At 33.3% G+C, this 64,279-nt stretch overlaps 3 protein-coding genes and 3 long non-coding RNA genes across 6 annotated transcripts; 4 read left to right on the top strand and 2 right to left on the bottom strand.

Annotated features, from left to right (window-relative positions):
* The first annotated feature begins 3,664 nt into the window (after window positions 1–3,664).
* Window positions 3,665–5,760, top strand: LOC115884663. The gene is made up of 2 exons (XR_004050591.1): window positions 3,665–3,949; window positions 4,038–5,760. It is a non-coding gene; the product is annotated as an uncharacterized LOC115884663 (long non-coding RNA).
* A 10,873-nt stretch (window positions 5,761–16,633) lies between these two features.
* LOC115884661 lies at window positions 16,634–17,462 on the top strand. Its single transcript, XR_004050587.1, has 4 exons — window positions 16,634–16,768; window positions 16,841–16,922; window positions 17,119–17,241; window positions 17,312–17,462. It is a non-coding gene; the product is annotated as an uncharacterized LOC115884661 (long non-coding RNA).
* A 7,681-nt stretch (window positions 17,463–25,143) lies between these two features.
* LOC115884655 (putative oxidoreductase GLYR1 homolog) lies at window positions 25,144–47,665 on the bottom strand. The gene is made up of 7 exons (XM_030903313.1): window positions 47,328–47,665; window positions 46,946–47,277; window positions 35,489–35,614; window positions 35,234–35,437; window positions 35,074–35,181; window positions 34,818–35,010; window positions 25,144–25,580 (listed from the first exon to the last, which is right to left on the bottom strand). The coding sequence occupies exons 1-7, from the start codon at window positions 47,602–47,604 to the stop codon at window positions 25,369–25,371; spliced, it is 1,452 nt and encodes a 483-aa protein (XP_030759173.1). The 5' UTR covers window positions 47,605–47,665; the 3' UTR covers window positions 25,144–25,368.
* A 1,158-nt stretch (window positions 47,666–48,823) lies between these two features.
* LOC115884677 lies at window positions 48,824–49,384 on the top strand. Its single transcript, XM_030903329.1, has one exon. The coding sequence runs from the start codon at window positions 48,824–48,826 to the stop codon at window positions 49,382–49,384; it is 561 nt and encodes a 186-aa protein (XP_030759189.1).
* Window positions 49,385–51,983: 2,599 nt separating this feature from the next.
* Window positions 51,984–52,532, top strand: LOC115884676. The gene has a single exon (XM_030903328.1). It carries the CDS (start codon window positions 51,984–51,986, stop codon window positions 52,530–52,532), a length of 549 nt encoding a protein of 182 aa, XP_030759188.1.
* Window positions 52,533–54,785: 2,253 nt separating this feature from the next.
* On the bottom strand, window positions 54,786–55,632 carry LOC115884658. The gene is made up of 4 exons (XR_004050585.1): window positions 55,372–55,632; window positions 55,067–55,322; window positions 54,912–55,012; window positions 54,786–54,815 (listed from the first exon to the last, which is right to left on the bottom strand). It is a non-coding gene; the product is annotated as an uncharacterized LOC115884658 (long non-coding RNA).
* Between the last annotated feature and the right edge of the window lie 8,647 nt (window positions 55,633–64,279).

Raw genomic sequence — 64,279 nt, 5'->3', positions numbered from 1 at the left:
AGGAGAATGACAATGAGCATGTTAAGATGAAAAAAAACTTATTTATCAACACTTACCTACACGTTAGTCCAAGGAGTTTTATCAAAAACCTATATTTGCCTAAATAATTTATGTATTCAATTTACAAAGCAAACTGCAGCGTGTAAACAAAAGAAATAAAATGGCGACAAGTCAACGTCATCGACCCGACAAGGAGAAAAGTGGTGTTCGAATAACAATTTATGGGTTGCAAAAAATTGTTTTTGTCTCCTTTCAACGCACACTTTAGAAAGAAAAAGAGATGAACAGTTATACTGAAAGAATGTCATGGTTTTATCTGTCACTCTTGTCAATAATTTATCGGTAAGGAAGATTCCTAGAAAATCGCTTGTAGTCAAGTTTTCAACCATTTCCAGTTCTCCCATAAGAAGTGTCATCCACCTGCTCTTATGGGGAGGCCGCCGTATATTTTAATTTAAACGTATTTGGTGTCACCGCCCGCCAGTCCCTCTCTGTGGCTCGCACCGTTGCCGATGCTAATTCGCCGTGTCCATCGCTACGTTGCCATTTTCCTTCGCCTTGGAAAATTACTGGTTACAATATTTTAGTTAAAAAATATTGTTTACGTATTCTCCGATGGTGGCAGCACCGGCGGAGAATGCACCAAGCCTATAACCTAAAATATTATCACGACCACTACAACTATTATAAAATAAATTGCACCTGATATTCATATCATACTTGTGTCTAGCCCCAGCAAGTAACTATTAAGCCCGACCAATCACGTTAGAGTTGTTGACAAGCACAAATGAATTAACACTCTTAAATAACTACGCTAACCAACCTGATTGGTCAAGCTTAATAGTTGCTTGCTGGGGCTAGACACTTCTATAATTGGGTATTTCTTTAATTCTTGTTTGTAACTCTTGGCATTTTTTTTAATTTTAATTGTCTATTCTCTACAGTGAAATATTTAATTGATTTTTTCATTTTTACTTTTCGAGGAGTATGCGCGGTTAACGATTCATTTGTTTTATTGTGTAAATAAAATTCAGTTTCAGTCAATTACAGTATTTTTTTTAATGCGACCCTGTCTATCAATAGTTTTTCTGAGAAATTTTTTGATACGTTTTAATCCGGCCCTGACTTGGAAACGCTAATGGCGCCGTCAAGGTCAAATTTTATAGAAATTTTAAGCAGAGTTGTGCCGATTATTTTATGTGCCGTGCCTTTAACACGGCTATACCACGGCATATAAATCACACGGCAGGCCGACTCGCTTTGACGGGAACCCTTGGCGGGAACGCTACGCGCATATCCTTGTGCACGCCTCGCCGCCATTATGGGTGCCAGCCAGGGTTCGGAAGTAGTTAATTAAGACGTAATATACCTGATAAACTACGTGTAGTATTTCTTCAAAAACTACGTCTTTTCCCGTTCGTTAACTACATGAAAACTACGTTAATAAACTACCTATTGATATTATGAATAATTTTGCTTTGTATGAGGAGTCTAAATAATATGATGTGAATGGTTATATTTAAAGCCATATTTCTCTTCTGTTTTCTTAAATAAATTATGTGTTTTCTAAAGCTTTAACTTATTATAACCTCACCTCATACCTTTGACACTTGAAAGTTACATACATATGTTACATAAACTACACCCTCTACATAAACTACACGTAATGTAGTTTATGTAGTTTTTAAATGTAACATGTAGTTTTCCGAACACTGATGCCAGCAACAGAAATTAACCAGTGTCGTAGTCAGTCGTAATTTTTGTCATCGACAACATACAGTTACGGCAGAAGTACGGCAGCTTTGAGTCAGTAGTCAGTAGCGTGCGGCTTAATTTATTTCATTCTTTTCTTGAGTGATATATTTTGTTTTTTAGTTTTATTTTTTCTATTGTGTGATATATTTGATTTTTATAGTTTTATTTTCGTTTCTTGTGTGTTCTATTTTGTTTTTGTAGTTTTATTTTTGTTTTTCTAAACATTTTTAATATAATAGTGGTTTGGCAGTGTATTATATATTATATCACTTGTTAATAAAATATTGTTCATACCAATATTTTTAAGTTTAATAATTGCGTTAAATACAATTTCCTTCAAATGTTTACCTGTGCATGTAGTGTGATAAAAAAATAAGCTAGGGATTGCTTCTAATTGGTAAAGATACCACTTACCATAACAACATTAGACACCCGAGCTGGTTTAAACTCTCTGTTCCCGTTCTCCTGGTCCTCAAAACCCACAATATTATCACGATCGCTATTATAAAATAAGTTGAACTTGACATTCATATCATCAATACATAGAACACAATATCGATTAAGTTCATCTGGTTCATCGAAACTTTCAAGTTTGCTTTTTAGAGTCTCAAATACATACCCTAAGATTTTCTAAGCCAGGTTTAATATCGATGTCATATATTCATTTTCTTAGTGTCTCTGGGTCTCTGGACGTGGAAGGCAAAATAGATTTGTCAAGAGCGTCTTGTATATTTTTGGCCGGGAAAAGTATATCGCCAGACATTTATACTTAAATTCATCAGTTTCTTCCTTTAGCTGATTTGTTAATTAGCGAAATTTGAATATTAACAAAATTTGCTACGTCCATTGATGGGCATAATTTGTACGTAGCCTCTTTATATTGTTCAACAGATATTTTATTGAGTATTTCTTTAATTTTTGTTTGTAACTCCTGGCATGTTTTTTAATTTTAATTGTCTATTCTCTACAGTTAAATGTTTAATTGATTTTATCATTTTTACTTTTCAAGGAGTATGCGCGGTTTACGATTCATTTGTTTAGATAAAAGTATTGTGTAAATAAAATTCAGTTTCAGTCAATTACAGTATTTTTTTAGTACGACCCTGTCTATCAATAGTTTATTTTCTGTGAAATTTTTTGATACGTTTTAATCCGGCCCTAGGGCGCAACTTTGTTCAAGTTAGCAACCGATCGTTTAGAAGCGATGTCGAAGCCAGGGGTGCAACTTTGTTCATGTTTCAAAGCGATAGTAAAGTAATTTGTAGCTTGAGGCACTATGTTCAGTAGCAACATCGATTCGTAGCGATATTCTGATTTCTCGCTTTGTGGCGAGGCGACAGACTAGACCGTGTCGCACACGTGTGCAAGAGTGTGATAGTGATACCATATTTCGCAGCATTTGAGCGACAATAGTTTTGCAATAAACATAGTACCGATCTGGCTTAGACATCGCTTCTAAACGATCGGTTGCTAACTTGAACAAAGTTGCACCCCTGATCGGTACTATCACAGATAACACATAATCCAGATGGCTCCTTACGTGTTAAAAATTGTCACCCTAATTTCACTCCAATTTGGAAAAATATTGGAGTGACATTTGAATAATCTGAAATTTTTAGATTTATTTTCTCACTTTTTTGGGAGGTTTTGCTTCTCTTGCACAGATGTCGCTTGCACTTCAGTTGCGTGGTTGCCAAACGTTATATCGAAATATATTTCATTTCATTATGAATATATAAAATTAAAGGTATACCAAATTAAAAATTATGTAATTTATAAACATGAAATAGATATGTTAAATTAATATATAAATATTTAACTTAATACGTTCATTATTATTTTATTAATTTATCGTCACACGTCATTTACCAGTTGCCTAATTACGAAAAGTTTCATATAACATTAACTATGGAGTCTAAAAGGAGGAGGCGAATCGAACGCAAAAATTATGGGCCCAGTTTTTGAGATCTAAATGAAGTTCGAAAATCGCCGTTAGGGGCGCTTGTGATGATTGGGATACTAGAAATACACAGCTTCTTATGGCAAGAATAACTATTTTGTTATAAATTATAGAGCCAAGTTAATATTTGGGCATATTTTTACCAGAGTTAGCTTTTAGAAACGTGGTTTTTCTAATTGAGCAATGTGCGTGGCTAAAATTGTGAATACAAAACCTTAAATTTGAGTTTGAAAAGTTAGTTAGGTTATATTAGATGCCGGTTTAATATATCCTTTTCCTAAGTTGATATTATAAAAATGTTTTATTATGTGGTTCTTTTTAGTGCATACACGACCGAAGAAACATATAAGCTGCTAAAATAAATCTTCCCTAGAACTGTTGTACAAAAAAGATAGAAGTTCCAGCAACAAATTTATCACCAGTTCAACCTTTGATTTGATGTAAACAGTAATTGTTTCTTGATGAGAAATGCGAATGAAATAGTTTATGGTGTGATTGTGTTAGTGTTTTATTAATAGTTTTGTTGATGCAGTTTAAAGGTTCATAGTTTTTCATTAAAACATTTGAAATTGACATGTTTACATGCAGTTTAGTGTGATACCATTTTAATAAACATTAAAATCTTTCGAACTAGTAGTGGTTTTATGGCGATTGACAGATTGAATAACGAAAATTAAGAGTATTTTATCAGGAATAACTTAATCATAAATGGAAACTGAAGACGAACGTTACCATTGCACCCTTTGATCGGTGTTATCTATTCCATAACTTTTTATAGCTGAAACTAGAGAGTAGGTATATTGAGCTGAAACGTTTCCTGTGTTCAATAGCGTTTTTTCTAGCGTTGAATTGTAAGTTTTAATGTCATTAGCAAAGTTTTGCAAATTGTCACTGTTTCGTAGACAATTAAATTCAAGATATATTATATTCAATGTCACCTAATAATTGTAAAGGTTTTTCTATTGATATTCACTTTATTAATATAAGGTAGGTTTGTAAATAAAATATTAATGAATAAATAATGTACTCAGTTTATTTCAAAAGCACAAAAATACAGAGTTGTGAATATGTATATACGCTGACTTATTTCATCATATAAATATTTATTTAGCAATATTAATACATTACAACTTTTGTTTCTATTAACTAATTCCACTAAATTTAATAAATAAAATATACAATATATAAATTTAATATACAATTTAGCACTTAGATATTAAATATCTATATGTACTATGCCAAAAAATAAAACAGGAACATCATATTATATCAAGAACACAAAAAATTACAATTTAAAAAAAATGCATTCTAAAAAAATACCTAGCTACAATATACCTACATATTAATTTAAAGAGCTTATTCATATTCATAAAAACTATTCTAAATGGTTTATATACACAATCAAAAGTATCAACCACAATACAATAATTTTCAAATTATTTCTTATTATTCCTCAATGAAAAAGCGTCTTGCGACGGCTAGTCAAAAATCTAAATAATTTTTATAATAAATTTACAATCTGACATATGCAAATATGTCAGTAGTAATACGTAATTTTACTTTATGAAATTACTACATCTAGAACCGATTTTAAAAAATTGTACAAATTTTCACCCCTAATATAACCCTTTTAAGAGATAAATTTTCAAAAATCGACGTTCTTAGTAGATTCCTAGGACAGATTTTAAAAAGCTTTTACAGAAAATTTCGCCCCCTCAAGCGATAAATTTCTGCTCGTTCACCCCTCATTTCGCCCCCTTTTGGTGCGAATTTCCAGAAAACGTTACATAATATTCAATTAAGTCACCAAAGAAACCTCTGTGCAAAATTTCATACTTTTAAAAGAGCGATTATAACAAGTTTTTCCAAGTTTTACCCTCTTAGGGTAAACATTTCCAAAAATTGCTTATGTATCTCATTATGAATATTCACTTTCATCCCTTAAGGGATATCTGTGCAAAATTTCATACACCTAGGACAGATTAAATTTTTTTCTTATACAAAATTTACTCCTCAATGCATCCCCTTAGGGGACAAATTTCATCTCCTAAAACATATTTTAACAAATTTTTATGCAACCTTTCAGAATTTCAAAAATCCCTTCTTGGCATCCCTAACATCGGATAACGAACGCATGAAAATCAAGCTTTACACTGTAAGACAATGCAACACTCAAGGGAGTAATATCGAGGAGTAATAATAACGTTCAATACAACACTGCAAGGTTTAGATACACCGTAGGAGAAATTTCAAGGTGCGATCACATCGGGCGGCTGTGCCGCTCCGCGCCGCGGCGTACAAAACATTTTTTTAACATGTACTTTTGAAGTGTATTTTTTTTAGCGCGCACAAAAGTATATGCTAAAAAAATGATTTGCGCGGCGCGGAGCGGCGCAATCGGTGTCAACGCACCTTCAGGTGAATAAACAAATGGCACCAAAAAGTTTTTTAAAATTTCCCTGAAAATGTCAAAAAGAATTTTAAATTTTCAACAATTCTTTTTTGTCAAAAAACCTCGTAGGCGTGTTTCTAGGGTCGAACTATACTACCAGTTAAAATACTTGCACTTATTTCTGGGACACCCTGTATATATATAGATATAGCTAACAAATTGGTTTTTGTTCTATCAACGTCGTGGTGTTTACAAAAAATAACTATTTTATTTTGTAGATTTTCTTACAGCGCTTTCAGATGGAGCGGACCGTCCACGACTTCGAGCAAGTACCATGAGTTTATATGAACAACATCCGGACGGAGCATAACGCGACCCATGTGAAATTGTTCATATAAACTCATGGTACTTGCTCGAAGTCGCGGACGGTCCGTTCCATCTGAAAGCGCTGTTACAGTGCAAATGGCGAATTACCCAGAAGTTTTTTCAAGAAAGTAATATTTGTTACACGTTATGTAATAAATGAGAGTCGTCATTTATTACATAACATGTTTATAGTTGGTTTTGATAATATTCTCCCATCTATAGTGTATCTGGGATAGAGAGGTACAGTTTGCTATACTATAACTATAATGCTATGAGAAAATTCTCGTATTGTTAGTTTTTACTAGTTGTAGTCCTCTGTATTATTAGTCTTTACTACTTGTGTATCCTCTCATAGTATATGTCTATTTAATTTTTTGATTATGTAACGAGCACTTTGTTTACTCATTTGTCGAACTGCTTGAATCCATTTTTGCTTTTGATCAAATCGGTGTGAGAAACTATGAAGCTATAAAATGTTGTTTGGGGAGATTTGAACATCCGGGAAAGTTAAATTATTGAATGTTATTGCACCCAACAACGCCCAAATTACGCGTTAACATTTTTTCGGCAATTTTATTAACATTTGAAATTGTCACAAGACAGTGCCTAGTTCGAATTCTTTTTCACTTATTTTTTACTACCCGAAACAGTGTTACATCACACAAACCTCGTACCTGAGTGTTTTAGTCTCAATAACTGCACTAGCAAAAAACTAAAACACTTAAATATTATGAGAAAACCACGATTTCAATATTATTTTAATGCGATCAACATGAAGGCGGCGCGAAATATGTAGGTACTTATAATTTCTGATTTTTGCCTTTCGGCGCTGCGGTCGGAATTTGTTGAAATCAACTGAAATGCACCAAGCCTATACAAAACCCTAGATCATATATACTTACGTGGATAAGTAAATCACTATAGAAACTGTCACAAACATATCAATGACTTCCATTTATCTTCTTTTTTTGTTGCACACGCGGTGCTTCTACTCTATCTATCTTTGTCGAGGACTTATCGTCCGCGCCCCAAGTTTGAACATTAATTTTAAAAATTTAATTTGTAAAATGCTTATATTTCAACAATAAATTGAATTATATAAACTGTCACGAAAATTAAATTATATAAAAAATACATTTAGCCACTCTGTACGAATATCAATATTCTTAGGAAATCTAACCAGAAAGTATGCAAGTGGCTTAATATAAATAAAAAAACAACTAAATACTTTACTTGCCTATGAAAAGATAATTTGGACACCTTTATATTAGAACTTTTACACACTAAACACAGTATATATGATCTAGGTACAAAACAAACTAGCGGAGAATGTTGTGCCAAGCCTATACCTCTACCACTACAATTTAGATTGTTTTCTTAACCACCTTGTTTTTTCTTTTTTATTTTGGTCAGTTCTATTCGCCTGTTTGCAAATGAAGTGCATTCTACTGATAATGTAGAATCTGATTATTGAGGTGGTAAACTGTTCTTTGTGTTCATCACACCCAACAAAAGATATACATTTATCTTCCAATTTTGATAATATATCAAACAATGTCTCTTGATGTACCTGATTGGTTGATAACACTTCAAGGACTGTTGATTCTATTGTTAATATTAGAGACCGGAGAGCAACTGATGGAAATATTAAAAATCCTCTACTTAATATTTCTATCAGTTGATCTCCGTTCTGAGGTTCTACACTTTGTATATGTTGCAGGCACTTCTCACATTTCGAAAATCTACTTGCTTTTCGGGCAACATAACCAGAAACATACGACAAAACAAAATTTGAGGTTCTCATAGCATTATAGTTATGTTCCTCTACATTATCATTATCACTATTATTAAACCAAATTCCACTTTCCATCAAACTGTCAAGACTATTTCGAAGCCTTATTGCGTTTTCTTCTGACTTAACGATCTCCTCAACATTCAATAGGCTTCTCAATAAGTCCGAACCCTCGATATTACTACCTTTAGGTGGTTTGACCAGTGAATAGGTGCTTATTAAGCGAAACATTTGGATGAAAAGCCTTGAGTCTGGGTGATCGTTAGAACCACAAGCGCTTCTCATCATTCCAAAAAAACGCTGAAAAGAATAAACATACTCTTAGTAACAATCAGGTATTACAAACTGTATTTAACTTACTTCAAGAGCATCTTGGTTCAATTTTGCAGTCATTAAATATTCATATCCATAATTGTCACACAGAAAATTCATGACACCAAGTGTGGCTTTTAATGTGACAATTAGACCATGATAAGTATTTTCAGATAAAAAAAAATAATTATTGGCCTTAGCCTCATTCCCCCAGTCATGTAAATACGCCAAAAATTCTTTAATAAACTATAAAGAAAGTAAATTTAAAAATAATACTAAACACAAAATTTATCAACTGTAACAACCTGTTCCTCCCTAGATCCTGGTCTCAAAGTTTTATCACATGGTGTTCTTGAGCTCATAATTTTGATGAGTGTTGACATATGGTTAATCAATTTTATGCTTGGCTCACAGGTTGCCAAGTTGGAATTTTTGTCTTTATATATTTCCATAGCAGCTGCAGTCTTCTCACTAAAAAACTGTCACATACATTAATCAATTTAACTTAATGTAATTTATTAAGAACATACTCGATAAGCTCTACCAACATTCATCTTCTGATAAAGTTTTGGATGGATGTCATCTTTAGACAGTTTTGGACAAATCTTCAACGCAAAACTGTTGGGCTGCTCCATTTCTACAACTGTATCCCAGTGTATTAATTTTACAACTCCATCAGGTGTCTGTAACATTAACATAAATCAATTTTTTGTATTAAATAAGTAATATGTTCCTAAAATTGCTCACCCATGTCTCGGATCTTTTAATAATAAAATTTCTAAAGTTTTTTATTAAGTGCGGAAAGTCCGAAGAAAACCACAGGCGTCGGGTGGAATCACAGATATGTTGACAAGAGACATGTTCCTCTGAGATGTTGAACCTTTTCCACATGGCTCTGTTCCATGATGCACCATCAGTTGTTACAATATCAATGGAAAGACCTGTTTTCTCCAGAAGGAGAATACATTCAACTATGAGGTGATGTAAAACTGTCGAAGAAGCACATCCCTTGCTTAAAAAGCATGCTAAAGCCTGTACCCATGCACCTCGAAAGGGCTGGAACATCATAACTAATGCGTGGTCTCCCTTTTCATTTCGTTGGTGTAAAGGGGTATATTTCCCCAAGTCCGTGAAACCGCAAATTTCTAATGACTTGCTATTAAAGGCGAGCGTTTCACTCAACTTCATCTCATCTATAAGAAGAGTGCCTTAAAAAAATAGATTACTTAAATTAATTTTTGTTTTACATTATACATGCAACCACAACAGTTAATTTAAAAATAAAGGTGATGTTATATACATCCGTAATGCGTCTCCGTCGTTCTGTTATTCCAATCTTATTCAAGTATGAGATGTCATTTTTGAAATATACCAATAAAATTGCATAAAAAGAACGGACGACGCATTACGGATGCTTGTAAATCCACATTAAACTATACTTTTTACCTCTTCGTTCCTCTGGTTTCATAAATGCAGTTTTTTTCTTCAGCAGTTCAAAGGTTGACTTTTGAAAACCATAGCAACCATTCATCTTATTAATATATTTGTTTAGGGTTTCTGTGAAATTAAAAAGGTTATATTATGGTTATATTAGTTCCATAAGTTCAATGTCAAAGGTATCTTCTTTATATGTATATTATAAATAAGAATGAAATAGTGAGGGAAATATATAAAAAAGAAGGAAAAGATTAAACAGCCTAGCCCTCAACAACTCGTTTTGTATATGGTTGCGAGTTGTTGAGGGCTAGGCCGTTTAATCTTTTCCTTCTTATGTATATTATACATATCTATGTATATAAAAATTACCTATACAAGGGAGTGGGAGTAATTTGTGTTTCCGTAAATGCTCATAAACTGCTCTTCCTTTAATTCTAATTAACAAACATTCATATATCCATGCAAGGGTGTAACGTCTATTTTTAGCATTGGATACTCGAGCCGCAGCAAAACACATTCTTACTGCTTCTTGCTGGGTACTTGGTAAAGTGGCTATAATTTCTTCGAGAGCTTCACTCGAAATAGCAGCACATTTTTTCTTGGAGTCCTCAACATCCTTTATAAGTTTAGTAATCTGTAGAAGATAAAATTGAAAAAAAATATATGCAAGCAAATATGTGACATTACCTTTAATTTTAATCTCATGTTCTTGCGAGAAACACAACGCACCACTCCTTTTAATTTTTTATGGCGCCTTACTAACAATGACTTAACCATTTTCTTTTTTTTATTTTTATTATCCAATTGACAAGAGGTGCAATTCTTTGAAATTGCCCCCTTCTGTCCAGGCCTTCTGAGGGGAATCACACCAGTGCATGAATCAGAAGCGCTACAATACAAATAAGAATTAAAAACTTAATATTAATTATAATTTTATAACTTTTCCCAAAATGTTAAAACCACAAACAACACCATAATTAACAGAAAATAATTTGTAATGAACGATTGATTAGACACAACTGATGTAGATTGACCATGCAAAATGAAACATGCAGAATCATGAAATATTATAATCCATGACCACAAACACCATAAAATTAATCACATAACACATAGATAATGCAACAAATCGAAAAATACTCAAGATTGTAAATAAGCAAAGCCATTTCCCTTTGATGATATTTTTGTTGTTGACAGATTAGACTGATAGTCAAAAACAAAAAATCAATAATATTATGATAGTTGAAACCATTTTTTTTTCAATTTGTTGCAATTAGATTTATTAGTAGAGGTAAAAATCAAGTGTAACTTTTCATACACAGCTGCTGTGTGCATCTGCCATTTGTTTAATTCCATTCCAGTCAATGGTCTTCCATTTAAATCGCTTCAATCTGCAAACCTAAAAATTTATTTGTTTTTGAATGCGTAATTTGAGACAGTGGATAAATAATTAAGACGTAAATAGTTTGAGCCACATGGTTGCTTTATTTTCAGCAAGTCTTTACCTACAGCATACTTCAACTCCTTCGTATGCTAACCATAAGAAAATAAAAAATGTATATATTACTAGTCTAAATATTGAGAATTAGGTATACTGAGAATTATTATATCTAATAAGTAAATAAAAACAACTAATAATATTACCATAGCTTAATTTCAGAACAGACTCCCATTCTATTGACAGATATTAATATGTTTTCAAGTTCTTCAAAACTAGATATTTCTGAACTTTTCTCTTCAAAAGTAATTTCTGTTTTCCCAAATAAAACCTTAAATAAGTAAATTAAAAACACAACTTTATACCAACAAAAATAAATACTTAATATCTACCTTATAAGACATATCCTTGCAAATTATAATTTTTTTTTTTGGCAAGTAAGTATCATCCCACTCAGCAAAGACTATTTCATTTGAACCTGAAATAAATGTACCTGCCCATCGCTTGTTTGGTGTGCCAACTGCAGCCAAACTATTTTTCAAATTTGTGAACATAGTAACTCTACTGTCTGTAACATCAACTGGCACATTAGTAATATCACGAAGAATTTCATTCTCATTCTCAAAGTTAGGTTCTGAAGTTTGATTTTCAACATGATTAATAGGCAGACCTTTTACTTTTTTTGAATTAGAAACTTTTTCAGTTGCTTCACTCCTTACACATGGTGGTTTCCTCTTTCTTTTATTACTAGAGAAATATGAAGGCAGGTTAGGAAAAATTCTTGGAATTGAACCCTCCTTTAATAATGGTCTACCCCGCTCAATTCTACTGATAGTTCCGTCAGTTAATTTGATCTCATAATGAGTCAAAATATCTTCATCTAGAAAATGTAGTTCACAAACAGCATCTTTGCTGCTAAGTGTCTTGTCTGATCTGGGTATCGCCTTTTGCCACTGCTGTAGCAAGCTAGGATCCTAATAAAAGATATATAATTGTTAAATAAAATAAAAAAAAAACATTTTTCACTATTAAAGCTGTTATTTTGAGAATACGATCTTGAAGTATAAATATTTAATATTCACTTTCAATAGCACTGTTCAAACTGTGGTTAATATAGGTACATGTCAACAGGTAATTTTAGCACCTAGTAAGTATTAAATTATTTTAATTTTATAACAAGGCCTCCTAGGTTATGTTATACACATGTTGATTTTAGGCTATATTTCCTATTAATTTGGTTTATAATTTAATCTGTACACTGACAGTATATAATTTTAATGTTTTTCTTAACATCTATCCATAATTTTTATAAATAAATAGTCATACTACTTACATTAGGAGCTTTGAAAAGGCTTGGGTTTCTTTCACCCCGTTCTTTATTTGCCTTGTTTTTATTGGGATTCCCACTTGTACAGCCAGGTACAAAGCAATTTCTACCACGACTCATTGTTGTACTGCTAAAAATTCAGTAAATTAACTATAAATTTTATTAAAAACACAATTAAATCGTATACTAACAATGAAAATGTAGTATCCCAGTCGATCGCAGTGCCTCTGCTGTCAAACCGAGGAAGCTGCTTAAAAGTGGGGACAGAAATTTCAAATTTGCCCATTGCCGATAAATCTCCTTTTTTAAGCCCTCCATAACATTAACCCAGAGATATGGAAGTGGGAGAATGAGCTTCGACGAGTGCGCATCCAAATTTTTGTCGACGGCAAGATGGCAGACATCTTCCAGGTCTCGCTGTCACTTCCCCTCAGGGGGGTGACACTGAAATAGGAAAATTGGAAACAGTCATTAGTGTCATTCCTGTCATTCTCCTCACGACAAGTATGGCCGCCTAGACAAGGACAGCATTGTTTTGTCTAACTATTGTCTAACTTCACAGTTTAGAATTGACAGATTTCAGTTTCAGAGACAATCTCAGATTTTGTTCTAGAACAAATTCGAAAATATTCGACGCCAGCTTTAATTCACATCTGTTTAGTTTCTGTTTTGAAGTTCAATTTAATATTTCGGCTGAAATTTATTATTATAAAGGTAATAAAGTATATAAAATATAAATTGTCATAGTTAACCTGGAGAAAATGACGTTTCTGGGCAGTAGTAGTATGTCCGATGTATATCAAAAAATAGGTAGTAAATAAACACTGTTTTTACATTTTTTTAGATGCAAGAAAATGGTGTTATAATCTCTTTGATCGGCGATTTTTTGAAAAATGGAAACAATTTACAGCAAGGTAAGATCATTTTTAACTATAGCCAACATTAGTTATCTCCAGTATGTGCGATTTATTGTCAATAAAGCAATAAATCGGAATCGATAATCTGATTATGTTATCCGACTAAAGTCTCTTTTGCATCTTTTGATTTATAAGCCAGGTTCTTTGGGAATAATGGACGCTTTTTTTAAACAGTTTATTTATATTTTATACCTATTGATATTTTTACATTGTTAATTTTTGTATAAAAAAATTGTTTTTCTGTTTTCAGGTTTTGTATAAGGCCCGTGTTTTCATGTTCCTGTGTCCGTTTTCTGTCCTTGAAGTTTGCGAATGCGTGTGTTTACAAATTACTGTAAGTCATGCTTATACCTTAACTAATTTACGTTAAAAGTGCATATAATTAACTAATTGGTATTGAAACAATACAATCCTATTTCTATATTTTTATATTTATTTAGTCACGTTGTTCCATATTTCAAATAAAATATGTGAATAAATTAGTTTTTGGTTTTATTTATGAAAAGAAAAAATACAAAATACGTGTGAACAGAAAGAGGGCCCGCCATTGGAATAACCGGAAACGGAAATGAAAATTAAAGCTTCATCATGTCAACCTGTCAATTGAAAGTTAGTTCTCCAGACGACAACGAAGGCTGGTGGCGTATCGTGTTTCCACGATTTAACACAGAGTTGACACTTCTTTCTAGTTAATTATTTTATGCTTCCCCTCTTTAATTGACATCTGTTTGTTTTGTTTTTTTTTTCGTTTGTGTTGTTATCTAGTTAAAATTTATTATTATCTCAATTATTCTAAACACTAATTCAAAAAGGCTTGCTGTATATTAGTCATAGTTATTCTAAGAAAAGCTAATACGCCGGGAAAAATGATTAGTTTTCATGTGTAAGTTTATACAACATAATCGTGTTTACAGATGATCCAAAACTGTTTATTTTAGTTTTCCTAAAAGCGATTTTGTAAAAATCGTGATTGTAATTGGGAATGGTCAAAATAAGTGTATGATGTGACCATTTAAAGAGGATGTTTTTATTACGTGTGGAGGAAGAAGATACTTGGAATCAATGTTCGTGCTTCTGTAAAACAGTGCACTCTTATAGTGTCCATGAAAGCACAAGTTCAAGTAAAAACAGAAATATGTCAAATAAGATTGGTCCTTACTTGACAAGAAGATTATTTGGAGGAAAAGAAAACATAAGATAGGGTATTTTAATTGAACAGCGGAAATTTAACATTTTTATTGTAAAGTTTGTTGTAGGTAGTTGTAGTTTTGTGCTAAATATTTCTAACATTAGCAGCAGTGTTCAGAGTGTCAAGAGGAGGAGAATTCAGTTAATTAGATTTATGCACAGTTACAGGTATGAAGGCTTTTCAAACATAGTATCAAGTTCTATAGTCAACATTTTTAGTATTCCTACAACTGTAAAAATAAGGAACATTGGACTGAAAAAATGGCAAGATTTATATAGGAAGAAAGGGTATTATGCCAATAAGAAAATTAAATCTGTAGGCAGAAGTTTTTATTTAAAAACTGTTATGGGGCATATATTAATTTGTATTTGTGCCACAAATCACTGAGAAAAATCATATAATATTCATAATTGTTAACGAGATGATATTTAAAGAGTGTTAAAAATGAGACTATTAGTCATGAAGCTTACAATGTTACTTTGTTTCAATATTACACTTTGTATTCTTGTAAAATCTATGATGAAGTTCAAAAGCATTTTGCAATGGCCTTAAATTGTGAGCCAGGATTTTTAGCAAAGGTATTTGATGCAATGAAACTTAATCGGTCCCTTCCAGTATGTATTTTAGTAAGGGAATTGTCAATCCCATGTTTTTAAATAGATAAAATACAGGCCAAAGTTGACAATATTACAGTTGAGAAGAAACTATTTTATCTTAAAAAAATTTTCTTAAAATTCTGAGATCATATAATATAATTTTCTTAATAATAAATTAGGTATACATATGTATGTTGTACATACAGAATTTTGTTATGGACAAATAAGGATCGACAAGCTTCTTTTGTGCAAAAAATAAATCATTTTTTCTAGTATTACAACAAACCATAATGTGTTTTACAAACTTACCGGTAACAGTTTTTTTTTATAATAAAATATTTAGGAATAATTTGGGTTGTTTATCAATATATTAATGACTTGAATTTTGACAAATTGAATTTGTATCAAAATAATTTTACGAAATATAAAAATTGATGTTCTATTACAAGATTGAGTTTTCATTGTCGACAAAAACCAGGATAAATACTAATAATACCCCTTAATAAAATCAATGATGTTTATGTATTATGAAAATATTTGTTAGAGGACATGTTATGTAACAGTTTTTGTAACACAATTTGAAGGGACGAATAAAAAAATAAAACAAAACATATTTTTTCTAGGTTTATATTAAAAATACAAGGTAGGTAATCATCAAAATAATTATGAACCAAATGTTTTTATGAATATACAACTTGAACAAAAAGTTGTTTAGAACAATTTTACCAAATTTGCAAAAAATTTTAAATTGAAACGCGTAATTCAGTACAAGTAAACATGAAATATTGTAAATACTTATTTAATATCATTTCGAGTGTTTAACGACGAAAAGGTCATCTGTCCGTAGCGTCTTTTGTCAGAATATTCGTATATTTAGTGTATTATATACCAATATTGTACGCAGTTTTGAAACTGATAATTAAATAAATCATATTAATGTTAACTAACCATAATAAATGATATAATTTCACTAAATGTAAATTGCCCCCCGTATGGTTGAAAAGAGCAAATTGATATTTGATTACTTATAGATTACCACCTATATACAAAATGACAGGAAGACCTGGAATATGGCGCCCAACTTGATTAGACCTTCTGCGCATGTTGACGCTCATTCTCTATCCCTTCTATTTCTCTGCATTAACCTCAAAAATGATCTTTGAAAACAAACAACAACCACAGACAACAACAAACCAACAAACAGAGCAACAAATGAACAAATAACTACATAATGACTGATAATGATAAGTGATAATAATAACTTTAATGATATGAAGGCTGATGAAGGTAATTATAAACATTATTTTGAGTTTGTTTAATAAAATATAGGATACAATATAACTAAGCAAAATCAAACAGTTTTAGACAACCAATACAAGATTTAGAACTTGACATTGTGATAAACAAATTGTACATTCAGGAACTCGTTTAAATATTATAGGTAAGTAATATTTTCACAAAAACTAAACATTTTAGCATAAAAATCACAGGTAATATATAGAATATTACCTATGATAAAATGTTAAATACTGATGTATATTTATTCTAATCAATATTTAAATTTAAACTCAAAATTTTCATAAAAAGAAAATGATAATTTTTCGTAAATATAAAGTAAATAATATTACATATTTCAGGTTGATTGACGAATACTCTACAGTTGATTAGAGCCCATGATGATGCGAAGATAATTAATATCACTTAACTTCAAGAAACCAACGTAAAGAAGTTTACATTCTTAACTCATCTAACCATTATAGGTAATAATTTACAAAATTAGCCATTTTTGATTATAATATTAAGGTACTTAGGTACATTTCTATCTTCTAGATCAGTAATGTCGTCATAATTTAAATGAACTCACAGATAGCAATGGGGCACTGCACCGAAGCAGTATTACAAAATATGTGAAATAAAACTGTAATACAAATTGCTCTATAAAATTTAATAGAAATAAATTTATTTATGAAAATTAAGTTATGAAGTTTTATTTTTCCTAGAAAAAAAATAACATTTATATTTTGATCAATTTAGAACATTACAGTTAAAAAAAAATATGTGTTAGAATAACATATTTTTAATAAAATTGCAGCTTTAATTTTATACTTTTTTTGCTTTTTATATCAATAAGAACTAACGTAAGGAACAATTCATATTTAAACTATGAAAACACATGCATATTTTTTTGATGTTTTAAAACCAGTGAATGATGTTGAAATATACTACACCTATTATTCTTATTAACTAACTTTAATTACAAACTTACACATTATTGTCATTGGAAATAAATTAATTTGGATATTTTATTTGTTTAGAAACTTTTTTACCTATATTGTAGTTTTTTAAAACCTACTTGATTTAAAACAAAAAATGTCACCTGTTGTGACAAAATAAGGTTTTTTTACTAGAAAACAATCTAGTGAGCTTTTCTAATAATACTTTATTTGATATACCATATGATCGAAAAACGGCGTTAGCGATGGCTATGAAATGAAGATCGCTGTCATTTTAAATGTAAATTTATATGGGGAAATGTCATCGATTGCCATTTCCCAGCCAACCGGACGCCGTTTTTTTTTCGATCATACGGTATAATATGTATTCCCATCTGTTAATCTTTTTTTATTTTAAGGAAGATTTAGAAGGGTAGCTTAAAACATGTTTGTCAATCAATTATCTCTATATGTCGTTTGTAAAAATATTTTACAGTAGTAGAAAATAAAACTGTTTTTAAGGCGAACAGCTTCTTTGCTAAAATATTATTTTTTTGGTCCCAATACATAATGATTTACATTTTTTTTAACCTCAAATAATGAATTTAATGGAAAAATTGCAAGTCATAAAAACGTTCTAAATATACAAATCTATCCATTTTTTCCATATCGTTGCTCCAGTTTTTTGTCAAATTAACGAATATTAGAAATAGTTTATTTCAACCTCTTCAGCTTATTTTAAAAATGTTGACAAATAACAAAGAATACACCCCTTAAAGTTTCGCATTTGTCTTGATATACTCTGTATAAGACAACAGTAAATAACTTGTAATATAACTTCGAAATATAAATTTGAAATTAAAATAATGATTTGTTATAGTGATTTACGTTTTATTAATTTTGATTTTTTTTTCTTAAATTTAATTTAAAAGTGATTTACGTTATTTATTAATTGAAACGTTTAAAATTTGAATATACGTTCAAATTTTTTTTTTACAATAAATTTGTTTATGATAAATAATTTTATAATAAAAATAAGACCGAATTTCCTGGAAAGTTTGCCAAATTTGTACATATGAAAACCTAGCTTTACCACTTATCACAGAAAATCTCTATTCCTTCCCTTATCACAGAATAATACAGGAACGAACCATATGCGACAAGGATAGAATATTTAGATATGTCGTTACTGTTTTTTGTTTTTAATGGATATTTTAAAAGCCGGGTAATATATGGTAATCTGTGATGGTAATATACTATATACCTTTGACTGTCTTTGATTACAACTGTGTGATTAGTGATAATTATTATTAAAATATCTGGTAATAAGTGTCAATTTTACAATTGTGAGATTTCTCGGAAATCAGGTTACATGTGTTTAAGTTTCATGCGTCAAGAGATCCTAATTTATGTACAAAGTGGATAGAAAATTGTGAGTTCATTCATATAGAATTTTTTTGCACATTTTGTATGTAAAAATACGGCGTTAAGTTACCTTAGAAATGGTGATCGATGGCTTTTTACCATATACCGTATGATCGAAAAAAACGGCGTCAGCGATGGCTATGAAATGAAGATCGCTGTCATTTGATATGTAAAATTATATGGGGAATGTCATCGATCGTCATTTCCAAACCAATCGGACGCCGTTTTTTTTTTGGATCGTAGGGTATAATTTAACACATTAAGAGTTGTCCATCGTTATATTTCTATATCTATGCAAAGTTTACGATGGATAAATCAAGTAATATTAAGTGGATACAAATTATAAATGAATCAGTGAATATAAACTGTTATAAATTATAAGTAGGTAATGCAGTTAGTGAATATACCGTACGATAGAAAAAAAAAGGCATGGGAGTGGGCTTGGAAATGAAGATCGCTGTCGTTTAATAGGTATGTAAAATTATATGATAAATCTTATCGATTGTCACTTCCAAATCAACATGACATGCATCTGTACATCATTAATCTCACGACTAGAGTTTCCTGAAATCCCGAACTCCCAAGATCCCGGCGGCGTGTATGTTTATCTCCGAAATCCCGATATTAAATTCCGGGATCCCGAAAATCCCATAAAATTTAAATGTCCAATCTAAAATGATTCGACTTTATACACCTTTCAAAGATCAACAAAACAAAGTAAAATTCATATTTAGTAAGTAAAAATGCAGTTTCAGACAATAGTTTGGTTTGGTTTGGTCGAGTTTTGTTAACACTAATGAAAAGTCTGGGCTTTTTATTTGATATATGTTAATCAAATAAAAAGCCCAGACTAGATTAAATCAGGAGCTAACTAATAGAATCATATCAATTCTCTCTGATGTAGGATAAGTTTCTATTTTCGGAAAATTTCTTAGATTTTTTTTTGTTTCAACTGACGAACTGACACAAAATGATAACTAGTTGCTAAAGTTGAACTAATTTGACAGCTATGTTTTGATTAACGTCAGACATATCACAGCCATCCTAGATTTTATCAAATAATAAAGATCTATTCACACTAAATCATAGAAATGAAAATATCTAGGAAAATCTTTGTTTGAGGGGTAGGCCGGCAACCTTAATAGTATTTGGAAGTGACATGAATTTCCCATTGAATATCGGAATAATATTCTGGGTCAATTAAACTAAATGAGTTATACAGGGTGGTATTAAAGGAGTTATACAGGTTATACCAATGTTCAGCATTAATTTTGCCCCACCCTGTATAACTTTATGGGTCAGGTTTTAATTTGATTTAAAGTGCAATAGAGTAAATTCCAATTTAGGTAGTTTTTCTTGAAATTTAAAAATTGTTCTTCAAAATCTTAAGTAAGTCTAAAACCTTACATTTCAGTCATATACTTCCCTAATAAAACACACCTTTATTTTTCTCTTAGAATCTAAAAATTAATTAATAAAGGAGGTATTCCGTTACAAAAAAACACAAATTTGATGTGTAACTTTTTTTGGGGACACCCTGTAGAACTCTATATTTTTAGTCGTACGAGTGTGGAATTTTGTACAGGTGGATTTTGGACAGTCATCTCCTAAGAGAGTGAAATAAGGGATGAAAATTTGTACAAACATTTGTTAAAATCGGGTTTAGAAGTATGAAATTCTGTTTGTTCCTTATGTAACGTAATTTAGCAATAACAAGCAATTTTTTTTTCAGAACGTCCACACCTCATTTCACCCCGTTAGAGGGCGAATTTCCAAAATTGTTCCTGAGTGCTAAATTACGTTACATAAGGAACGTCCTGTGCAAAATTTCATACTTCCAAAACCGATTTTAATGAATTTTTGTACAAATTTTCATCCCTTAATTCTTATGGGGCGAATGCCTAAAAATTCGCTTCTGAGTACTCACTTTCATCACTTGAGGAACCTCTGTGCAAATTTTCATACTTCTAGGACAGATTTTTTTCTCAGAAAGTTCACCTCTCATTTCACCCCTTAGAGGGAAAATTTCGAAAAAAATTGTTTAGTGCTAAATTACCCTTATATAAGGAAACGTCTGCGAACAATTTTATACTTCTAAAAACCGATTTTAACAAAATTTTAGTGCTAAACATATATTCATCCCTTATTTCTTAAGGGATGAATGCCCAAAATTCGCTTCTGAGTATAACTTTCATCACTGATGAACCTCTGTGCAAATTTTCATACTTCTAGGACAGATTTTTTTCAGAACGTTCACCCTTCATTTCACCCCTTTAGAGGGAAAATTTCCCTAAAATTGCCTCTTAGTGCTAAATTAAGTTACATAAGGAACGTCTACGCAGAATTTCATACTTCTAAAACCGATTTTAACAAATTTTTATACCAATTTTCATCCCTTATTTCTTAGGGGATGAATGTCCAAAATTCGCTTCTGAGTACTCACTTTCGTCACTTAATTAACAATTTCCAAATTTCAAACTCCTCGGACTAATTTTAAAAAGTATGCAAAATTTCACCCCAGTTTCACCCCTTAGTAGAAGAATTTCCTAAAATCGCTTTTGCATAATCGAACTGTTAAGTTACGCTACTTAAGGCACCTCTGTGCAAAATTTCGTAGTCCTAGTACATGCTTTTTTGTATACAAAAGTACCCCCATATCACCCCCTTTAACGAGCGAATTTCCAAAATTGCCCCTTAGTGTTCAATTACGTCAGTCAAGGAGCACTCGTGAAAAATTTCATACTCTTAAACCAGATTTTAACAAATTTTTATGCAGCTTTTCATCCCTAATTTCACCCCCTTAGCGGTCGAATTTTCAAAACATCCCTTCTTAGTGCTCATTTACATCACTTAAGGAACCTATGTGCCAAATTTTATTTATTACTATATAGATAACATTTACCCTTATTTTCAGCTAATGAATATTAAGAGACAAATAATAAAAATAAAATCTAAATTATAAATTTCATGGCTATAAATAGCATATATATGCATCTAGAAATTCTGGACTTTCAAACATCCACTGCGACTAGTATTTTCATATCCAATTGTCTAGTATTAAAGTCCGAATATACATTTTCCTGGGTTTGACCGGGAATTTGCTTATAAATGTGAACAACCGGCTACGTCGCTTCACATCGCGTGGCCGTGGTGTGGCTCCAAATTCGTTCGTTTTAAAAATATTATTAGATTTGGCTATAGGCGCCCTCTGTGTCATTAATAGGGAATTGTCTCATCGAAAACATGCTGTTCCGTAAGCAATGGCCATCTGGATTATGTGTTATCTGTGGTACTATGTTCATTGCAAAATTATTGTCGCTCAAATGCTGCGAAATATGGTATCACTATCACACTCTTGCACACGTGTGCGACACGGTCTAGACTGTCGCCTCGCCACAAAGCGAGAAATCAGAATATCGCTACGAATCGATGTTGCTACTGAACATAGTGCCACAAGCTACAAATTACTTTGCTATCGCTTTGAAACATGAACAAAGTTGCACCCCTGACTCCGGCACTCGGCACCCATAATCTTCCCATAAATGGTGTTTTCAATGTCAAACTTTATAGAAATTTTAAACAATGGGCGCATTCAGTAAATACACCGGTTACTCCACCGGTGTAGAAAATTAAAGTGAATAGACAGTTAAAGCACGGCCGAAGACGTAGACGTAAACGTATCGTTTGACATGTACGCTTGCGCAGTGAGAAATTCACTTGCCTTTACGGATACGTGATACGTATCTTTACGTGCCTTTATGTGCGTACAAAACGCAAACGTATCGAGCCGAAGGAGTTTCGATTTCACCCGAATGATGCCGAACGTACAAATTCACAAACAACTCGTTTCCACAACTGGCTAGTAATTAAGTTATTTCATAAATTTTGGGGCCTGTGTAACAGAACTGGGTCTATTTTATTACAATAAATTAGTATGAAAATATTAAGCATCATAATAAACTCATTTTGGAATCTATTTCATTAAATGCTAGTTCTTAGCCAAAATCCATATGAGGATTCTAAAAGATGGAATCTAATAAATAATACGCATGCGCATTTCTTATATTTTTTATTTTTTTATACACGTAAAAGATTCTTTACGTCTACGTGCCAGCAGCGACCGACTCGACCGTATACCGTTGTTCTCTAATCATAAAACTGTGTCTGTTTTCCAATATTTTTTATTACTAAGCAGAGCATGTAATAAAATAATTTCCATTGATAATTTTCTTCATTTTTCGATATTACTTTTATAAATTTAATGTGGAATCAATGGAATAATAGATATCCATTTTCAGTTTTAAAATTAAATAAATTATTTCACAAAATAATTTAGAATTACAAATGTACCATTTGCGTTACTTACGTCAAAATACTTGCTTTAACTCTTGTTTACACGACAACGCAACGGCAGACGTAACGTAGGTTTCTGCGTTACGTGTCGAAAGATACGTATACGTATTGTGCCTTGCTTTAACTTGTCTAATGTCAATGGTAACTCACCGCTTGTGGTCACCGATCACTTGAGGGCCTACCGTATTTTGTTTCCGGTTTATTTACGTACCGGTTATTTAATCGTTCAATGAAAAGTTATCGGTAGGTCTTTACCGGTTAATACCGGTGTGTTTACTGAATGCGCCCAATGGAATCTGGGCAGAGTTAGCCTGCTGTGTGATTTATATGCCGTGCCTTTACCATATGATCGAATAAAAACGGCGTCAGTGTGGATACACTATCCTAGAAGCGGCATAACGATCTTGAATAGATTTCCAGTAATTCTATTGGCTGAAATTTTTGACATATGAAATTGCAATTCTATTGGCTGAAAAGTTCATCTGTCAAAAATTTCAGCCAATAGAATTACTGGAATCTATTCAAGGTCGTTACGCCGATACGCCGCCGTTTCTACAAGAATACAGTCCTTGCATAGTTAATTATTCTATGCCTTGCATTCTCCCAACCCCTATATTTCCGTTTTATGTATTATGTGCAATTTTACTAAATATACAGGGTGTCCCAGAAATAAGTGCAGATATTTTAAATGGTAATATTTCGGCCCCAGAATCACGCCTATTAGGTTTTTTGCGAAAAAAAAATTGTTGAAAATTGGATTTCTGGGAAATTTTAAAAAACTTTTCAGTGTCACTTGTTGATTCACCTGAGGGTGCATCCACACTATCCTAAAAACGGCGTATCGGCGTAACGGCGTAACGACCTTGAATCGATTTCCAGCAATTCTATTGGCTGAAAAATTCATCTGTCAGAAATTTTATCTGTCAAATTCATCTGTCAAAAATTTCAGCCAATAGAATTACTGGAAATCTTTTCAAGGTCGTTACGCCGTTTCTAGGACAGTATGGATGCACCCTGAGATTTCTCTACGGGTAAAATTATTCTTAGGACGTTTACATATTTAAAAATCATAGTTGCACCGCAAAATATAACTTTACATATTTAGAACTAAATTTAATAAAATAATTCACCATATTATTCATACTGAGATCACATAAAAGGAAATACCAACATGTTTATCAGAATTCATTATTCGGAACATCAACAAGTCAGACATGGACATCAACAAATAAACCGTATACCAACGATACACAACAACTAATTCCAGGAATTTCAGATTCCTCGTGAAAATCCCTTAATAGCCGGTTATCGTCAGCGGTTCTTAAAATGTTGCAATTTTTTTATTTTTAAATGTTAAATAACTCGGTTATTTTTAATTTATTTTAAAAATGGTGAATATAAAAGACGTTTCATTTGGTCAGATCTACCACCCCTTAAAATAACTACACTTATTTCTAAGACATCCTGTATAGTAGGTATATTATATACCTATGTACAATTTTATTAAATATATTATAAGTATATTATGATAAATTTGATTCTGTATATAATATCAAAATAGGACGCTGTCATAATACAATAATCTTTTATTTTTAGAAAATTATTAATGAGTGTCAGAGAAAAGTTTTAATTAACTTTAATATAATATATTTATACAGAGAAAATAAATAGTCTTGCTATATAGTAGTATATTTCTTATTTTGGAAAACAATACTTTTAAAAGAATTACATTAATTACTTTAAACTAGTTATATAAAAACTAAGAAAAAAACCAAGGCACCCAAAAATTTGGACAATATCTGGTTTTTAAATAAATTGATGATTATATGTATTTTTTAAATTGATTTCAAGTACTTGATAAAATTAATTAATTTTTTTTGAACTTCATTTTGACATTCAATATCTTGTACGATTGTATATACAAGAAGCATCCTGGTTATCATAACCTAATCTACGGGCATGTTTTAAAATCTCATTGGCATTTGAGGCCAAGGGCATGGGTTGTCTGTAGATATTTGACATTTCTAATCCTAATGCCAAGTCCTTTTGTAATTGTTGCAGAGGTTCATTTGGCGTATATTTTCCATTCATTATCATATCTACTTTGCCTACAAAAAAAAACATAATATATACCTTACCAGACATCCTAAGACATCGTCGAAACGGCGTCGATTCAACCACCAGATAGACGCATAGTTCTGTACATTTTAATTGAAGCGTACACACCGGGAGGTGCGATTTTCAAGTGGCGCTGGTTCGCCGGCTTGACAAATGATTTAACTTTAAGGGTACATAACTTTGAATAAGAAGACTAAGGAAGGAGCATATCAAAAATCTTAGGTACACCGCGATGGGCCTCAAATATGGCCGACTTAAATTCCGGTTTATCAGTGTCGTTCTAATTTTATTTAAAAAATGTAAAACTATGATGTAGGGTAGACGTGGGGTAGACTCAATAATTTGTTGTTTTATTTTACGTTGTCAATAAATGTTGGTAGTTATTAAAATTGTTATAAAAATATATAATTCTAATAAAAATAGATAAGTTATAATAAGTATTTATTACCACAAACATCCGATACGCTACTGAAGCAGGTAAGTCAAATTAACATATCTAAATTCTTTGACATCTAATCTTTGACAAGTAATAAATAAAAGCTAAAATGCAAGAAAAATATATAATTTAGTTAATTTAAGTGAATTTCATTAGTAGTTATTAAGTATATTATATAGTCACTTACTAGCAAAAAGTTGTTCCATTATTTCACTCAATTTTTGCCGAGATCTACCGCACGCTACACAACCAACTATTTTAGAGTCTTTTTCGATAAATCGCGATAGTGTCACTGTTAATTTAAGTGCTGACACAATTTCCATCTAGATTTACTACCTTTATACAACTATCAGTAGTAGAATAAATAATAAATAACATAAAATAATCTCCGTAAAGACTGACAAATCCACAAAATTTCAAATCAAATTCAAATGTGTCAAATGAATCGTCAAACAGAACTGTCAAGGATTCCCACCCTAGAGTGCTTTTATGGCGCTTTTTCCGCCCACCATGCATGAATACATGGATAGCATTATGCTCCTTCCTTAGTCTTCTTATTCAAAGGTACATAACAACCTATCAGTCCAAGTATACAAATAGTGCTGTTCGCACTGTATCTTGATCTACTCTTCATTCTAACCGGTCGGCGCGTCGAATCAGTTTGAGAAGTTGGGTCTTTATGAGAGTCTTATGAAGTTTAGAATAGGGTCAAACGACCGAGTGTGCGTATCGAACCGGCAGATGTCGCCAAAAGTATCGACGCGAAGTAGCTTCTTGTGCCAAATGATCGATAGTCGAATCAACGCCCAGTCGACTGAAAGTCACAGTTATACAAATTTGCCTAACAAAGAAAAAAATGCATAAACATGGGGAACGCTATATTTTGTAGATTTTCCTGCAGTGCAGTGGCGAAATACCCATAAAGAATTTTTCTGGACAGTCTAATTCCTTTTTACCAGGAGTTTTTGTTATGGTTCAGAATCGAAAAATATAATTATGTATAATTCATTATATAAAATTTTCTATAATATTTCAGAGTTTTTGAAGTATAGTAATTGCAAAACAATTTCCGATATACGTGATCAACTTTGAGCGACACGCGATGGCGACAGCGCTGCCAGATTGTGATGGATTTATGAGACGAATCTTAATATTGTTGCGGACCCGTGTGGACTCGACCTAACCTAACAATATGTCCCGCCCTCAGATGACCTTAACATCATTTCAAGAAGAAATAGAAATTCACCAAACATCGGAGGGACCGAAACTAGTCGAAAATAGGTATGCATCAAAATCAGTTATGAAACCTCCACAGTTTGACGGAAAAACCGCTTGGGCCAATTATTTTTGCCAATTTGAAGCCGCTGCAAGAGCGAACGGCTGGACAATCGCTGAAAAAGCTATCGCTTTGACTGCTTGAGATGCGACTGATATCCTGCAGACACTGTCACCATCGGAACAGGGAGATATTATCAGCAATTGGTACGACATTTAGAAATGAGGTACGGCCAAGCTCATTTGGAACACGTCTATCATTCCCAGCTAAACAATCGCATTCAAAAGGCAAATGAGTCTCTGCAGGAGTTTGAAGCCGATGTAGCCCGCCTCGTTCGCCTTGCGTACCCTGCTACGCCCGAGAATGTTATGGAGCGGTTGGCAGTACAGGCATTCTCCGACGGCTTACGTGACAACGAGACAAGACAAGCGCTTCTCCTAGCCCACCCAACGCACTTGGTGGATGCTTTAGCACGTGCCCTAGAATTCGAAGCCGCGAAACAAAGTTCTCGGTCTTTAGGAAGAGTGCGGGCCATCGACGAATGTCCGACGAATCCGTGGAAGCGATTGTTCGGAAAGTAATGGACCAGTACATGGGCAAGAACGGACCGATTCGTTGCTGGAACTGCGGACAGGTAGGACACGTGCGAAGCCGTTGTAAGGAGAAGAACGAAGAACCGGCTTCGTCGAGGTCGGAAAACTACTAAGGGTCGAAATGAAGGGGCACACGTCGACCTGTACCCAACATGCCCCAACGAAAACAGCCTAAGTCGCCTCGCTAAAACACAAATTCAACAGCATTTTTGTGGATGGTTTCGTTGATGGAAAGTTCCGGACCATGCTGTTGGATACAGGTGCGACCAAAACTATCATCAAGTCCGACATTCTTAAAATATCGAAGAAGGTTAAAACAACACAATGGCGACTACGTACTGCTACGGGAAGCTCCGCTGCTGTCCATGGAGAAGTAAACCTTAATTTTGTTCTCGGGAGCACCAGTTTTCAACATCCAGTGTTAGTAGCAGATATCGAAGATGAACTTATTCTCGGAATGGACATCATGACCACTAGAGGTTTTGAACTAAACTTCAAACAAGGAATTTTGAAAATAAATGAAGAAGAAGTGGTTCTACATCGAAAATGTGGTGGTAGCAGAAGATGTTTCGATCCCTGAGCGCTGCGGGATATTTTTGGATGGTTGCCTGGAAGGTAAAATGAATAATGGGAGTATTATTCTGTTGGAGCCAAGGAACCATGACAGCGAAATAGGACGAGGGGTTGCTGTTGGAAAAGCCTTACTACGAGCGAAGAAGACGGTACCGGTGAGAGTAATGAACACGAATTATTATTCTGTATCCTTGAAGAAGGGAACCCTGTTAGGGTACTGTTGTTCGGTCTCCTCAGTCATTCGAAGCGTGGAAGCTTCCAAAGTTTCGACTTCAAAAATTCCGGACAAAATGGTGAAGGAGTTAGTAAACGTTAAGGAATTATCTCCCGAAGATAGTAGAAAATTGAGAAACCTAATAATCAAGTATCAGGATGTGTTTGATAGAGGAGAAGCAGGACATAGAGGTCGTACCAATTTAGTACAACATAAAATTGACACCGGAGATGCACGACCAATCAAACAAAATCCGAGAAGACTTCCGCTCGCCAAACGTGAAGAAGCTCACAAAATCCTTCGAGAAATGAAAGCAGAGGGTGTCATCGAACCATATAACAGCCCGTGGACATCGCCGGTAGTACTAGTAAAGAAGAAAGACGGTACCACCAGGTTCTGTGTTGAACTTCTGCGCTGTTCTGTCTCAAATCCAGGATGGTCAAGAAAAAGTAATTGGTTATTTTAGTAAGACCTTGTCAAAACCGGAAAGGAACTACTGCGTGACCAGACGAGAATTACTAGCCGTAGTTAAAGCAGTGGAACTCTTCTACAAGTATCTCTATGGAAGAAAGTTCTTGTTAAGAACAGACCATGCTGCTTTGAAATGGCTGTTGCAGTTTAAGAATCCTGAAGGGCAGGTAGCTAGATGGATCGAACGACTACAAGAATTTGACTTCGACACAGAACATCGAGCTGGGGCAATCCATCGAAATGCCGACGCACTTTCCAGAAGACCTTGCTATACGGGCTGTAAGCATTGTTCCCGAGCAGAAGAGAAAGAGCGAAACTCCTAAGAACAACTGTGGTTAATGATACTTGGCAACCCGAAGGTCTTGCAAATGACCAAACCAGTGACCCAGAATTAGGTTTAGAAATTAACTGGAAAAACGCAGGCCAAAGACCAACGTGGGAGGATGTTTGCGGATATTCGCCGAACGTGAAGTCGGCCCAGTGGAATTCATTGGTAATAGATAACGGATTACTTCGCCGTGTGATCGAGAGACCAGAGGGACAAGAAAGAAGACAGATCGTCATTCCAAAGAAGAGGATCCCGGAAGTCTTGGAGAAAGTTCACAATGCGGTGGACATCTTGGTGTTACTTGAGACCTCTCTTTTAATCCCGCATTAATTTTAGGCATCAGTGTTTTTTAAATTTATTCAGTTTTATTGCTATTAGCGCAGAAGTTATTTTGATATTTACATTTCTCTGATTTAGAGTTTATACAGGGTGGTCCGAACTGTATTCCGGAAACTTCGGCAGCATATTCTGCAGATAAAAAATAAATAAAAAAAATGATATAAATTTTATAATTATTAAAATCCTCAAAAACGCCTAACGTAAGTAGCATTTTATGGACGCTCACTAACATCTCTGTTATAGTCATTTGTGTTTTTTTTTATTATGTTGTTTTTTTATATAAATTTATCATTAGTCTAAGAAGGGGTATAAATTAATATAAATTGAATTAAATATATTTAGGTTAATCTTCGGGATAAATCCGTATTAGTGACTTATAACCCCACAATAACATCTACTAAAGAGATGATATTTACATTTGTCTGATTTAGAGTTTATACAGGGTGGTCCGAACTGTATTCCGGAAACTTCGGCAGCTTATTCTGCAGATAAAAAATAAATAAAAAAGTTCATATAAATGCATGTCCTAAAATGTTTAGTTTCGGAGATATAGGGTGTAGAAGTTTCATTTTTATTTCGATTTTTTCCAAATAATTTATGAAGTAATGTTAATATTTGGACGAAAATTGGTGTCTGGCAGTTTTTTGATATGAGAAATTTTATTTTGATGTCAATATGACTCCTTTTGTAGGGGGCGCCAGCTACATATGTTTTAAATGTTTTGAAGAGTAATAACTTTTCGTCCGTACCTATATAAAACTACTGAGTGAAAAAATATACATTTTCGTGACTTTTTACGTAAAAAAGGTCTCTTGATAAAAATCGCTACGAGCAACCATTCTGACACTTGGCAAGCTGCGTGAACGGTTCTATTGGGTGAACTGCAAAGAAGATGTGAGGGCCTGGTGCAAGAAATGTGACGTTTGCGCCGTCATCAATGGGTCACAAAAGCGCGGTAAAGCCCCAAGCGCCAGTACAATGTAGGCAGTAGAGACCTGCACGGGCCGGTTTTTTGTAGCCCGACCCGGCCCGGCCCGAGAAGAGAAGTAGGTTTTGTAAGCCCGGCCCGGTTTGTGGAAAGTTAAAACTTAAACTAGTCCGGCCCGGCCCGAACCATTAAAATAAAATGATCAAAATAAAATTACAAAAATCCTTTCAATTACAATTATTCCAAGTAGTTCTTTGTCGATTCCAGACAATCTATCAATTTCACAAAAAAACATAGCCTAAAAACACCTATTATAATACAGGGTGTCTCAAAAACATGTACAGAAGCAAAGTTGTGTCTATTTAAAGTGCGGAACCGGCCCGGCCCGAGGCCCGACCCCTATTGACAGTGCGAAACCGGCCCGGCCCGTGGCCCGTGCAGATCTCTAGTACGCAGTCCCTTCGAACGAATAGCGATCGACGTGGCTGGTCCTTTCCCAGAGACGAACGATGAACAACATGGAATACACATATATTGTGGTAGTAATGGATTATTTCAGCAAATGGGTCGAGGCCTACGCGTTGTCAAATCAAGAAGCGTCCACGATTGCTGATGCCCTTGTTAAAGAATGGATCTGCAGGTTTGGTGTTCCCATGGAGCTTCATTCAGATCAGGGAAGAAACTTTGAGTCCAATCTGTTCCAAGGCGTCTGTGAAGTCCTGAACATCCGCAAGACCAGGACGACTGCTCTACATCCACAATCCGATGGGATGGTTGAACGCATGAACAGAACCATCAACCGTTATTTGGCCAAAGTAGTCTCTGACCACCAAAGAGACTGGGACAAATTCCTTCACCTGTTCCTGTTGGCCTACCGCTCATCCGTCCAAGAATCCACAGGGCAAACTCCAGCCAGCATCGTTATGGGACGGGAAGTGCGCCTACCCTGTGATCTGAAATTTGGTTGCCGACCGGGAGAAGAAGTCGCCGGGGAAGATTATGTCCACACACTACGTCAAAGGATGGACGACATCCATCAGCGAGTCCGCCTAAATATTCAAAGTGCTAGTGACCGAATGAAGGAACACTACGACATTCAAGCTGAGCATGGAGGATACCAACCAGGGAAGTTGGTGTGGCTATACAACCGAAGCTACAATCCTCGTGGGAAGGGCCATACGAAGTCATGGATAGGATTAATGACGTCGTATACCGTATCAGAAAATTGCCAAAAGGAAAGCCGAGGGTAGTCCATTTCAACCGTTTGAGCCCCTACCAAGGCGAAATAGAAGATCGTGCTGGGACCGTGAGAACCTGCAGCTTTGATCCCCTGATTCGGAGATGTCCTTTGACGATTTCATGGCCCGATACAACAGCAGTGAGAAGGCTCGCTATGGTGTAACCAAAGAGGAACAACTAAATCTCTTTCCGTGCCTTCTGATTATTAGCTCGCTCACTGTGTGGCCCGAGATTTGCGGATGTCCAGAGGAATCGCTGCGACGTTCAATGAGAAGTTTGGGCGTGTCGGAGAACTACGCCGACAGGATCCAGAGGTTGGAAGCGTCTTTGACAATGCACATGGTCAAGCAAGACACATCTTCCACCTGGTCACCAAGGAATGGTCCCCGAGTAAGCCGACTTATCTCAATCTATGGAAGACCCTGATTGAACTGAGAGAAGCCCTGCTAAACAACAACATTACACGATTAGCCATTCCGAAACTGGCGTGTGGACTCGATGGTTTGAGTTGGCGTACAATCCGGAACATGATTGAAGTCTTGTTCAGATTTACGGGAATCGAGATCCTCGTTTGCTGCTACAACTCAAAGCTGAGATCGGGAGAGAAAACTGTAGACTGCTATTTCTACCAGACTTCTCAATGTACCAGGGACCAGCTTTGCAAATACCTTCATTCACCGTGTACATCTCGGGACGTACAGAAGGGGGCAGTAGTACAGAAGGGGGCAGTGTTGCGGACCCGTGTGGACTCGACCTAACCTAACTATATGTCCCGCCCTCAGATGACCTTAACATCGCATTAAAGAATAGACACCGTAATAATTCAATCGAAGTTTCGAGAAGAATCGAGTTCCACTGGAATGGAGTAGTACATACGAGAACAATCGAAACCTTCTCTATGCACCTAACAATCTATGGACTATTCTAGAAATCTTTAGCTGTGGGTATAAAAGCCGGCGGCTGGGGCCTACAGAGGGCAGATATAAATAAGACGAGTACAGTTGACGCGCTAAGTTCAAAATAAATTCTTTCTAGATAAATAGTTGTAAATCGTTTGTAAATAATTCTTTAAGTCTTTTATCGTTATTGTTTTTGTTAATTAGTGTTAAATAAATTGTGTTTAAATAAATTGTGACTTTCTATCCACACGGAACCGACGAAAAACGTAACATTATTTTAGTAATTAATTTATTTATTTGTGTTATAGCTTATTTTACTTTTTAATACCTCATTAATATTAACAGCCTGTGAAACTGCACTAAAAGTAGAAAGATTTAAATTTAAGGCAGCAGCTACTCGCTACAAATTGAAATAAACAGAAATAACTTTGAAAGTGGTACAATGTGCTTATCAATCAAACTTACTTTTCTGACTGCAGTCAAGGGTAATAAAGGACCTTTATTTTCATGTTCTCGTTCAAAATAGTTTTAAAAAAAAAAGAGGGAAGCTGCAAGCGGTATTAAATGCTTCGGTATATTTTCAACACACAATTTCAAGAAATGCAACACAAAAACTCGAAAATTTAATTCTTAAAAGAACTGTTTGTGTTTAAAAGTGCAATTTTTAAAAAAAGACTATGAAAACAGGCAAAAATGAGAATTACTCACAAAGATACAACAATACGATATACAAAATAATGACTGACACTAGGATAATTGTCAAATAATAAAGGACAACATCGCTGAACACTGCGCAATGTGACCAACATAGCGATTTTATTATAGCGAATAAAATTCGGTTTAAAATAATTTTTGCAGCTTTAATCTAAATAAAATATATGTTATAATCATTTGCTCTACCGGGTGCGTCTCAAAGTGTTACTATTATATTTGGTATGTTAGTATATGACATAAATTGGGATTGATTGACGTATTTAATTGTTTTCGGCCACTTCCTGTTTCACCGGAAATGACTACAACTTTTTGATTTTTAAATAGCACCATCGGTATTTTTTTACTTTATTTGATAGAAAATGACACTCTGAATCGAATGACATATCATATGTCAACTTGCGGTTATAGGATTGATGACGTGCATCGGAAAATGTTTTGCGATTAGCGTAGTATTTCACTAACAACCTATAAATCATTAAAACTAGAATAGTTAAATACGCAAAACAATATATAAAACACCAAAACTAATAAAATTAAAGTTTAAAAAGGCAAAAAGAGCTAAATAGTTATTAAAATTAAACCATCATTACAACCTATTAAACCCGGCTCCTGCAAGGGAAAGAGGTAAAGGTCCGCGCCCACTAAGGAGGCCGGGGCGCGGCGGAATATTTCCGCCAAAAAAGTTTGTATCTATTTAAATGAGAGAAGATACTTATCTGAGTACTACGAACGACATGATCAGGACGATGTGTATGATATGTACTCCAGAGTACATATCGTTCGCTATTTCATGTACTGGCGTAACTGGCATTTTTCATTTCCCCCCTGGGTTCAACCTTAGACTCCCCAGGATGACTTGCTAGTAACGCTAATGATTACAGCCCTTGGTGAGATAAAAGTTGTGCCTGTAGGGAAGTCTCAAGTGGTGTAACCCATTATTTCAATTTGTCAGTTACGCCATTACGTGAGACAGGAGACGGTATTCGCGCGCATTACACTGGCAGTGTCTCTATGCCATCGGCTTTCTGCTTATAACGGAAAATTTATTTTTATGAGAATCTGAATTATTGTGGACTGCGACTGTAAAATCTAAATTAATATATAAATATATATATATATATATATATATATATATATATATATATATATATATATATATATATATATATATATATATATATATATATATATATATATATATATATATATATAATTACCTTTTAAATAATCACTGGCCAAGTCTATATTTTTAAAAACTTTATTAAAACTGCCTACTTTAATGCCGCATTTGTCAGCCATAGCAAAACCTTCTGTAACGCCCGTAAGGAAAATTCCTCTCATTATTTGCAATATTAAGTGAATCTTACAAGCAGCACCCAGACTTTTATCATCACCTAATAGAAATGTAGCCTTAAAACAAGAAATATCAGACAAATAATTTAATATACATAACAATAAAAATAACAAATTTACCTTTGCCATTGCTTTAAAACATGACAGACAGTCATTAAATAAATCTTTTGATCCTGCCAACAACACCATAAGTTCACCTTTCATAGCCCCTTCGCGACACCCCTGTACCTATAATATAATTTAAAAATATCGTGTAACAATGCTATAAGCAAAATCTAACCATAGCTTCCAAATAGATGCCGCCCCTATTAGTAATAATTTCAGAGAGATCTCTAGATCTCTCTGGGTCCACACTGGTCATCTCCACATATCCCTTGCCTTTCAAAAAATTCAAATTCAGATTATCTTTAAGCATTTCTTGAATCATCAATTTCGGTTGATCTGGATCAGATAATAAACTGATTATTATATCTGAATTTTTCACCTAAAATTTCAAAGGTGTATAATTCACAATACAATTTTTCTCTTCACTTACCACTTCTAAAGGTGAACTAAATATTTCTAAATGAGATTGTTGTCTCTTGGCAAATTCTTCTAATTCTTCACAAAGTGTCAAACTATAACTCCAAATATTCAAGGCATGACCGGATTTTATGAGGTTCTAAAATAATGAAATAGGGTGAATTAGCCAGTAGTCGGACATACACCAGTGGTCAGACAAAACGTGTTTATTGGGAAATAAGTTAAAAATATGGTTTAGTATTGCTTGAAATAATTAAAAACCCAATTCTGCCAATTCTTCCGCTTTGTTCTATAACATTTTCATTGCCTAAATTGTCATCCTGAAACGCTCCGTACAAAGTACAAACAGAGAAAATAAAATTTATGTTTGAACAAAATATTTGTACATATATCTACCGTATGATAGAAAAAAACGGCGTCCAGTTGGCTGGGAAATGACGATTGATGACATTTCTCATATAAATTTACATATAAAATGACACCGATGTTCATTTCATGGCCATCACTGATGCCGTTTCATTTCGATCATACGGTACTATAAAAACTATATACCTATATATATTATTATATAAAATTATTTTATAAATGTTTGTAATTGCACTTATTTAGATTAAGAAACTAAAAATAAAAGTTTTATTTGATTATTTTTCATATCTAGCTTTGTTTTTTAAGAACAAATTAAGCCCTTTTAAATGACACCAAATTTGTTAAAATCGGTAATGCTAAGAGTAATGTATCCCTACCTTCCACTCTATTTCACTAATTTTATGTGGTTTGTTAAGATCTAAATAATATAAATTTCCATCATAAAGCATAAAATATAAAAAGTTGCAAAAAAATATACATAATAATATATATAATAGGTACTTTATAATTTTTTGAAATACCGAATGAATTTAACAAAATTTGAATAAACTTCTCCTCGTCTATTCTCAAATATACTGGTGACGTACTCTCGACTGTCGATCGTGTGACTTCAGTGCGCGGCTTGCATCGACTTTTGGGATCGGTCCTGTCAGTCGGTCGCGCCGGTATCCCTTCAGTGCGAAAAGAAGCTTTAAAAACAAATAAACGACGTTTGAATGTTTGCAAACGCATGGGACCAGAACTTGTTTTAACCATAGATAATGAAAAAAATTACCTAGATTGAAAACCTGGATTTCCAATAAAAAAAGGTGTTAATACAGTTGAAAAGTTTGTATCTAGAAGAAAAGTTGAAAACGCAATTTACTAATGGAAGACCTGGACAGAGTCATGGTTTTATAAAACGCGTTTAAAGTTAATCCTCGTTTGAACTCTTCAAAAATGCCAAGTCCCTACAAAAATGCAGAGCTCAAGTAATGCAAGAGTACATCAGGTCTTGGTTTGAAGGTTTGAAGATTTAGGAAAATGGTTCTCTTAAATAAATATTGAAGATAAAATTATTTTTAGTTTTAGTTCTTTTATTTGTACTATGATGGAGAGAGAGAGTGAGAGGGGGGGGGGTATTGTTTAAAGATGATTTTTTCATAAAGATAACATACAACAAAAAACCATATATAATGTTCAAGGTTAAATTTCCATTAAAATTTTAGTAAATACGTATATTAAATACGGGACTGTGCAGAATCAGCTAATAACTAAGTGACCAACTTATGGTCACTACCCGACCAGACACTGGCAAGCGCTGTCCGACTACTGACAAAACCACTTTTATCACTTAAAAAAATAATTTAAATTATTGGTAGGTTTATAACGTGAAGACCAATAATCACACTATCTATTTTATAAGATTTAATTTCCATACCACCAAAAAAGAAAATTTAATCAATAATTTAAACTCAGCTTTTCCTAAACTGTCTGACCACTGGCTAATTCACCCTACTAACCAGGGTGAAATGATTTAAATCAACGGATTTTCTAGACTACCGGTTTCGGAGCCCTACTCCATCATCAGGTGAGCTTGGGAGATCCACAAAATGACAACCACAGCGCAGAGATAGTTAATTCCGACTTGTCGGAAAGTATCGGTTAGATATTAAGTCCCGAACGGGAGATAGCGGCCTGCGTGCAATGGTAGTACTTTCGTACCACCGAGGGGCAACTATCGATAGTAAAAGGATGGTAAAAGGCTTTTTTTCAGGCAAGCCAAATTATAAAATATAGAAAACAAATTTCTTGCAGTAGAGGTATATAATAAATTATATAAGGATTCTTGCCACTTAACTGCTAATATAGAAATTTAATTCTACGCTGTGTTTGTCATAATGCGGATCAACCTGCTCTCACTACCGGTTTCGGAGCCCTACTCCATCATCAGGCGAGAGATCCACAATGACAACCACAGCGCAGAGATAGTTAATTCCGACTTGTCGGAAAGTATCGGTTAGATATTAAGTCCCGAACGGGAGATAGCGGCCTGCGTGCAATGGTAGTACTTTCGTACCACCGAGGCGCAACTATCGATAGTAAAAGGATGGTAAAAGGCTTTTTTTGTGGATCTCCCAAGCTCACCTGATGATGGAGTAGGGCTCCGAAACCGGTAGTGAGAGCAGGTTGATCCGCATTATGACAAACAAAGCGTAGAATTAAATTTCTATATTAGCAGTTAAGTGGCAAGAATCCTTATATAATTTTATTATATACCTCTACTGCAAGAAATTTGTTTTCTATATTTTATAATTTGGCTTGTCTGAAAAAAAGCCTTTTACCATCCTTTTACTATCGATAGTTGCGCCTTGGTGGTACGAAAGTACTACCATTGCACGCAGGCCGCTATCTCCCGTTCGGGACTTAATATCTAACCGATACTTTCCGACAAGTCGGAATTAACTATCTCTGCGCTGTGGTTGTCATTTTGTGGATCTCCCAAGCTCACCTGATGATGGAGTAGGGCTCCGAAACTGGTAGTGAGAGCAGGTTGATCCGCATTATGACAAACACAGCGTAGAATTAAATTTCTATATTAGCAGTTAAGTGGCAAGAATCCTTATATAGTTTTATTATATACCTCTACTGCAAGTAATTTGTTTTCTATATTTTATAATTTGGCTTGTGTGAAAAAAAGCCTTTTACCATCCTCTTACTATCGATAGTTGCACCTCGGTGGTACGAAAGTACTACCATTGCACGCAGGCCGCTATCTCCCGTTCGGGACTTAATATCTAACCGATACTTTCCGCCAAGTCGGAATTAACTATCTCTGCGCTGTGGTTATCATTTTGTGGATCTCCCAAGCTCACCTGATGATGGAGTAGGGCTCCGAAACCGGTAGTGAGAGCAGGTTGATCCGCATTATGACAAACACAGCGTAGAATTAAATTTCTATATTAGCAGTTAAGTGGCAAGAATCCTTATATAATTTTATAATATACCTCTACTGCAAGAAATTTGTTTTCTATATTTTATAATTTGGCTTGCCTGAAAAAAAGCCTTTTACCATCCTTTTACTATCGATAGTTGCGCCTCGGTGGTACGAAAGTACGACCATTGCACGCAGGCCGCTATCTCCCGTTCGGGACTTAATATCTAACCGATACTTTCCGACAAGTCGGAATTAACTATCTCTGCGCTGTGGTTGTCATTTTGTGGATCTCCCAAGCTCACCTGATGATGAAGTAGGGCTCCGAAACCGGTAGCAAAGATAATTCTACTATGAATAGATAACCCACGTAAATGGGACGGCTGGAACCGGCCAAAAGACATCAATGCACACGTAAACTTTAATATTTCGTGCGGAAACCCTGGTGAACGAGACGCGACGTTGCCAATAACTCTATTTTAGAAGAGATCTATATTTAGTTAGAACATTATATTGAATTTGGCATTAATCTTTGGGCTTTTTTTGAAAATATGATACAGGTTAACTTGAAATAAAAATACTGATATTAAACATATTTTAATAGATAACAAACTCATTTTTACAAAGAAACAAATTAAAAATTTGTCGAATCTAAAAATTAGTTAAATCAATTAAATGATTAACCAATCTAAAAATTAGTTAAATCAAACGAAGTTTTAAATGTATAGAGGAGAAAAACATTTAAGTACTTTTCATTTTGATATTTATAGTTATGTACAGGGTGTCCCATTTTCGTGTGTTTTACAGGGTTTCTCATTTTTTTATGAGTAGCGGTACAAAGATGAGGTTTTCACTATTTAGTATTTTATTATTTTTTCATTTGATTTGCCTTGCTATGGGTTTTCTAAAAATATAATTAGGTACTCTATATACTATTTTAATTTTTATAAATAAGATAAAAAATGCATTATTTAACTTTTTGATATATGCCGCTTGTTTGAATTAGGTAATCCAACACATTCGAATAATTTATTCGACGTCAAATTTTGGTTATTGATTATTCCACGCTAGTTTTTGTGTGTAAAATTATTGCACAAGTGCATCAACAATTTCTGTAACTCTGATTGACAGCCGTGTTATTTAAAAGTCCCACAAGTTCATTTTCAGTGCAGTTTATTAAGATAGCACGATGAAAAGCATAATTATCTGATTAAATAAAATACCTGTTGTTTTATGTGAATAAGACAGGTGATAATAGGGTATCTCTTAAAAAAAACAAGTTTGAGTTTTGAACAATATTTCGAAAATGACAGCTCCCAGTGAAGGGAGACCACTGGGAAGGTCTGAAGCCTATGAGTTGAACTTATACTTGAGCTATTATTAATTCATGTATCTGAACATTTACTGAAAGAACTAGTTTACTAATTTTTACTACGCCCATTTATTTCTTCATCAAAATATTTACGGGGGGATTTACGTTATTAAACAACAACTTTTTAACTACTCGATAAGTTATATATGATAACCGAGATACGAAGGAGATCCAAAAATACAACATTTTAAAATCATAAGAAAGCAGCTGTGATGTGGAAACCGCATCTTTGTATCTCTACTCATAAATGAGAAACTCCAAAAATCCATAAAACAAAAATAGGACGTTAAGTAGAGTGCGTGTTATCATTTTATTTGGTCCTATTTTAATCTGACAATAACTTTTTTATTCTTGGAGATAGGATATTAATTTCTAAAATAAATTATAAAATTACTAGTCATGTTTATTTGGTACATGTTCTGTTTATTAAGTACATGTTATGTGGTCTTACGCTGTGAAAAGTTGATTGTGATACTGGTATAAACAATATATTGTTTTTTACATGTAACAACCTGTATATTAGAAATGTATAGCAATTTATAATACCAATTTTTTTCTGATTTCAAAATTGTTCACATATGCCCTTCCTTGCTGATATAAAACTTATAAAGATGTATCAAAGTAGTAGACATAATTATGTATAAAACTAATAATATGTCCAACTACATAGCTACCAAACTTGAAACAAATTACACATTGGTTTATAATTTTTTCGAATTTCGATAAAACTGTTAAAAAACTGTGTGTTTACTATATAAATACACTTCAAACATACAGTGTGTCCCATTAACAAAACAGTGTATTGTGCAACAAGTGCGAAAAGTTGTCGATTGCCCACGAGAGCGAAGTTTTAAGAGCTCGCTTTGCTCGTGCGCTCATTTGCTCGAGTGGGCAATCGACAACTTCGCACGAGTTGCACATACTATTTTTTATTACGTTGCTTTTTAATATGTCTCTTTTGTTATATTGCATCATGTAAACAAAAGAGACTTATTAAAAAGCAAAAAATGATTTAAAAATCTCGTGACAAGAAAAACAACTTTTGGAACACCCCATAGATGAATGCAGAAAGTGACATTAAAAACTTTTCGAATTTTAGAATAGAAAATGAAAATAAAAAAAAATTAAATGTCAACCTCACTTCTTTAATATTGACACCTCGAGACTGTCTTTTCTGCTTGTAAATTTGCGTGTGCCAATGAATATTTGGGTGCGAGAAGTGTACTTTTCGCACTCAAATCGACATTAAATTTGCTCAAAACTAGTGTGGTAATTGTGAAGTGGGCAATTAGCGTCTTTTCGACAGCAAAAGAAAGCGAAAAGATACTACTTTCCCCGCATGAGTAATAAAAAAGTTTATACCAATAACGGTGACATTTGGCAACTTATTACATTATTGATTATAATAAACAACAAAACTTGACTAAAAACCCTAAAATTTGTTTTTTAGTGAATGTTCTATCCAAAAATAGAAAAGTTATAGTCTGTTAAAAATGGGGACAAAATAAAATGCTAATACTGTACATTATTCACATAAAACAACAAGTAATTACCAGTTAAGTTAGGTATCTAAAAACGAAACTATTCTAAAATTTATGCCAACAAAATCAGAAATTTTATTTTACTAAACAAAGCACATATAAGACAATCTTTCATAATACATAAGATTTGGTTTGGCGGTAACAGTGTAAATAGTAAAAAAGGATTTTTTGCAACAAGTAACTAAAATCAATTTTCTTGGGATGAATTGTTTTGCATCCCCAGATGAGGCGTATCTAGATTGTAAAACAGAACCGTTACAAAAAAGGCCCTAAAATATCTAATTTAGTAATATGCTAAAATTCTAATTATTTTTTAATTTTTTTTCCGTTTTTGTTTGTGATCTACTTTAACTTCTTTCCATTTGCAAAATTTGAAGATATTAGTGGCAATTAAATGATTTATTAGAAATAATTTGTGTGGGTAACATGTTTCTTCCTTACTACCTAATCAAATCATAATCGCTATAATTTTGCTATTTATTTTAAGAAACAAATGTTTTTGTTCTTTATATTCATTAACTTAGTTCGAAATTTCTTTGGATGGCACAATTAGGAAAAGTCTGTCTACCCTATAATCTTTGTTCTGTAAAAAGTTCTTTTTTCTGTTTCACGGAAAAAACTTTTGATTTTTAAATGACACCCTCGGTACTTTTTTGCTTTATTCGATAGAAAATGACACTCTACATAGAATGACATAATATCATATATCAACTTTTGACATATTTGTTTAAAAAATCGTATTTTAAATTTCAATCTAGAGTAAGCCACTTTTTATGAACACCCGGTATATTAAAATACCAAAAATACATTAAAAATAATATTATTAATTTGCAACTATTGAAATAAAATTTAAGGCTTTTGAAACGTTTTAGAATCGCCCTGAGATTTTCTTAAGCACACGCATATTATTAATTAATAGATTTCTGGGTATTTCCCCACTAGGGACTGTGAGAAAATCTACAAAATAAAATAGTTATTAAAAAAAAGAAAAATAGATTATTTTCCTGTTTATATTATATTTATATTATTATTATTCTTTTTCTGATATTTATTATTTATATTTATATTTTGATATAAAATCTAAAGGTATAGATATTATTTTTAATTAATTAGATTTTTATTTATGTAAAAAAAGTTAATTTATGTATATACATACATATTTAAAACCCGTAATTAGTTCCTTAAATTTTATATAAACCTCTTTTTTAGTTTCCTAATTTTTAAAAAATAGAAAAAATCTAGTGCTGAACACGTTTGCAAACTTCTCTTAAAAACAAAGTATATATATTTTCCAACTTAATAAATAGAAATTATAGATATGTATCACCTAAATGTTTTGCCATATTTTTCCTAACTTAATGTACAAAAAATATGTAGTTTGGGTTGACTTGAAATCGATTAATTAAGAACTGATAGGCTTATCCGAATTTAAAATCCAACGTTCGCATATACCTGGATTTTTATATGGAAACCTAAACATTTTTAAATTAGGATGTCCCTCCTTGATAGTCTGCAATCGTAATATTGACATACATTGTCCGACATATTTTAAAACACAAAAACTTAAATCAAAATATAATAATTCAAAATAATAAAGCAAAATCCACAATCGAAAATATAAAAAAATGAGCACACCTCGAAGCCTTCAAAACGAGGTCCGGGGGAATACGGAAATACGGAAGGCTTTGATGATCGCCGTCGGGCCGCCGCTTGTACCGGTAGCATTTGGCGTACGATTTGGCAACATAGACAAGCAAGGAATCGCTTTTTAACGCTGCGACGCCTCGATGGATCCCGGCTCAAAAAGCCGGGCTCCTTTTTGGTTCCAAAAATTTTACACGGGATGGGTTTTCTATTGTGTTAACTATAATATTCTTTGCTGGTAGTGAGAGCAGGTTGATCCGCATTATGACAAACACAGCGTAGAATTAAATTTCTATATTAGCAGTTAAGTGGCAAGAATCCTTATATAATTTTATTATATACCTCTACTGCAAGAAATTTGTTTTCTATATTTTATAATTTGGCTTGTCTGAAAAAAAGCCTTTTACCATCCTTTTACTATCGATAGTTGCGCCTCGGTGGTACGAAAGTACTACCATTGCACGCAGGCCGCTATCTCCCGTTCGTGACTTAATATCTAACCGATACTTTCCGACAAGTAGGAATTAACTATCTCTGCGCTGTGGTTGTCATTTTGTGGATCTCCCAAGCTCGCCTGATGATGGAGTAGGGCTCCGAAACCGGTAGTGAGAGCAAGTTGATCCGCATTATGACAAACACAGCGTAGAATTAAATTTCTATATTAGCAGTTAAGTGGCAAGAATCCTTATATAATTGTATTATATACCTCTACTGCAAGAAATTTGTTTTCTATATTTTATAATTAATTCCACTTCAAATTATGAGCAGTGTATACCATGTTTATAGGACCACTTCATAAGTTGAGCACTTAAATACGTAGTCTATCTGTCAAACACGTCAAAAGTGAGAGAAAGAAAATTTGGTCCCACCACATCAAAAGAGCCGACGGTTTCTGTCGCTACTCACTTGTTGTAACGTTTAAATACTTTAATAGATCCAAAAATACTTGTTAAATATGTAACACATATCTCTAATATCTATTTTTCCATAGCAACTGTTAAAATGGCCTTATATCTATCAAAAATAGTAGATAAAATAGTACTTTAACCGCAAGGGTAGATTAAATGACACTTTAACAGCGAGGATAGGTTAAAAACTTTATTTCTTCTCGCAGGCTTTTTAATTGCTTCCATTTTTGAAAATTTTTGTATTCCTTTTCATAAGTTATTCGGGATTTAAATGGAAGTAGTTTGGATATGGCGTTTGTCGCCTCAGCCTGAATATCTGTTGGTAATTTACTTACGAAAGAGAATTAAAAAATATTCACCATAGACTAATGTCACGTACTAGAGATAGATTGGTCACTGATATAAAACAAATAAGTCCGTCATTATCTGGTGATCCGGAAGAAACTAATGGAGAGTTTTGGCATAACATAATTTTAGCGTTCCGTTATTTACTAATGTTAACTAAAACGGTAACGTTATTCAAGCGCAAAATTATTCCTTGTAAAATGTAAAATAATAAATATAAACTTGTTTACTATATTTTATGTATTAAATTAAGTTATGATATATTTGTGACAAATTGTTAGTATCTTGTCTAAAGTTAATTGAATTTTTTTCTTTTTTAATATGGAGCATCTCTTTTACAGTTAATTTTTTATAATTTTTGTCCTTAGTCAAAATTTTTGTGTTTTTAAAATTAAATTCGTGATTCTCCTCAGTCTCATGTACATGTAAGGCTGTTGTTGCATTTTTCGTATATTTGTGTCCTTTTATTCTGTTTTCCAGATACTGTGTCGTCATACCTATATATTTTTTATTACAATTTATACATGGAATCGAATAAATTAAATTAGACTGTTTTTGTGTGGGTGTTTTAGATTTTAGTCGAGTAAAAAATGATTTTGTTAAATTTTGCGCTTTATGGCTTATTTTGACATTATGTTTTTTAAATAAGTCACTTAACCTTTCTGATAATCCGTTTATATATGGTAAAGCTATGTATTTTTGCTGAACACTTATATTATCTTTATTTATTAGTTTTGTGCTATTATAATGTTTAAAAGTACGTTGTTTTATGCATTTTTTTATGAAATTTTCTGGGTAGTTATTATTTAATAGTGTGTTTGATTTTTTCTAAAATTTTAGGGCGGTACTTAGGTGTTGTAAGAAATAAGCCTCTGTCTATCAAGTTTATCACCACATTTCTTTTTTGGCTGATTGAGTGATGCAAATAATAATTTAGGTACCGCCCCGACCATGTTTCTTTTGTGTACCACATTGTTTCTATCTTTTTTGTTTCAATATTTTTAATTAGAGTTAAGTCAAGAAAATTAATTTTATTATTAGACTCTATTTCAAGTGTAAACTGTATTTTTTTATGAAAATTATTAAAAGCTTGTAATATATCATTGATGTTATTATTTGGTACAGCTAGCAGACAATCATCCACATATCTTTTGAAAAACAGAATAGGTATATTTAAATTTTTAATTACATTTTCTTCAAGATACTCCATAACCATTTGAGCTATTGTTAACGCTATCGGTGAACCCATTGCACAACCATCAATCTGTTTATAAAATTTATCCTTAAACTGAAAATAGTTATTATCTAATATCAAAAATATAGCTTCTATAACATCTTTTTTTGTTAATTTTGTGAATTTTTTTAATTCATCCCATTTTTTATTAATTATAGTTTTTATTAAGCTATTAGGAATATTTGTGTATAGGTATACAACGTCAAGTGAAATTAATTTAAAATTTTCTGGTATTTCTATTGTATTAATAAAGTTTTTGAATTGGAACGAGTCTTTAATATAGTAATCGTTATTTTTGGTGATATTAGAAAGAATATTTGACATATATTTTGATAAGTTATAGAAGGGTGATTGTACATATGATATTATTGGTCATTCCAGGTTTATGCAATTTTGGCAGTCCGTATATTTGTGGCGGAACTGCGTTATGTATATCAAGATATTTCGCTTGTTTTTTTGATATTATATTTTTTTCCAAGAATTTTTTTATTAACTTATTATTTTTATTTTGATAAGATTTTAACATTTATGAGTTCATATATTTTTTTCTCGTAGTCATTGGTATTCATAATTACGGTTTTATTACTTTTATCCGGTTTTAATACAGTAATCTGAGGATTTGAGCGAATAAATTTTTTTGTAACTTTTAGTTTTTTCTTAATTTTTATTTGTAATTTATTATCTGATAACTGTTTATGTCTGGCATTAGTTTTATAATTTGTAATCAAATTCACAGCCTTAGTTCGAATAATATTGTTAACTTCATTTGAGTCACTAGGTAAATTTGATTCGATACATGCTATGTATTCTGATATTGGTAACTCATTTTCTGTACTTATATTAATTGCAAATTTTTCGCCCAAAGCTAGTACTTCTGATATATTTTTAGGTATTATTGTGTCAGAAATATTCTCCAACCAGTTTTGTGTATTAATTTCAACTAGAGGTGAGCCCGTTGATAAATGTGCAAACTTGTTTTTATTTTTTTCTTTTATTTTTTTAAAAAGATTTTCATATTTTTTATTTTCAAATTCAAGAAATTTATCTATTGTATCACTTGGCAACGTAGAATTTATGTCAGTTAAACAATCATTTAATTTCCTATCTAGTTTTTTTATACTATTTATTGTATATAAATAAATGTACCTGTATAATGCCTCCAGCATAAATGTTAGCTGCCCAAATACCAAATTTCTTTTTAGATGTTTTTATATCTGCAGTATTTAGTTCTTTGTTTGATAAATCCTCGGAAGACGGTGGTAAAAAATCCAGACTATTGTCAATGTTAGAAGAAATTGAAGATCTCGATTTTTTCTTTGGTACTGTATTATTTTTCTCTTTTAAAGCTAATTTTCTCTTGGGTGTTCCTAATGTGACACTGTCAGTAGATTTTCTTGAATAATTTTGGGTCACTCTTTTTCCCTTAGGTATATACTCAATAATCTTGATTTCATAATCAGGATTATTTTTAATGTTCTCTAAAAATTAATATAACCTTACAAATTTAAAACAGAAAAGTAATTCATACCTATAATATTGTCCATTTCAGTAAAAGCTTCTTTATATTCAGCTTTTTTATAAGTCCCATTATTACGATATGAGTCTTTGTGAAGTTTATATGGTTTAATACATTTTTGTGCAATCCATGCGTAATTATGTGATCCACAAAAGTATATCCATTCACTATTTCTAGGTCTTAGAGGGGCATATTTATTGGGAGTCATCACTATTGCTGGCCACGGGGGATAACCAGACATTTTTGCAAATACAAAATCATTGTCACTAAATATCTTAGGAGTATCCATTAATGCCCAATAATTATGCGTAAGCAAACTAGTTATAATAAAAAGCGACTACTAATATAAACTAAAATACTATTGATTATTGATGTTTATGAAAATTTCTGTTTAGATAGATATTCTTGCTTTATTTTTTCCCTCTCTTCCACTGGAGGTAATGATGGTTTAATTCCTTGAGATCTCCTCAATGCGGATATTTTGCCCTAAAAATTATAAAAATGTGAAAATAAATATTTCCATACACAATCCATAGATAAGGATGTAAGAAAATAAAACAATCTGATACACAAAAACAAAGACAAAAACTAACAATAAGGTTAGGTAATTTGAGAATACTTTTCTGTAATAGATATTAAAATAATATCGTATTTTAAGTATTTGTCTTTGATAAAGCTATGATGTATTTTTACTCTTCGCTTAAACGATAATTCAAAGAAAATGTTACGAGAATTTACCTGTGTGAAGTAAAGCGTCCTTTCGGATAATGTTTTAAGAATAAGCTTATGTTCAGTCAAGCCTGCGATTAGAACAAAAATATTACTTACCCAAAACTTTTTGCACGTTTTATAGTTTTCTATTTCTAAAAAGCACTTTTCCTTGTCGTAATTGTGCAAATCGTAACAACGGTAAGTTAATTCTTGTTCCTTTAAACAAGGATTAAGTAATTCAGCGTTATTCTTTTTCATGTCCCCAACTAAAAGAAATAGAAATAAACACCACAGAACACACTAAAGAAGAACCCAGGTGGATGACAGCATGACACTTCTTATGGGAGAACTGGCAATGGTTCAAAACTTGACTACAAGCGATTTTCTAGGAATCTTCCTTACCGATAAATTATTGACAATGACAAGAGTTCATAAAACCTTGACGCTCTGCCTTGACGTTCTTTCAGTATGTGGTGACAATGTTGAAAGCGACATTCCTACTCTATCCTTGGTGATACTCGAATATCGAGACACGTCCATAGAGTAATAACAAAACACACGTCTGTCAACGGTCAACGATGTCACACACACACTCTCGCAACACACTCTCAACAGCTACTACGAATAAGTTTACTCAGCCTTCTTTAAACTGTGTATTTGATTAAAGTCTTAAAGTATTTTAATAAAGTGTGTACTAATAAGTTTACATCATATTAATTGATAACCCAAACCGTTAGTACCGCAATTGGTGACCCCGGAATTACCTCGAACACGCAACAATCGATCAAATTCTCGTCATGAACGACATGAACGAAGCGAACCCAACAAATACACCAGAGCGAGCTCAACACGTGGATCGAGTGGCTATCAAACCACCACCGTTTTGGAAGGCCGATCCGAAACTGTGGTTTGTTCAACTGGAAGCACAATTTGCTCTATCAAGTATTACAGCAGACCTAACAAAATACAACCATGTGCTTAGTGTTGTGGACACGAGTATTTTAAGTCAAATATCAGAACTACTCCTAAACCCACCTGCGGACAATAAGTACAACGCTATCAAAGACAGATTAATCTCAATATATTCAGATTCTCAGGAGAAGAAATTAAAAACTCTCTTGTCAGACATGAATCTCGGCGACAAAAAACCTTCGCAGTTATTAAATGAGATGACACGTTTAGGAGGTGCATCAGTTTCATGTGAATTACTGAAAACCCTGTGGATGCAACATTTACCTGCACAGATGCAATCAGTATTAGCCACCAGTAATGACAATCTAGACAATTTGGCGAAAATGGCAGACAAAATCGCAGAGATTGAACAACCCCGCAACTTTACAAAGAAGTTCAAGAGTTGAAACTACAGCATCCTCGTCGTGAGCAATCTCCACATCGGAAAAGGTCGAAAACACCTCTTCGTCAGCCCCAGGAGGAGGATGGTGAAGTCTGTTGGTACCATCTTCATTTCAAGGACCGTGCAAGATCATGCAGAGCGCCTTGCAAGAAGGGCCCCATCCAGGAAAACGACACTTCACGACGTTAAGGGCGACGAACGCCGTGAACCCTACCAGTCGCCTTACCAACCCTCCTGCTACAGTCAACTCTACCTTCTCTAACAACCATCGGTTAGTTATTAAGGACCCTAAAACAGGTATATCATTTTTAATAGATTCAGGTTCTGATGTTTCCATTTTACCTAAAATGACACGTAATTATGATCAACATAATAAAACTTGTTTATATGCCGCTAATAACACCCTGATTCCCACGTTTGGTACAAAGAGTGTTACTGTCAGCTTGGGTTTAAAACGGAACTTCACCTGGCATTTCGTAATAGCTCAAACTGATACTGCCATTTTAGGAGCAGATTTTCTACATCATTTTCGACTATTAATAGGCCTTCATGGGAAGAAAATTATTGATACTAGCACTAACTTATCTTATCCTGGTAAACTTAAACTTTCCTCATCTGACTCTGTATCAACAATTGACAAAAATTGTAAATATTTTAAGCTACTCGAAGAATATTCCGCCATTACAAAACTTTCGAAAACAGACTCTTATATTCCTCACCAAACTACACACATCATCCCTACAGATGGTCCACCAGTAGTGTCCAAAGCTCGTCGTCTCCCTGCTGATAAGCTTACCATTGCCAAACAAGAATTCCAAACTCTCTTAGACCAGGGAATTTGCCGTCCTTCAAACAGTAGCTGGGCAAGTCCACTGCATCTTGTTAAGAAAAAAATCAGGTTCCTGGCGACCTCTTGGCGATTACCGTCGCTTAAATGCCATTACACGACCTGATAATTACCCCTGTGCCTAACCTACAAGATTTCAATCACATTTTACATGGTAAAACAATTTTTAGCACCCTAGACCTTGTTAGAGCATATCATCAAATACCTGTCGATCCCGAATCTATTCCGAAAACAGCCATAATCACACCCTTTGGTTTGTTCGAATTTACTCGTATGCAATTTGGTCTACGCAACGCAGCTCAATCCTTTCAACGTTTCATTCACGAAGTCTTACGCAATCTAGACTTCTGTTTTTCCTATATTGACGACATCCTTATAGCATCCTCTAGTCCAGAGCAGCATGAAGTTCATCTTCGACAAATTTTTCAACGCCTACAACAATATGGTCTCACGATCAATCTCGAAAAATGTGTCTTTGGCGAGAGTTGCATAAAATTTTTAGGTTACGAAATATCTTCGAATGGTACTAGACCACTTCCAGATCGAGTAACAACCATTTTAGACTACCCTCTACCTAAATTCGCTTGTGATTTGAGACGATATCTTGGAATGTTGAACTTCTACCGCCGTTTTACCCCTCATGCAGCTGATCATCAAACTATCCTTCACCAGATGCACAAGAATTGCAAAAAGTCTGATAAAACGCCATTATCATGGACTTCTGAAGCTTTATCTGCATTCGAAAAATCTAAAAATGATTTAGCCAATGCAGCCTTGCTTGTTCATCCTCATTCTTCTTTCCCACTCTCTCTTACAGTGGACGCATCTAACAGCGCTCTAGGAGCTGTTGTTGAACAATACGAAAACGGAATTTGGAAACCCCTTAGTTTTTTTTCACATAAATTCACCCCTAGCGAAACGAAATACAGCATATACGACCGTGAACTTCTTGGAATTTATTCGGCTGTAAAATATTTCAAATATTTGTTAGAAGGCCGTAATTTCCAAATATTCACCGACCACAAACCACTCACATACGCTTTTCGACAAAAATCCGACAAAGCTTCACCACGCCAAACACGTCATCTTGATTATATTTCACAGTTTTCCACTGATATAATCCACATCAGTGGTAAAATAATATTGTCGCAGATGCTCTTTCACGGATTAATTCTATTAATTCTCCAGATGTAATCGATTACGATGAATTTCAGAGACATCAAAAAGATGATCCTGAACTTCAACAAATTCTTCAAAACCCCAACTCAACTTCCCTATCGCTTAAAGAGTGTACCTTTGCAGACACTTCTACAATGCTCTTTTGTGATTGTAGTCAATCACACATTAGGCCATTTGTACCTTTAAGCTTCAGACAGCTTATTTTCAAAAAATTACATAACCTTTCTCATCCAGGCATACGAGCTACTAATAAATTGATATCTTCACGCTTCGTTTGGCCTTCGATGAATAAAGACATCAACGTATGGACACGAGCGTGTATAACATGCCAACAGTTCAAAATACATAGACATACCCTTACACCATATCAACAATTTCAAATATCCGAAGAACGATTTCAGATTGTAAATATTGACATTATTGGTCCCTTGCCCTCTTCTAATGGTTATTCTTATTGCCTTACTTGTATTGACCGATTTTCTTGTTGGACCGAAGCAATCCCTTTGAGCAATATAACTGCTGGAAAGATTGAAATGGAAAGATTGAACGATGGCATCGAACTTTAAAAGCCGCTATAATGGCGCATTCTTCTCCACAATGGACAGAAGTTTTACCCACGGTACTGTTAGGATTACGTGCTACTCTTCGCTCAGACGTGGAAGTTTCCCCTGCTGAACTAGTTTACGGTTCTTCCATACGTTTACCAGGCGAATTTTTTCAAACTTCTGACACTCATACCGATCCTTCGACATTCCTTACGCTATTAAAAAACAAAATGGAAATGTTAAGACCTGTACCTGATAGTAACCACTCTAGTTCAAAACCTTTTATATCACCCGAATTGGAGAAATGTACTCATGTATTTTTACGAAAAGATTCTGTGAGAAAACCTCTACAACCTCCTTATGATGGACCTTATCGTGTAATATCTCGACATGAGAAGTATTTCAACATTGCAATCAATGGTAAAAACGTTAACATTTCTAAAGATAGACTCAAACCTGCATATTTACTTGCACCTGACAATATTTCTCATGATCACTCTTACTGTAAAGAACTGTCTTCGGTTACAGAAACTAGCAAATGTATAACATTCGAAAAAAAACAAGTTCGTTTTTATTTATAGAATAATCTTTGTATTAGTATTACATTAGTTTAAGTTAAATACATACATTTACATTTACATACAAATGTTTAGTCATAATGAATACCCTTTTATTGTATTAATGTATTATCATGTTTTGTAATATCCTATACTATTTTCTACCAACTCCGTTTTTTAGGGGGGAGTATTGTGGTGACAATTTTGAAAGCGACATTCCTACTCTATCCTTATTGATACTCGAATATCGAGACACGTCCATAGAATAATAAAAACACGTCTGTCAACGGTAGAGATGGGCGGTTATTGGTAAAAAACCGGTTATAGGTTAACCGGAATTATCTTTGAAAAATAATAACTTGACAAAATTAACCGACACAAATTAACCGGTTATTCAAATAACCTAACCTAACAAAAGGAAATATTTAGTTTTCCTATAGGTTTACTTACCTCTACACTCCATAGGTCTACTTCAAATTTAGATAATAAACTTAGTTAAATCGCATGATTAAATAGAGATTGTAGCAATGTAAGTATGTATATGTACAAAATGAATTTAAATAAAAATGCTAACCTCACTTTTTTGAGTAGACATGGATATGATATTAAAACTAGTAATTACTTAACGTTTAAATAAACCACACAACTCACAAGTTCTACAATCTACAACCAAGTTATTTTAATCAAATACCAAAAGAAAAATAAGGAGACTGAATGAATAAATAATGAAAGATTATCTTCATTCATTACTTGAACTTCAATTTTGTATTCTTAGTCTAAGCTTCAAGAGAGACTTCAAACTACAAATAAAAAATATTTACGGTGAAACGTGGGTGAAACTGGGCGAAACCATGGAAAACTTTTGAAAAACCGTTGAAAATCCGTTAAAGTCGGTTAAAATTTAAATATAGAATTTAGAGAATCTATTTGAAGTTAGGTTCGTATCACTTGGCTAGCTGGTGGCTAGTAGTAGCACAGAACAGATACAAATTGTACAGATACAAGATTTGTATCTGTTCTGTGGTAGTAGTTTATAGCATTAGTACTTTGTTTTACGGCCTGACCTGTCAGGGCCATTCGGCCGTTGTTTTGATTATTATCAGGGTTCGCCTGATGCCTGATTTAATTTTGACATTTGATGTTTGATGTCATATATTTTCGTTTTGGGAGCGGGAGCGGGATCTCCCGTTATCGTCAAAATATCGGGAAGATTCGTGCCGTTCGCTTCTTCGAAATTTACGATTCAAACAGCTAATATTTAATTGTTACTTGTTTTAAACAAGTACGATTTTTTTAAAAATAACCGGCTATAGGTTATTGAACGTAATGCAAGGTTATTAGGTTAACTGGCAAAAAAAAACTATCTTTAAATAACCGGTTATTTTAGAGGAAAATACCGGTTATTCAAAAAACCTGTTACTTTTGCCCATCTCTAGTCAACGGTCAACGATGTCACACACACACTCTCTCAGCACACTCTCAACAACTACTACGAATAAGTTTACTCAGCCTTCTTTAAACTGTGTATTTGATTAAAGTATTTTAATAAAGTGTGTACTAATAAGTTTACATCATATTAATTGATAACTCAAACCGTTAGTACCACACGTTCAAACCAAAAGTGAAGTTAAATCACAGAGAGTTGACAGAAGCGATATTGACAGCCCGCGCCTCCACAGAGCGATAACAGGGTTGTGTCAAACGAAAACAGGGTTGTGGACTAGAGAACGTAAAAATTCGTCGAATAAATCTTCAGGCCCGAACGATACGGAATTGGGTGACGATATGCCAGACAGGATACATTAAAATACGCAACCAACCGTCCAATCAGATGAAAGAGGTACGTACCCTATCGTTGGGTATTGTGCAATCACGTGATGCTCATGTCGTATGACGGTTAAATCATTGGTTAGAATTTTTGTTGTTGTTTTTACCGAAGAGATTTTACCTGTTTTTACTTTATTTTTCTATTTACATCAGATTTATATTTTGTAATTGCCTATCAGACAATACGTATTTAGAAAAATAATAAGAATTAGGATCGTGTTTTTTTTAAATCCTGGATATTAATTGGAACCCTTGGTAACATTACTGCTCTTGATATAAAAAGTGCATTTTTGATTATTTACTTGGGTTAGGATATTAAAATATCGGTTGGATTGTACGACATAAATAGATGTAGGTATGATTATTTATATATATGTATGTATTTATAAAGCTTACTATCTGTTTTGCATTTTCAGTTTTTGATCAGACATTTGATTTTATTTTTTTTTCAGTTTCAAATATATCGGGCCCTAATCGTTCCTGAAAATAGTATTTTTTTACATTGTTATACCATATTCTAAACTATTTAATATTTCAGTCACTTAAAAAGTTAATTTGTATTGAATAATTGCCTACCATTAAAGCAAATTTGGACTAGTATTCTTAATGGGCATATTCTGTGTATGGATATAGGTACTTCCTCCAGATTTTGGGTTCAACCAATTTATTCTTAAAACCTGAAACATCTACATATAAAAAATAGACAGGTTACTAATTATAATAAAATTTACCCTTAGAATTATACTTCTTTAACAAATAATTTCCATTGGTATACTTTTCCATGACAAGTAATCAACTTCCTAACATTTTTTAATTGATGTAATACTTCCTCACGATGCGAAAAGAAAATCTTTTCTTTAGCACACAAAGGACAAAGATATGTTGGCTTACTTTCAGATTAGTTACTTTTCCATAGATATCCTCATGTCAATTCAAAGACGATGAACATGAAAATGATCATCACATGAAACATCACAAACTAAAAACCTAATAAACAAGTTTATATCGAATATAGAAATAAATTTAGTGTTCTTACCTATTGTCGTCCAAATCCACGTTAATAGATAATTAATTTTTGGATTTTTATCTTTTATTTTTAAATATATCTTTCGAACTACTGGTTTTAGTAATTATTAAATTAAACGAACTAAAAAGTCAAAAATAATAAACAATTAATTCTCTTGTCAATTGTCAATTTTCTCCAGGTACCGAACATCATCGATAACGCACGATCTACAACGATTACTCCTTTGATCTGATTGGACGGTTCAATGACGGTTGGTTGCGTATTTTAATGTATTCTATGCCAGACATCATATATTATATATAAAAAAGACATATAACGAACTAAAAACGTTACAGTATATGTATGTATAATAATAGAGTATATGTGCAGTGCGTTTTTTTTTGCCGGTCATAAGATTTTACGTGCCAAATTTTCATTCCCATCTTAGAGCTTCTTCTATTGCAGTGATAGGGCTGAAATTTATAACAGGTTTAGGAAAACTACCATCTCAGCAAAAATATTTTTTTTTAAATTTTTAAAAATCTTTTTTTTTTGATAGAAAATTTATAGGTAAAGGAGTGGATCCGGTGGCTGACCTTGAAGCCCATATTTGCTGCATTTGATCATCGATATTACGCAAGCGCACATCGTCGATGTTGCCAAATTGCAGTTTATTTTCGAATTATTTGCAGTTAAATTTTTTTTAAGTGTTAATCAATAATAATACAAATTCTATAATTAATTTTATAATTTCAGATTTATCTTGATATCCAAAATTAAGGTAATAAAGATAATGAAGATTGTGAAATAAAAGTATTATGAATATATAAAATTGTAATAATAATAACAATTATTTATATATTTACATTAGAATTAAAAATTATCATTTACGGATTTTTTCTTAATGGTTTTAAACTTATTAGAATTATTTTATGTCTTTCAAGTTATTTAATTTCTAGTTATTTACAGGCAACAATAGTTTTGATTATATGTATTGATGTATTGAAGTACTACCCATGCACTACCTGTACTACCCTGACGAGTCTTATAGAACAATACACGTCAATGGGAGATAGAGGTAACAATTTACCTATAATGTTACTAATATAATATACTTTGATTATAATGTTTGTATCATAATTTCTTAAAAATATCAAGTTAGTGGATTAATAGCAATTTTAGACATACATTTTATCGAAGAGTGTGTTGATAAGACTAAAATAAGCTTTATGTTTTATCTTTTTCTCTTTAGAAGGGAGATGGTTTGTGTCGTAGAATACATTACAGTATTTAATATCGTGTACTTTGATATTCTTTTCTTAATTTATTTCTTGTTTCTTATAATACCAAATCTTGACAATATGGTGAAGGTTGAGTTTTGATCTTATTAGTTTTATACCTGTGTCACAAATTGTGCCTGTGTTTATACAAGACCAAATTAAGACTTAGTTAGTTTGTGATTTATATTAAGATCTTTCTAATAATATTTGTTATGTCTTAATCTTAATACTATATTATGCTTTGTCTGGAAAATAAATGTTAAAATATCTTAATTTTGCATATCCTATTCCACCCTTCCATTAGGAAAAATATGGTTTATAAATCATATATGCTAAGAAAATCACATAAATTAGGTGTAAGAATAGAGAAATCTTAAGGTAGCAGAAAAATTAATGCAATATATGTATAAGCAGAATTAAACAAGGTAACTGTAAATGTTGCTGAAGCTGATTCTACAATTTTAATTACGGAGGCTAAAAGGCCTTTTAAGGCCTCCGTAGTTTTGATAGAATGTTAAAAAAAACTATTATGAACATGACATGGAGCTACAGCATTTAAAAATTAAAAAAAAAACTTGGACACATCCCTTTTAATTTCCCGAATTTTTAATAGAGAACAACGGCATACGGTCGAGTCGGCCTAAAAACACGTAAACGTTTACGTACGCATGCGCATTTCTGATATTTCTTATTTTTTATACACGTAAAAGATTCTTTACGTCTACGTATACGTGTCAGCAGCGGCCGACTCGACCGTATGCCGTTGTTCTCTAATAAAGCCCTTTTTAAACGTAGCATAATAATCTAGAGCAATTAAATTAATTATAGGAATCTAGAGTTTTATTTCTATTTAATTTTATTGACTATGAAAATACATAATAAGCGTTCAAGTGTTGTGCGAAATATTAAAATAATAATATAGGTTACCATAATATAAATATAGCGCGTACTATGATTGAAAAAAAATAGCGTCAGCGATGACTATGAAATGAAGATCGCTGTCATTTTATATGGAAAATGTCCTCAATCGTCATTTCCCAGCCATCTGGACGCCGTTTTTTCGATCATACGGTATATATTGACAAAAAAACACTGAAAAGCACATATTTGTTTTCTACTGAAAATAATTCTAAAATAACTTGTAAACTGGCAACATCGATATGCAGCAAAAACTCGTTTCAAGGTCAACCACCGGATCCACACCGTTACCCGAAATTCTTTTGCTGTGATGGATGAATTAATTTCTATTTTTATTTATTCTAGATTTGAAAGACAACACCGTAGGTTGAATCTCAAAAGAAGAGAGGTATTTGTCTCTACTACAGTACTACACCACAAAAGAGTTCGGTTGTCTATGAAGCTCCCAATTAGCAATTACGAGTAATTGAAAAACTATACAAATTATAGAGAAGTGTAGATGTTTGTTGATAGAAGGTATTAGAATTTAGAATAAGTGGGAGGGGGGTTAATCTCTGCGACCTTAGAGATCTATTGTGTCCCCCTTTCTTGAGGGTGCAGCCACACTATCCTAAAAACGGCGTAACGGCGTAACGACCTTGAATAGATTTCCAGTAATTCTATTGGCTGAAATTTTTGACAGATGAATTTGACAGATAAAATTTCTGACAGATGAATGTTTCAGCCAATAGAATTACTGGAAATCTATTCAAGGTCATTACGCCGTTACGCCGATACGCCGTTTTTAGGATAGTGTGGCTGCACCCTGAGTTATAACTCATCACTCATCATACAGTCCCAGGACTTCCTACGGAGACCCGTGTCCTTCACAGTCGAGGAGCTACGACCCAGGCCGGGTAGACGAAACGATAGCTTGTGTCGCCTGTTGGGTTTAGAGGTAGGAGGTAGGCTCCCGACCCTTGGAGGAGGTGGTAACTTGTATGCCACTTGCGGAGGATAGTCTCACGCAAGTGGCAGTCCCCTCTCCTGTAGTTCTCTTTGGGTTTGGCTTCTTGGAACTTTCATTGTTACTGTTCCCAGTGTCGCTAGGGGGTTTCCCCACAGCGTCACCGGTGATCTTTTTATTACTATTATTACCAGATCTCATAGTGTTCCTATGAGTCGCTAGGGACAGTCGGTCCACTTCTACAGAGCCCTGCATGTAGAAGTAAGGGGTAAAATACAATGGGGTGCCCCCCGATGCCCCAAGGTTGAGGCTGTCCGTAGCCCCGCCCGGTTCGTTATATGTCTTGGTGCAATTCTCTGGCCACGACACTACAGTCAGGGACAAGACGATGAGTGAGATGCTTCTTAGACCAAGCCAAGTGCTAGGGGGGATTCCCCACCAACGACAAAGTCTTGCATCTCCTAGGGGAAGATAGAAGGTATTGCATTCTATTATGTATTACATGAGCTAGTTGATAACTGCTGATCTACGAATTACCTTCAAGATGACGTCAATTTGTTTGAAATGTGGTCTGTTTTGTGCTTATACTGCGAATTCCTTGTGAGATGAATTAATTTAACTTCTGTTTATATTTGTTTTAGATTTAAAAGGCGACACTACTTTACTACACCACAACAGAATTTGGATGTCTATGAAGTTTCTAATTGCCAATTAATGAAAAACTATGCAAATTATAGAAAAACGTATGTGTCTGTTGATAGCAGGTATTGCATTGTATTATACAGGAAGAGTCTAAATAAGTCTAAATTTGTTTTAGATTTGAAAGCCAACATTCCCAGATACAATTTCAAAATATGTTTGTCTTTCTGCAACACTACATAAGAATTTGGGTGTTTATGAAGCTCCTAATTGGCAATTAATTGAAAAACTACAAATTATAGAAAAGTGTAGATATTTGTTGATAGCAGGTATTGCATTGTATTATACAGGGTGTCCCAATATTCCGTAGACATAGAACTACAAAGTTCATTAGACACAATTTACAAAAAAACCCATACCCGTACACCGTACCCGTACAAAAAAAACCGTTACAAAAAAACCCATACAAAAGTGCTTTGTTTGTCTCTTAGAGGGCATCAAGCTTAAAAAAATAAACACATTTTTTCAGATATTTTAAGGACTGTTATTCCGATTTGAATGAAATTTTGGGTGTCTATGTTTTGCTAAGTGCTTTAACATTTGACTTTCACAAAAATCAAAAAAAGTACGAAAAGGTTGAAAACTACCCCCACCCCTTACCCCTACATACATTTTAGTATAAATGTTTTCCAACTCAGTCGACCGATTTTTTTTTGCATTGGTCTTTCTGGTATTTACTACATTTTTTTGTCTCGGGAAAAAATGCCACGGCTCATATTTTTTCAGGAAAAAATTATTTTTCCGAAGATGATTTCCAATAAACGTTTTTTGTCACATCAAGGTATGGAGGCGCATAAAATCTATTATGCTCTAATAATATAGTTGAGGAAAATATGGAATTTTATGTTAGTACCACAAATTATATTTGACAATAAGCTTCAAAAAATTAATAAATTTTAAATTAATTAACGTTCGGGTTTATTTTTTTCTTGATGCCCTCTAACGGACAAATGAAACACTTTTGTATAAAGGTAAATTATGTGCAATTAACTTATTTTGATTCAAAAATTACGTAGTTTTTTTATGTCCACAGAATTTTGAAACTCTCTGTATATTTGTAGGTCTGCTTTGGAAAATAAATTCTCCAAAAATTTTTTTCTCAAAAACTATGCGATATGGCGTTTTTTTAAAAGAGACAAAAAATATAGTAAATACTAGAGGGATCATTTTACAAAAAGAAAATCTGTTGTCGGTGGAGTTGGAAAATATTTACACTAAAATTTATGTAGGGGTTCTCATTCAAATTGGAATAAACGATTCTTAAAATATCAGAAAAAATGTGTTTCTTTTTTTAAAATTTAATGCCCTCTGGCGGACAAACGAAACACTTTTGTACAGAGGTAAATTGTGTCTAAGGAACTTATTTTGATTCCAAAAATACGTAGTAATTCAAATTCATTTATTGGTGTTGCCATACAATAGTATTTATACAGGTCAATAAAAATATAAAAAAAAGAAAAAATCGAGCTTAAAAACATAAATGAGTTACTAATACTTTTAAGCTTAAAACATAAATGAGTTACTAAGTTAAAAATAATTGTATGTAGACATTAAAACACTAAAGAGAATAATGGTATCAACAGTCAATAATGGTAGTAGTTCTATGTCCACGGAATATTGGGACACCCTGTATATTAGATGAGCTAGTTGACAACTGCAGATTTGCGAATTATCTTCAACATTAAATCGATTTGTTTGAAATGTGGCCTTTTTTGTGCTTATTCCTCGAATCTTGTGTTATTGTGGATGAGTTAATTTCTATTAATATTTTTGTTTGGTTTTTAGATTTAAAGACAAGACCGCAGCGCAGATCGAATCAAAACGCTAAGCTAAAAGCTAAAAAGAAAATTTGTCTTTCTACTATACCACAGATCTGTGAAGCTCCTAATTAGCGATTAATTGAAAAACTACAAATTATAGAAAAGCCAAGATGTTTGTCGATAGCAGGTATTGCATTGTATTATACAGGGTGTCAAAAAAATTCTGCCCAAACTTCAGTGGGTGATTCTGCAGATAAAAAAATATAACAAAATATTCTTATGAACATATATGTCCTAGATCCTTCTTGAGGAAGTAACTGCCCTTGAGGGGGGGGGGGGGAGGCAGGAAAATAATATTTATTATTAAGAACATTGGTGAACCGTTTTTTTTGAAATTTGGTATTCTTACACTCAATTTAAAGCCAAAGAGACAGTGTAAAAATGTGTAGTAGTTCTAAAACAGTACTTTACAATCTTTCCATTAGGGTAGAATACCTCACAAACCGTTTTTATGTTGATACAATAAAATCAACATATCGTCGCCTTCGACACAAAATATTGTAACTAACATTTTCAAATGTTTTCCGTAAAGGTAAAAAAACGTGTTTTAGTGTGATCTAAAAATTAACTTTTGTTAGATAGGCCATTTATTTTGTCTGCTAAGGCATAAGGCCCTTTGCTGTTACAGTTACGACACTGTAGGGACTGTTAGTTCAGACTAAAAAACGTTATTTTCGCTTTACTGTAAAAATTTTAAATTGTTAGTTATGACAAAAAAAAGGGATAATTCAATTTTAATTTAAAAAAAGCTGCGATTCTTTTACCAAGCAAAGGTGCTCTTTGTTTAGCTCAAAACGGTGAGCGGTTTTCAAGATATTTGCATTTAAAAGTTACGTTTAGTGTCGATTTCGTATGAGCAAAATTATGAGATAAATGTTTGGTAGGTAATTAGTAGCGATTTAAATGGAGTGTATTAAAATAATTAACAATGTAGTTACATACCTGATATGAAGAAACTACAAGATCTTTTCAAATAAAATCTTTAAGGGCTGTAAAGACTAGCTTTTAAGGTCTGTAATACATAGGGACTTCTATATCCGTTCCACCGTTTTTTATGGTGAATTACCCAATTAATGTTTAGTACACTATTTTATTTACAGCCTTTATAACCTTAAATTGTCTGCTTGAAACATATTTTGTAATTGTTTAGACCATATTTGGTATGCGACTACATTGGTAATTGTTTTAATACACTCATTAAAATCGGTCGTAATCTATCAACAATTTTCTTATATCTTATGATTTTGCTAGTATAAATACTAAAATCGACGCATCATATTTAAACGCAAATATCTTGAAAACTGCTTACTATTTTGAACTAAACAAAGTACCTTTCTTTCATAAAAAAAACTATTTTTATGTCATACGTTGAAATTACTCTATTCGTTAAGATAAAAAGTTTTGTGAGGTACTAGCCTTTACCCTAATGAAAAGTACCGTTTCACAACTGCTACCGATTTTTACACTATCGCCATTCCCTTTGGCATTAAACTGTGAGAATAATAAATTTCGGAAGAAAGACGGTTCATCAATGTTCTTAAAAATAAACATGATCAGGGGCGCCGGTTTTTATAAAACCTTGTAGGTGCTCGTCAGATACGGTAAAGGTAACAAATTTCCAGATTGTTACATTTTTTTTTCTTTCATACATATGTAACATACATATCAAAATTAGGAAAATCCTATATCAATTTATATAATTTTTGCAATTATATTGCGTATAATTTGAGTAATGCAGAAATAAAACTGTTTGGTGCAGATACCAATTTGTGAAAATATCAATTATACCCATTACAATCGTGCCAGGACAGACAATAAAACAATATTTTATACCGGGTGTTGCATCGTCGAGCGGGACATATTAAATCCCATGTAAATTTTAATGGGTTCAATTATTGGTTTCCCTAATTATTTAATTATTTTAGAGAATAATTCTATTTAGGTTATTTGAAGAGCACTAAAACCCACATTCAAAAGAATAACTTTAGATATTTTTGATTAGCCCGTTTACGAGTTATCGCCGATTTCTTTTTAAATATTTCTCCTTTCTTATGGCCCTGTATTTACTTATGAGCACCAGTCAAGGCAAAAGATAACTGTCAAATGAAGTTTGTCATTTCAGAAATTTATCTATTTAGTGCTTTATTATTATTATTAAAAACTCATACCTACCTACATCGAAAATATTAGCCATGAATTACACTACCGAAGAAAAATTATTGATGATTAAATGGTATTATCAAGGAAATAGTTATCAAAAGGTGTCGGACATGTTTGCTGCTCTGTATCCGAATAGACCGATACCTGGAAAATCTACAATCGCAAGGAATATCCAGAGATTTGAGACCAAAGGTACGCTAATAAATAACTGCAGATGTGAAGCAAGGCAGGAACAAAGAGAAGATGCAAGAAATGATACCGACTTGGAAGTTTTATTGTGCGTGGAAGAGAACGATGGAAAGATCAGCACAAGGAAACTTGAGGATGAAATAGGAATAGATCACACTACAGCGTTTCGAATTTTGAAGAATTTAGACATAAATACTATTCCTTCAAATATATGAAAAGCACCAAGAGCTACGAGATGACGACGAAATACGGCGGCAGGCGTTTTGTTTTGATATGATGGAAAGAGCAAACACGGATAGGGAATTTTTAAAAAAACATGTTTCACTGACGAATGCACGTTTATCTTAAATAATGAACCCAATGTTCAAAATTATCGATATTGGAACAAAGAAAACCATCACAGGTTTGTCGAAACACGGACGCAATATCCACAGAAAGTAAATGTTTGGGCAGGCATATTCGGACACAATATTATCGGGCAATTATTTCTTACGCGAAATTTGAATGCAGAATATTATTTGGAACTACTCGAAAATCATATTTTACCTGTTTACATGATGCCGCTAGGCAAAATCAGGAAGTTTGGTACCAAATGGATGGCTGCCCGGCACATAGTACCCTGGCTGTTCGGGAATATTTAGACAGTATTTTTAACGGAAACGTTATTGGCCTAAATCATACATTAAATTGGCCAGCAAGGTCTCCTGATATTTCGCCAAATGATTTCTTTCTCTGGGGCCATTTAAAAAAACAGGATATACAAGGATAAAAAATACCCAAATCTAGGCGAGTTAAAAAATGCTATTTCTGCCGAATGCAATAGAATTTCAGTTTACCAACTAGCGAATGTAAGAAGAGAATTTTATGATCGCTTAGGTTATTGTCTAGCAGTCGATGGAGGAATATTTGAACATCTTAAATCCTAA

Source organism: Sitophilus oryzae, unplaced genomic scaffold (genome assembly GCF_002938485.1).
Source record: "Sitophilus oryzae breed Bouriz unplaced genomic scaffold, Soryzae_2.0 scaffold_30_pilon_pilon, whole genome shotgun sequence".
Classification (NCBI taxonomy): Eukaryota; Metazoa; Arthropoda; class Insecta; order Coleoptera; family Curculionidae; genus Sitophilus; species Sitophilus oryzae.
This window is presented reverse-complemented; position numbering and strand designations above follow the sequence as displayed.

Excerpts from the sequence above, each read along its gene's own strand:
- LOC115884676 (XM_030903328.1), top strand. The coding sequence starts at position 51,984 with ATGGCGCATTCTTCTCCACAATGGACAGAAGTTTTACCCACGGTACTG.
- LOC115884655 (XM_030903313.1), bottom strand. The coding sequence starts at position 47,604 with ATGGATACTCCTAAGATATTTAGTGACAATGATTTTGTATTTGCAAAA. Across the intron at positions 35,011-35,073 it reads GTTTTAAAGCAATGGCAAAG|GCTACATTTCTATTAGGTGA; the intron begins GTAAATTTGTTA and ends TCTTGTTTTAAG. Across the intron at positions 25,581-34,817 it reads GGCCAGTGATTATTTAAAAG|GCAAAGTAGATATGATAATG; the intron begins GTAATTATATAT and ends TTTTTTTTGTAG.
- LOC115884677 (XM_030903329.1), top strand. The coding sequence starts at position 48,824 with ATGAACGACATGAACGAAGCGAACCCAACAAATACACCAGAGCGAGCT.